Source organism: Phodopus roborovskii, unplaced genomic scaffold (genome assembly GCF_943737965.1).
Source record: "Phodopus roborovskii unplaced genomic scaffold, PHOROB, whole genome shotgun sequence".
NCBI classification, from domain to species: Eukaryota; Metazoa; Chordata; class Mammalia; order Rodentia; family Cricetidae; genus Phodopus; species Phodopus roborovskii.
In genome coordinates, this window is record NW_026126461.1 from 15,350,160 (window position 1) to 15,420,395 (window position 70,236).

The 70,236-nt window shown below is 50.5% G+C and overlaps 2 protein-coding genes and 1 long non-coding RNA gene across 3 annotated transcripts; 1 reads left to right on the forward strand and 2 right to left on the reverse strand.

Moving 5' to 3' along the window:
• Positions 1–2,933: 2,933 nt before the first annotated feature.
• On the forward strand, positions 2,934–25,248 carry Ddx11 (DEAD/H-box helicase 11). The gene is made up of 27 exons (XM_051190900.1): positions 2,934–3,076; positions 3,412–3,559; positions 6,630–6,875; positions 7,231–7,317; positions 7,623–7,777; positions 8,655–8,700; positions 9,644–9,751; positions 11,106–11,193; positions 11,472–11,677; positions 13,235–13,387; positions 14,130–14,176; positions 14,488–14,567; positions 15,457–15,501; positions 15,616–15,683; positions 18,358–18,396; positions 18,574–18,694; positions 19,152–19,274; positions 19,684–19,796; positions 21,826–21,898; positions 22,167–22,270; positions 22,774–22,923; positions 23,124–23,192; positions 23,271–23,371; positions 23,653–23,737; positions 24,028–24,106; positions 24,263–24,417; positions 24,492–25,248. The coding sequence occupies exons 2-27, from the start codon at positions 3,416–3,418 to the stop codon at positions 24,525–24,527; spliced, it is 2,721 nt and encodes a 906-aa protein (XP_051046857.1). The 5' UTR covers positions 2,934–3,076; positions 3,412–3,415; the 3' UTR covers positions 24,528–25,248.
• A 21,918-nt stretch (positions 25,249–47,166) lies between these two features.
• Positions 47,167–49,269, reverse strand: LOC127226770 (uncharacterized). Its single transcript, XR_007834923.1, has 3 exons — positions 48,272–49,269; positions 48,022–48,157; positions 47,167–47,325 (listed from the first exon to the last, which is right to left on the reverse strand). It is a non-coding gene; the product is annotated as an uncharacterized LOC127226770 (long non-coding RNA).
• Positions 49,270–52,357: 3,088 nt separating this feature from the next.
• Positions 52,358–56,628, reverse strand: LOC127226608 (putative sperm motility kinase W). Its single transcript, XM_051190675.1, has 3 exons — positions 55,374–56,628; positions 54,546–54,695; positions 52,358–52,590 (listed from the first exon to the last, which is right to left on the reverse strand). The coding sequence occupies exons 1-3, from the start codon at positions 56,626–56,628 to the stop codon at positions 52,358–52,360; spliced, it is 1,638 nt and encodes a 545-aa protein (XP_051046632.1).
• Positions 56,629–70,236: the final 13,608 nt, after the last annotated feature.

Below are 70,236 nucleotides of genomic sequence, written 5' to 3' on the forward strand. Positions count from 1 at the left end.
GGCCATCAGTGTCCCAGCCCCTGGCTGGACCGCCCTAGACTTGATAACCCCAGCAGCCTTTCTAGGTTGAAACTCAGAGCTTCACCCACAATAGTGAAGAGGGGTCAAGGCAACAGCTCATGTCCAGGAGAATCATAACCGGCAACAGCCTTGTGGCTTTGCCGTGTTGTCTAGCTTATCTTCCCAGGCTGAGGATTTTGGGCAAGCAGCTGTATCCTCAGAAGACTGAGTCAGAGAGGTTCTTAAAAGTTCAGAAGTAGACAGAAAGCCAGGCTGGAGAGAGTAGGGGCCCGAGGGTTCCGTTTTCCCCCAGAGCCTGCATTGTGAGGCCCCTTCCCATTTCTTGCTTATTTTCCACACCACATCAGGCCCTGGGGGACACTTACCCAAACCACAGTCAAAAAGGTATGACAACGCCCCAACCCCAGTCACCTCTTGATGGCTGGGGTTATTGTGTTAAGCCACCAAGCCAGGCTGCCAGGCCTGTGTGTACAGTGAGTGACGATGAAGCGTGTTGATGCGTTGTGAATGGACTTTGGGGTTTAAAAGGGTGTTAGGGTTAGGATGGTGAGGTCCTGAACACTAGAGGGCTCGTAGGCGTAGGCCAGAGAGGAGGGAGGGCTGGAGTCTGAGGAGACAGAGCCAATGTGAGCATGTGTGGCTCTCATTCCCATGAAACCTGCTCTCTAGGGAACACAGGGAAGATACTGATGCCTATTTACATATTCTCCACCCTAATGCAGCTAACGGAAACAGACTAAACTGTGAGAACAACTTCAAACAAGCCCCCACTACCCCCAGCCCATCCCACAGACGGGGATCTACATAGGCAGTAACCCAAGAAAGACTGTAGTCCATCCATGAAGGCAGGCTACTGCAGGCTTTGTCTTGAGACTTTGATGCATGTGTCCAGGTGAGGAAAACAAAAAACAAAAACCCAACAACCCTATAGTTAATAAAAGGTTAGCGGTGCAGCTGCCACACAGCCAGCCCCTCATGCAATGGGCACTAAAGGGCAGAGTTAATCGTTCTTGTGTTTCTTGGGAAAGGGGGAGAAGGGGCCCAAGCTTGAGGTTGTGGTTAGGATTTCTAGCTGCAGCCTGAGAAAGTGGATCTCGTCCGGCGTCCTTTGTGCAATTAACAGGGCGATTAGTAAGGACCGATTGCTGTGCCTCCTGTGCGACCTGTGCTTTTGTAACTAGCGACAGAAAACCACGTCAAGGCTGACTGCTCCTCAGAGCCTGCCAGCTTTTACATTTTACATTACTTCACCGTAGTACAACTTTGTACCTTCATTACTGTGAAACAGATTCAATTAAGGAGGGAAAATTCATAAATGTATGTATGAAGGACCACACCAAAACGAAAAAAAAAACAAAAAAACCAAAACCCCAAAACAAAACAAAAAACCCTAAGGCTTTGTGTACCTGATATTTGATAATTTTCTTTAACGTTTAACATTCGTCCAGGACAGTCTTATTTAAAGACGATAACTTGTAAGAACACAAATTTAGCTAACGTCGAAGGTTAGATCTAGGTTCGGTCGGGGCTCACGCACAGCAGCGGTGGTCGCGGCACACGCACGCACGCACGCACGCACGCTCGCACTGCGCTGCAAGTCCGGAGCTCACGGCCCGCCGGTGGTCTGAAGTGCGCAGGCGCGGGGGGCGTGGCGGGCTTCCCTGCGGGCGGGCGCCGCTCCCGGTGGAGCTTGCAAGGCAAGGCTTGCTGGCTCGCCTCGGCGAGACCGTCCTGCGGGTCGAGGGTGAGTTCGGCCGCGAGGAGGCAAAGCTGGAGGAGAAGGAAGCGAGGCGAGCAAGGCGGGCTGGAGCGGGGACCAGGGGGCGGGGCGAGCGGGGCGCGCGGAGCCGCCGGAAGCGAGGGGGCGGGGACAGCGCGTGATCGACAGGCCAAGAACCAATGCGAGGGGCCGCCCGCGGGCTGGCGGCGTCTTCGGTTGAGTGTGCGGGCGCGTTGAGCTCTCAGATCCGGGAAAGCTGTGTTAAGCGATCGCTTTCTGTAGTGAACGTGAGGGGCGCACGAAGACACGGGTTAACGGGTAATTACTAACCTGAGATCCGGCTTGGCGGTCGGCCTCGGGGCCCGGCCCACCCTGCTGCGAGCTCTGCGGTACTGCCGTTCTTTTTAGGGTCCCGGAAGGAAGACGGGATGTGCGTAGCTACCGCGTCGCTAATGGCAGGGGCGGCAGAGTGGGAGAGAGTCGCAAATGCATGCTTCCTGGGCTGTCTGAGATGCAGGCTGGCTTGCAGTTCTCATGCCTGAATTATCTTAGTTTGCTTATTGGGGTTGTTGTTTTGTTGTGGTAATTTCTCCACCTGGGTTGACGTTTCTTCTGTCCCTGACGGTGCCTGGAAGAACACATTGGCAGCGGCTTTTCCTCATACATGGATCGACACTCTCACTGTCAAAGGTCTTGAGTTTATTAATGATAAACCGGGTCTTTGGGTTATTAGTATTTGGACTTAGAAGAGATGGCCGTGCCCGTTTGACTCTTAAGAAGAGAGGTGTGGAGAAGTAGGACCTCCAGGTGGTAAAGAGAGGGCAGAGGGAGGTGCTTGGGAAGGGGGGAGGCAGAGGTGGGCCGCCCGGAGCTGAGAGCCCTTGGTCTGGCAAGAGGAAAGCTGCGGCTTTAGTATTGGGACGCCATTCCCGTCAGAGATTAGCGCCTGTAAAAGGGTCCTTCCAGTCTGGAACCAAACAACTGTTTTTTAGGGGATTAGGATGCCCGGTATCGTCCCCCCCACCCCAGGTCCTCACAAGCTGCTAGTAAGCTTTTTACCATCGAGCCCCAGAAAGCTCTTCTATCTTGAGGCCAGAAAAAGATGACCAGTGGGATGCGCTGTTTGTGTTGCAGTGGAGGTTAGGACCCCGCCGTCTGACGCAGGAGGCAGTAGATTGGAAGCCTGGTCGTTCTGTGGGCCTTCATTGCAGGAGCAGGTGAGGCAGCGTGGGCATGCAAATTACAGAGGCCTTGGAGAAGGTTGCTGGAGAAGGAATCACAGCTGTGACCCTAAGGACCCTTACCTTTGCGCAGAAGCACTCTGCTCTTGCGGAGGTACTGGAAGGGCATCGGGTAGCAGCATGGGAGGCTCATCTTAGGGCTTTCCCGGGCTGGACTCTGCAATGATAATATCTGACCAGCATGACCAGATGGATTGTGTGGGCCTGGCGTGTCATGTACATATATATAAATGGACAGAACATGGTCTCTGCCTGCCAGAAAATATACAACCGGAAGAGAAATTCTGTGACAAGTAGGAAAACTTGTGCTTTGGGCTATGTAGATTTCAAGCCACTTCATGGCTCATGAAAAAAGGTAATCTCTCTCTCTCTCTCTCTCTCTCTCTCTCTCTCTCTCTCTCCCTCCCTCTCTCCCCCTCTCAACTCTAGGGCAATGGCTGACGAAAGCCAGGAGATTGGAGGCGTCCACTTCCCATTCCCTTTCCCACCCTATCCTATCCAGAAGGACTTCATGACAGAGCTCTACAAGGTTTTGGATGCTGGCAAGATTGGGATATTTGAGAGTCCAACAGGCACAGTGAGTGTGAGGGATGAGGCGGCCTTACTCACCTTGACAGGTGTCCTGTGCGGACACTGCCTTCTCTGAGAAGAAGCTGGGCGCAGGGATCCTCGTCTGAGGAAAACCGGTGCTTTTGGGATCTCTCTGGCTGCCTCGGTGCTGAGGGACAGGGACATGGCTGTGGCTCTCCCCCAGGTTCAGCATACTGCGTTAGAGTGTAGAATATAGGTTACTGCATGGTGTTAGGAGCCAGGCAAGGGGACCCTATGTTCTCCTTCCTCATTCAGACTGAGGGGTATATTTTAGGTGGGCTGTGGCTAGGGGTCCCCAGCTTGCTCCCAGCATTCTGGTGTATGACCTTGCATAGTGGGGACTACGTGATAGTGAACTGTGAATTTTGGTGTGAAGATGCTCAAACTCTAGGCTTCATCCTCACCGATAAAAGAACTTTGGTCCCTGTTAGCTGACTGCTGGCATCTGTGGGGCTTGGCAAGGTTGGCCTCCGGGAGGCTCTTCCTATGAATTTTCTGAACGAGCAAATAAAAGGCACTGTATTGTGTCTGTCCATATTGATGCGGAAGTACAGCTCCAAAATTGACCCCCAGGATTCTGGAGCAGAAGCTATGTCTGTGCGGTTACTCTGTTCCTTTTTGTTCCGTTTATACCAGTGGTGCTCAGCTTGTGGGTCGTGGCCCCCTTAGGGAGTAAAAAGAAATGGCCCTTTCATGGGGATTGCCTGCCAACTATCCCCCATAGAGATATTTACTTTATGATTCACAACAGTAGCAAAGTTGCAGTTCTGAAGTGGCAACACAAATCATTTTATGGTTGGGGGCCACCACATATGAGGAGCTGTGTTAAAGGGTCACAGTGTTAGGAAGGCTGAGAGCCGCTGCTCTACATGGTGAATGGGAGCGTCTTCTGGGTACCTTGTGAAGATTGTTCTATGACTTAGGTGAGCATTTGATCTGCACTTTTTTTTTTTGGAAACAGTGATTCTCTCTATAGCCCTGTCTGTCCTGGAACTAGCTCAGTATACCAGACTGGCCTTTTAGAGATCCTTCTGCCTCTGCCTCTCAAGTGCTAGGATTAAAGACGTGCACCTTCACTGTCTAGCTGGATCGGCAGCTTTTTAACAAGTTCCATTTGACCTTTTTAATACCCATCAGCATTATTATTTTTATTATTTCTATTTTGTATCACTTGAGATCAAACAGGAGTAGCTGTTTAGCACCACTCACTGTGCAAGTATCTAACCCTGTGGGGCTTTAGTTACTTGGTGTTTGTGTTAGAGTGCACGCGATTAATTTTAGGAGATCATTTTGGGCATAACCTCAGGAGCTGCTGCTCCCGTTTTAGTGGAGGCTGTGTGGGGCTCTGTTTCTGGGCCGTTGTTGCACACTGGCATCTTACCTGTCTTTGTCCAACAACATCTAAAGACTATCTTTGCACAGTGAGCCATGCCCGCTGCCCCCAGGCTCCTCGGGAGAGGCGCTGCGTGCGTTTCTTTGCTTGGGTTTCATTCCATTTAATGTTTTCTGGAAGCTGACACAGTATAATGGAGTGTTCTTTAAGCTGTATGACCTGTCTTTTCCTTAGAAGGGGAACCCTACCAAGAGCCATTCAAAATATTAATGAAAGCCGATAAAAATAACACATCTCAGGATAACGCTATCCGTCATTACTTAGCAGTAACAAGTACCCACTTTCTTACTTTACTGCCGGGTGTTTTTGGCTCCTGCTTTCTCTGTGTTAACTAATCTAAACTGTATCGGCTCCGTGAATGAATGGGTCTTACTCGTTATCGGTCCCATTTTTGCATATATATGGAAATGAGCTCTGAGAGTCAGCTCAGAGTCCTGGAGCTACTAAGATGCTCACTGTCTTAGTCCAGGATTGCAGGAAAGAATTCTGAGTCTTACTTATGGTGTCTCCCAGGGAAGGTAGGTTTAGAACCTTGGCCTGGATTATGGAGGCAGAGGGTTCTGTGGACAGAAGCCTAGCTCTAAAGATTCATCTGAACCCAGATGGATCCTAGGAGCAGCAGCCTGGGGACACCACAGTTTCCTCTCCGGAACTATGTCCCTTGCCTTGGGACTTCATAGTATAGAGTGCACCACAGACCAGGTGCACGGCAGAAATCTACTGTCTTACTGTGCTGGAGTTTCAACGTCTGGGACCAGCATATTAGTAGGTTTGGTTCATTCTGAGGGCAATGTGGGAAGGATGTCCAGGCCCACTCCTTGGCTTGTGGGTGCTGTTTTCGTCCTGTGTTTCTTCATGGAGCCTTTCTTCTGTGTGTGTCTCCATCTAAATGTCCCCTTTTCATAAGAATTAGGACCCACCTAAGAGCTTCACCCTGATTCTTTCCAGGTGAGTTCACATCCTGAGACACTGGCATCAGGGGATGTGGGGATGCATGTCAACCTGTGAAAGGGACCATGGAAAACTGACCTTAGCTGAGGACAGTGTTGTGGAGAGCAGTTGTCTTCAACAGTAGGAACTGGTGTAACCGATTACGTTGTGTCTGGACTTCAGTTGCCCTAAGGCTTACTAGTCAAATGTGGCCTTGGGAAGAATTTGGGATTTCGTGTTTTGTATTCCTTGGCTATTATGTATTTTCCACCATTGTTTAGTTGTATTAACTTGAAGTATTTGTAAGTTGAGAAAACACTTGAATTCTTTTAATATTTTTAAAATTTATTTACTTATTTTTTATTACATGTATAATGTTCTGTCTGCATATCTGTGTGCAGGCCAGAAGAGGGCACCAGATCTCATTACAGATGGTTGTGAGCCGTCATGTGGTTGCTGGGAATTGAACTCAGGACCTCTGGAAGAGCAGTCAGTGCTCTTAATCTCTGAGCCGTCTCTCCAGCCCCAACACTTGAATTCTTTGGGAATGTGGAGCTATGTGGCTTAAAAGCTGCTCATTGCTGCTTCTTGGACCAGGTTTTACACCCCCTTTCCTGTGACTGTGGACTGTTACTAACTCCTGCCTTTTCTGGATGGCCTTAGAGCATCCTCATGCTTAGATCTGCAGCTTCTTCTGGCCTCGTCACCCGCTTGGCCATTCCTCTCCCTGCAGGGCAAGTCCTTAAGTCTTATCTGCGGGGCCCTCTCCTGGCTCCGGGACTTTGAACAGAAGAGATTACAAGCGGAGGCTCGTCTCCTGGCCCCTGCACCTGGCCCCACATGTGACGGGAAGAACTTGCTCCCATCTTGCTCACCTTGCCAAGAGCCCTGTGACACCCCGAGGCCTGCTGGAGAGCCCGACTGGGTCACCGCATTTGTTCAGAAGAAAGAAGAAAGGGACTTGATAGAGAGACTGAAGGTGAGATTTCAGGCGCTGAGGAAGGGAAGGAAACAAGCCTCACTGATTATTTTCAATTTATTACAAAATTGAGGAATTCCACATTCTTTGTTTTGGTGATGCCTCGCGACACTTCTGTGAATTTGTGTGGATATTCTTTCTGACGTGAGCAGGCCCTTTCCACTTATGGTTCACCTGGGTTCTGTTTGTAGCCCTTTTGTACTGATCAGGGAGGCCAGACCTGCAGAGATGGAGGCGGATGTGTGGCAAGGGCAGGGAGCCCCCCCGCCCCCCCCCCGCCCCCTGAGACTCCCTGCTGAGGAAGGCCTGCGCTGGCCCCTCCTGCAGGGCTCTTTCTGCTGTCCTTGTCCTTTAGGAGGAGCAGGCGAAGAGGAGGAAGCGGGAAGAGCGTCTGCAGCAAGTTTGCCAGGATGGGAGGCTCAGGTTTGCAGCGAAGCGCATGGTGAGCATCGTAGGGCTGTGGTGTGCGGGCCAGCCGGACGCTGCCCGGGTTTGAGACTAGAGTAGCAGGGTCCACTCCTTGCTCCGTTGGCCGCCCTTCCTTAGCCAGTTGCTAGGGATCGTAGGTGGTGGAGACTCTCCGTGCGGATGAGGAGTTCTCGAGTCAGGTAGGGAGGGTTATGTTCCGAGGTGAATGTGGGTGTTCTGTCCTTGCTGTTAGCACAGCAGTGTGGATGCCCAGCTCTGTCAGGGAGTCAGCTCGGGGCTCTTTCCAAGGCCTCTTGTTGGATCTTTGTTCCTACCCAGAAACGGGAAGAAGAGGAGACGGAGACTCTCCTGCGCCTCAGCAGGGAGCTGCTGGCTGAAGGGACGGGACCGGAGCAGCTGGGGCAGCTGGAGTGTGGGGAGGAGGCGCTGCTTCTGGCAGAGTATGAGAGTGATGAAGAGAAGCGAGCCAGCAGGTGAGACCATTGCTCCGTCAGTCCACAGCCCTGTGGGCAGCTGCCCTCAGCCCAGAGACAGGGCCTGATAGCCACCTGCTCATTTACTCTAGTCAGGGTTTTATTCAGGGTCCGTAAACGCCGGTGAGACCATGCTGGCCTTCACTCTGCTGGTCCCTTGTGTATATTGAGATAGTTTTCCCCATGGTAGCTCAGTGGCGGAACCCTGGACGCTATGAATTGGTCAGGCGCCATGTCTTGGCCCTGGCTGCGGGCTCATAAATGGAGGGGCGAGCTGGGCCTGGGCGTAGCCTGCCTGGACTAGCCCCCACAGTCCCCACCACTAACCCTAAGCGTGGGTGGAGTGTGTGGTCCGGGTGAGCTGCTTTCTGTTTTATGAGCTGCCTTTGTGGGTGAACCAGGAAACACCAATGGACAATGGAAGGGACCTGGCCACTTCTGCCTCTCACGGCGCCTGTCCAGGTCCTCTTATCTCATTCCTACCTTCATTCTAGTGGGAGAAGTCCTGGTCCAGGGCTTCTACCTGGAGGTACACCCTGAATAGGCACAGTGACTGTGCGCGCATGGCATGCTCGTCCTAGCTGGGGATCTGTGCAGGGTTAACCTCCAGGAACTTGGATTAGCTCGCTGACATGGTGTAGCACTGTTGGCGAACAGCTCTTCAGGGCTGCGGGACTGGGGGCTGAATAAGCACTCAGCCCCAGTTTGAAACCACAGTGTGTGGTATATTCAGGGCTTGCCCCTAAGCGCTGTTGACATGTGAGTGAAAGCCCCTCTGCTTGTCACTCAGCTCTCAGAGCTCCCCACACTGCTTTTAGGGATTTAGCTGTCCCGAGTGTGCTGTGTGAAAACTCATCTCCGTGCTTGTCCCTCTCAGGGTGGGTGAGGATGAGGATGACTTGGAGGAAGAGCACGTAACCAAGGTGAGCTAAGCTGCCTACTCCTTGATGCTTCTGGGTGGAAGGCGGCCTCTAGGTCCAAGACTTTGTTCTCGCAGTTTCTCAGTGCCTGGTGGGTGAGCTCCCAGCCTCACAAGTGTGTGCCTCCCAAATGCACAGCATTGCTTCTTGTTGCCCCCTTGATTAGCTAAGCTCTGTTTTGGAAGGGACAGCCATTCTGGGCCAAGGACTCACGGGTTTCCCTGTGCAGTGAGCTGGTGGGGATGGGGGGCAAGCGTGTCCTCCTTACTCTTGGACTTTCATGGTGTTTCTCTTCACCCTTGTATTTCACACGCGTGGAGTGTAGTGAGCTGTGTGTGGCATGACACCTCCATTTGTTTGTTGTTTGTCTGAGACGGTTTCCCTGTGTGGCTTTGGAGCCCGTCCTGGAACTCTCTGTAGACCAGGCTGGCCTCGAACTCACAGAGATCCGCCTGCCTCAGCCTCCCGAGTGCCACCAACACCCGGTTGACACCTCTCATTTTAAAAGTACATGGTCTCATCTAAGATGTATCTTCTCTGTCAGTAGTTGGTGTCCTCCTCTGTTCTTCTGTCTCCTCACTTAGCTGAATCCTAGAGTAGCAACAGTGTGCACCTCAGGCTTCGCCTTTCCCTTCAGGGCACACGTGGGGAATAGCCTGCCCTGGTGTTCTCCAGAGGCCTGGGGGTCACTGCTGGGTCAAGAGTCAGCACTGTGGAGAAGCCCGCTCTCAGGGTCCCCAGCCCCTGTGGTGGGGGGGAGCTGTGGGAGTTGAGGCCTGGGGATTGCTTGAACTTGTAGAGCACTGCTAAGCCCTCCTTAGGCGCGACCTGACCTGAGCTGACGTGTTGTCACCTCAGAAGTGTGCACTTAGCGTCCTACGGGACCTCAGGCCACTATGAGCGAGTGAGACTCCCTCTCTGGCCCCCTTTACTACCCTCTGGTCAGATTTATTACTGCAGTCGGACACACTCCCAGCTGGCCCAGTTTATACATGAAGTACGGAAGAGCCCCTTTGGCAAGGAAACCCGACTAGTCTCTCTTGGCTCTCGGCAGGTAAGCAAAGCGGGGAGGTCAGGGGTCAGCCCAGGCAGAGTCCCTCTTCTGGGTCCTGTCTCATGGTCCAGACATGCCCATGCCCTGTTCCTTTGCTGGCCTTACTGTTCTTGAGGAGGTGCAGGAAAAGCAGCCTGGGTGTGTGTGTGTGTGGGGTCCTTCCTGTCCTCTACCCTTTAGTCAGCATCGTTTCTGTTATCTTTAAAAGACACCTGTCAGTATTCGGTCTCAGAGATGCTGAGCTGAACTAAGGAGAGCTGTGGGTGGAGAGATCAGATGTCTTCCCCAGGGAAGAGCACACTGGGACCAAATGGTGGGTCTGATGACACACTTGCAGCCTGAGCCGGCTGTAGTCAGCAGTGCATGTGCATGTACTTATACAGATGTGGGTATAGTATCCATTAGTGGGAGAAGAGGCCATGGATTTAAAAGACACCAAGGGAAGGGGAATAATGTAATTTTAATGTCAAAGGCAGAAATTAGAAAATGTGCCATTGGTGGTGTTTCTCTCATTGGGGTCTGGATATCACACAAAAAAGGACAGGGTATTTTATCCAATAACTTTCCACAAACCCACGGAACCCCACCCTTAGGATGGGAAAGAAGCAGAAAATCAGCACATTACAAGAGCTCTCTAATAAGTCAGTCGAAGTGGGGGCGCACACTTTGATCCCAGCACTCAGGAGCAGAGGCAGGTGGATCTCTGTGAGTTCAAGGCCAGCCTGGTCTATAGAACTAGTTCCAGGACAGCCAAGGCTACACAGTAAAATCCTGTCTTAAAAAAACAAAACCAAAAACCAACCAAGCAAACAACCCCCCACCTCTTAAAAAAAAAAAAAAAAAAAAAAAAAAGTCTCTCATACCCAAATGGGCCAGGGCTGGAGAGATGACTCTGTGGGTGAGAGTTTGTTGCTCTTCCAGAGGACCTGGGTTCAGTCTGTAGCAGCTGTATGGGAGCTCACAGCCGTTTGTAATTCTGCTTCCTCGGGACTGTGTGCTGTCTCCTGGCCTCCTTGGGGACCAGACGCGCACATGGTGCACAGACTTATGTGCAGACAAAACTCCCACACACATAAACTAAGAGTAAACAGGTCAGCCCTGACTGTCAGAAAGCACAGTGGGGTGGCGCGTTTGAAGACGGCAGCCCCAGTCCCAGGGAAGCTGGCGAGTTTTATGTGCACAAACAAGCTTCTCCATTCAGGAAGGCAGAAGAGCAATGCAGTGGTCACATTCGTACTCAGGGTCCATCCTGTGAGTGAGGGGAAGCAGGGCTGACTGAGGGTGAGCTTGGTGGCCGAGGTTCTGCCAGTGTGTGTGAAGGTCGTCGCTTCCTCTCTCGCCTCCCGCCTTACAGAACCTCTGTGTGAACGAAGATGTTAAAAACCTGGGCTCTGTGCAGCTTATGAATGACCGCTGCGCGGACATGCAGAGAGGCAGACACGGTAGGCACGGGAGCGGGAGCTGCGCTGGACCGGGTGGCAGTGGCAGCGGCGTGGGTGGGCTGTGTGGGACCCAGGAGTAATGGCCGAGCAGGCCCTGGCTCCTTCCTCAGGCCCCCTCCTTGAGCAAGAGTGTTCCTGGGCCAGAGATGTTTGTGCCGCCGGAGTGTTGTGCCGAGTCTGTAGCCAGCAGCTAGGGAACATGTCTGAACGTCACGGCACCTGCCTCTGGCCCCAGAGCTCCTTCCTGTCCTTGCTTTCCTCCAACTGTCCCACCACAGAGAAGAACGGAGCTGGCGAAGACAAGCCAAAGAGAAGGAGACAGAAGACCCAGACCTCTTGCCCTTTCCACAACCATGAGCAGATGCAGCTTCTCCGGGACGAGATTCTGCTGGAGGTGAAGGACATGGAGCAGCTTGTGGCCCTTGGGAAGGAGGCACGGGCCTGCCCCTATTATGGAAGCCGCTTTGCCATCCCAGCAGCCCAGGTGAGTGTGCTGGAGAAGTGGGAAGTTGTTCTGGCACTAACCGGGGTTTCCTCATTCCTGTCTGGTAGGTGGGGAAGCATGTCACTGCATGAGTTAGGGTGACAACCATGCTGCATCAAGGGCTCCTGGCACCAAGTTGTCTTATGTAGAGCACAGAGTTCGAAGAGGCCAGGGCTCCTTGATAGCTGTGCACTTGAGGCCAGTTGGTATTGTTGAGTACTCAGTGGATAAGGAGCCCAGAACGTGAACATAACCAAATGGCTTCTCAGGGCAACTGCTGATATCCCCACCTGCCTGCACATGCAATACCGGCCTCATTAGACCTGGCTTACCTTTGTACAGAGAGGAAAAGCTGCTTTTTGTGCACAGCCCCTTGCTGTTCGCTGTGGGAGATTTCCTGCTACCTTCCTCCTTCCCCGGAAGGTGTCACTCCGGCAGCTCTGTGTCATCTGGGAGACTCAACATGGGTTTCAGAAAAGTACTTCTCAGTAGTGACTCCCAGCGCAGTGCTCATGCGTGGACGCCCTGCCCTACGTGGTCCTCACACCCAGGGCAGTGCTCGTGGGGATCCTCACAGACAAACTGTCTACAGATGTCTCAGTGAGTTAGTGCAGCCACCATTTATACAGAAGTGTGAACACCTGAAATAGCTCTATTCTCCCCGTGAGAACACTGTAGCCCAGGAAGATGATCTCCTCCTTTCTCACTGTCTTAAATGATGGCACCCATATTGGCACCTGGCCTTGAGTTTCCAGTTTTCTGAGATTTCGAATTATCGGTATCTTTATGTGTGTGTTTGGTATGTGTGCGTGTGCACGTGTGCATGCGCGCATGTGTGTGTGTGTGTGCGCGCGCGCGTGTGTGTATGTGTGTGTGTGTGTGCAGGCTAGAGAACACCTTTGGGTGTGGCAGAGCTAGTGGGTAAGCGAGCCTGCCCTTGCCTCCCTGCTGCTGGGATCGGTCCCACTGCCCCCTCCCGGCCCTGGCTTATTTCTATGGGTTTGTAGCTCAGACTTAGCCCCTGCTTTCAAGGAAAACACTTTACCAATTGAGCAGTGTCTCTCACTTATTTGTTGTCTCTTAATTGGAAGATCTCCATAGCAACATAGCTACAGATTTGGTGTTACACTCACCCCTCAGTTGACATAGTCTGTCAGATTCACTAAGCTGATGGAAAGTCAAGGGTCACAGGGCTGGGAAGTAGCAGTCCCAGGACCTTAAGTTACCGTCACGTTTTGGTGCTCAGTGTGTTGAAGTTTCGAGCCTGAGGGCTAGCTTGGGATCTTAGATGAGGTTCACCTCCCGGGATGCCACCCCTTCCCCAGATGATCAACTCCAATTTTAGTTCCTCACAGTTGACGTTTCATGTAAAACACCGGCAAGAAGGTCTGTTGGAACAGGCAGAGTAGTGAGCTGTGCTATTCTGGCTGAGTACCCCACCCCTGTGCAAGGTTGGAGTAAGAAATTAAACAACCTCAGTGGCCTAGAGAGTTTACTGACGGTAGGCCTGTGCCGCATACAAGACAGGCCACTTCACTGTCTGATTTTCCCCTACAGCTAGTGGTGCTGCCTTACCCCATGCTGCTGCATGCAGCCACCCGACAGGCTGCAGGAATCAGGCTGCAAGGCCAAGTGGTCATTATTGACGAGGCACACAACCTGATCGACACCATCACCAGCATCTACAGCACAGAGGTCAATGGTTCCCAGGTGGGTCAGCCTCTCCCATCCTGGACAGAGTGATATAGTCCTTTAAATGTCTAGGCTAGGAATTCCTCTGGGTATGGGACTTGGTAGAGGGCAAACTGAACTAAAGCCCTGTCTTTTCTTGTTCATTGGCAAGTGTGAGGTTCTTGGCATTGTTGTCCTGCATCCAGGGTCCTGCTAATTGGTTCTCTGTCAGTAGGTTGGTGGTGTTAGGGACCAGGAGTCTCACGGGATTTCATTTATCATTACTGATACTGCTTTGGGGATGTTTAATGGAGGGATGCCCTGGGTCTCTGCAGGTTGCTATTTGCTGTCCTCTGATATGTGGCAAGCATTGAAAGGGGTTCTGTGTGCCTACACCTTTCTCTTGGGGTTCACTGCTTTAGTTTTGGAGCTGGGGATTCATGAAGGGCAAAGTTGTGTGTCATGCACCCACACTGTGTTGGGGTGAGCCAGGTTTGACCATGAATCCTGTGTGGTCTGCCACCTGCTTGAATCTCACTCTTGGTAGAATGGAAGTCAACCCCAAACGGAGCGCCCTGTGATATTTAGGGCCTTAGGCTTTGGCCTCTTCCCTTGCCCTCTCAGCTGCCATCAGCCCATGGTCCCTACATGCTTTGCCCTTGTCTGTTTCTGTCCAGCTGCCCATCTCTTTGATGGTGTCCTGGGCTGGACTAACGCCTGTCTACAGAGATCCTCTTACCATATCCTAGGATGCCTTAATTCTATTCTGGTTTCTCCTCAGCTCTGCCAGGCCTATTCCCAGTTGCTCCAGTACATGGAAAGATATGGGTAAGACACCACCCTGAGGATGGAGACCCAGCCATGCTCAGTCTCAGTGGCCTCCAGGGCACAAATGGAGGTCACCCATTTGTTAGTGCCCAGGTCTTGGAGGAATAGGCTGAATCGGTCTGTCTTGGTGTGCTCCCTCTCCATCTTGGGCTCATGGGGACAGCAGGCTCTGAATGCCTTTTTATCTGCTGGAGGTGTTGTAGCTCACAGCCCAGTGTGGCAGGCCCGAGGCAGAAAGGCCCCGTGGTATCCGGTGGAGGGAAGCTGCTGCAGAATCCTGTGGTAACTCTGCCTCTGTTCCTTCTTCTCAGGAAGCGTTTGAAGGCTAAGAACCTCATGTACATCAAGCAGATCCTGTACTTGCTGGAGAAATTTGTGGCTGTGTTAGGAGGTGGGAGCATTGTCCTCGGCTCACCCCCCATCTGCAAGCTGTGTTGTTGGTCTTGTCCCTTGAGTGCCAGTCAGGGCCCCTGGGGGTTTTAAGCACTGTCCCATGGGTTTGGATTGTCGTTCCCAGCCTCCCTTGAGATGTTTGACTTCCGCTTTCTCACTGTTGTGACTTTAGGCCCCAGTTTACTTCTCCATGTAATACCCTAAGAAACCTGAGTGCGTGGTTACGCTATTCATACAGCGTGTTGTGTGGCATAGCTACAGCTGTGTGGCATACCCGCACTGACACCCAGGCATAGGACTGCCTTGCCCTGTGTGGATAGAAAGCCGGGAACTTTAAGCCTCCTTCCCAGAGGTCGGAACCTGCCTGTGGCTTGTAAGACTGGAGGCTGCTGACTCTGGCATCCAGGCTTCTTGGGTTGTTTGGGACTGGGACTGTTTCATTATATGGCAATGCTTTTAAAGATTTCTATAGAGCTGGGCTTCCAGAAAGCCAGGGCAGACTTCTAGAGAGATCTTGTCCCAAGTTCGTACTCTTCATCTCTTTCTCTGCCTGTGTCGCAGCTCCCTGCCGCTGGAAGATCGTGGGTTTTGTTTTGTTTTGTTTTTTTCCCCTTGCCCTGCTTGGAGTGACAGTGGAGACTGCTCTGACCCTGTCCCCTGCCTGTCCTTGGGCATGTTTGAAGTGTGTGAGTCAGACCTGCAAGGCTCCTGGAAACTCCTGTCGTCTTAGTATGTTCTGTGTCTGCTCTGGTATGCCTGCACTGACACAGGCAGGCCTGTTTGCCCCAAGCAAACGTCTCTGGAAACATGGATGCTCCTTGTAGTTGAGGGTTGGGAGCAGAGGGCAGAGAGCTGCCACCGTGGCCGACTGTAATTCCCGTCTTTAGGTAACGTCAAGCAAAATCCTCGCACTCAGAGTCTGCTTCACACAGGTGAGGAGGTTGCTGTTGAGGGCAGGAGGTGACATGTCCACTCAGAGTTCCACTCTGGGACTGAGCGGGGGACTTGGCAAGGTACAAAACCAGACTCCCTTTGTCTGCACACAGGGTCTGAGCTGAAGAGCATCAACGACTTTCTTTTTCAGAGTCAGGTGGACAACATCAACCTGTTCAAGGTAAGGGTCTGTTCTGGTTTACTTAAGACTAGAGAGGAGAGGTAGGGGTGGAGTGCAGCTGTGGGGGAGGGGTGCAGTCTGTTATGAGCAAGGCCTTGTGTTCCCCCTCTACCCCATACTCAGAAGCATGGAAGAAATAAAACGCAGGTCATTGTCCTTGGATAGTCTGCTGCCCAAGGGCCTAAAGCAGAAGTAGGCAGCCTTCAGACTGGACAGCAACAGCCAAGTCCCCTGGGGTTGGGAGTTGTAGGGTTTGGCGAGGGAGGTTGCTGGGTTTTTGCATGCCTAGGTGTAATCCAGCCTCTGGGTAGTGTCCACCCTCTCCGTCTCTCCTGCCAGTCTTCCTGCAGGAACTTGTTTTCGGGTTATAGAGCATGGTGGGATGTTGGGACTGCCTGCGCCCTTCTTCCCCGCTGCCGTGCTGGCCTGCCTGTCAGTCTAGACCTCTGCTCAGGTTGCCTTTGCTGTCAGGTGCTCGCTCCGGGCTCGGGTTGGGTAGCTGTGTCCCTTACCCACAGCCTCGTGTGTCTACAGTGAGTCCTGCAGTCTGCAGGGTGCTGTCCCCTTATTCTGAGCACTGTGCCGGAACACACTCAAACGTGACTCACAAGAGTTGCTCTAGAGGACTGGCCCGGGCTACACACCAGTGAGCCAGGGTGGCTGGGGGCGGGGGGCAGTGTTCGAATCCATTTAGACCCGTCCTAGCCTAATTCCCTTCCTGTTTGCCTTTCATTTCCTATCTTCCTTCCCTCCCCTCCCCTGCTCTTCCCTTCCTTCCCCTCCCCGTATTTTATTTATTTATTTTTAACATTAATTATTATGTATACAGTGTTCTGCCTGCATGCATGCCTGCACACAAGAAGAGCCTGTGAGCTACCATGTGGGTGCTGGGAATTGAACTCAGGATCTCTGGAAGAGCAGCCAGTGCTCTTTCTCAACCTCTGACCCCTTAAGGACACTTTTTCTTTGTTTGTTTGTGGGCTTCTCTGTGCAGCTGTGGCTGTCCTGGAATTCATTCTGGCTTTGAACTCAGAGACCTGCCTGCCTCTTCCTGGGATTGAGGGCATGAGCCTCCACCTCTAGGCTACCTTTCATTTTCAGACCATCTGTCCCTTTTGTCACGACTGTGTTCCCATCCATCGTCTTCGGTACTTTTCTCTCCTTTGTGTCCAACTCTGTTCATTTTAATTTTATTTATTTTTTATGTGCACGTGTCTGTGTGAGGGTGTGGGATCCCTGGAACTGCAGTTACAGTTGGGAGCTGCCATGTGGGTGCTGGGAATTGAACCCAGGACCTTTGGAAGAGCAGCCAGTGCTCTCAACCACCCAGCCATCCCTTCAGTCCCGTGTTCAACTCTGAGTAACTGACTTGCCCCTTGTAGAGTTAGCGCAGCTTCGAGTCCCACCGCTCTGACTCTTGTGGCAGGCTTCTTTGTCCAGCTTGCTTCAGACCTGTTCCTTCTCACTTGTGAAGTGAGCAAATCAGTGTTAGCCAGGTGCCAGTCTTTGTAGCGGTTTTCCTCATTCCCATCGAACCTCACGCTCTCAGATTGTGAGCGGAGCTGAGGGTCACCCTCTACATACTGACTACAGCAGGGAGACTGGCCTCCCTTGGGACAGGCCCAGAACTTTCCTCCTTGCTTTGTGCAAAGGATTGGATTTTTTCTTTGTCTTTTAAAGGTTTGTCTTTTTATGTGTGTCATGTGTATATGCATACATTCGTGTTTTGAATTCAGTTCAGGTGTGTGCGTGTGTGTGTGTGTGTGTGTGCCTGTGTGTGTGCGCGTGCGCGCACTTTCTTCCCTGTATGAAGCGGGGTCTCTTGATTGGTTTTCTACTGTGTATGCCAGGCAGGCTGGCTCATAGGCCTCTGGGGAACCTCTTGTCTTTGGCTCCCATTTCTCAATAAGAGCACTGTAATTATAGATAGCTTACTGTCTCTGGCTTTTTGTTTGTTCGTTTAAATTTACTTGTTTATTATGTATACAGTGTTCTGCCTGCTTATGTCCCTGAAGGCCAGAAGAGGGCACCAGATCTCATTACAGATGGCTGTGAGCCACTGTGTGGTTGCTGGGAATTGAACTCAGGACCTCTGGAAGAGCAGCCAGGATCTCTCTGCAGCCCTGTCTCTGGCTTTTATGTGTTCTCTTGAGTATTCCAACTCAGGTTTTCATGGTTATGTAGCAAGTGTGTGAGCCATCTGAATTCACAGTCCTTGATTGTTTCTGAACTCTTCTTCAAGTCCCACTCTGCATATGGACACTTGGAAGGAAGCAGAATACAGTACAGTTATTTGAAGTTGTTTTTTTATTTTGTATGTATGGGTGTTCTCCTGCATGTATGCCTGGTGCCCAAGGAAGTCATGAGAGGGCATCAGGTCAGCCAGAACTGGAATTATCCATGGCTGTGAGCCATCATGTAGATCCCAGGTCTTGTAGGAGAGCAGCCAGCATTCTTACTGGCTGAGCCGACCTCTCCACCCGCAGATCTTGGGCACCGAGAGCAGTGGGGGCTGATGGTTAGGAGGGACCCTGAGTTCTTATGGCCCCAGAGAGCAGAGCTAAGACCGCTTGTGAGGCTTTGGGCTCTTCCGAGTGGCGTGGTATGGCGTGGCCATCTCCTCAGAGAGCTCAGAGCACAGTTTGCTTCCTTCTCACGTGTGCTGGTTTTGCAGGTGCAGAGGTACCTGGAGAAGAGCATGATCAGCAGGAAGGTACCGTTCCCATTGTCCTGCCAAGGAGCCAGTGTGCCCTTGCCTGCTTTACCTTGCTGCCCTGGGGCCTCGCGGCTCCTGATCCCACTGTCTATCATGGGAAGTGATCTCTGGCTTGGTGCCTCATTCAAGGTGCTTTCTCATTCTGTGTGTCTGTCCTACTCTCCCTGCACATAGCTCTTTGGCTTCACAGAACGCTTTGGAGTTGTTCTTCCATCTCCCTCAGCTTCCCAGGAGAACCGCAATCTGGATGGCTTCCAGAACTTCCTGAAGAGCCTGCAGCCAGGGCCTGCTGAGGGTGAGTTAGGAGGTTGTTAGGAGCAATTTTCCCATCAGCCTGGTCCCAGAACCATGTCAGCCCCAAATAACACACAGAGATGCTGTATTTGATATAAAGCTGTTGGCCTGTAACTAGCGTTTCTTATTGGCTGGCTCTGTCTTAAATGTTAACCCATTTCTATTAATCTAAGTGTTTCCATGTGTTCTTACCTTACTGGAGAGAGGTCCTGACCTGTTCTCTCAAGTCTTTACATCTTGACTCCTCCACTACATCTTCCAGCATCTCCTTGTCTCCTAGTTCCACCCATCTTGCTTTCCTATTGGCCAAAAGGCTTTATTCATTAACCAGTAAGAGAAACCTATTTACAGAATGACACCTCCTGTCCGTCAGGAGAGAGAGAGCTAGGCAGAGGCCCTTGAGAGAGCATGGGCTTGAGCTAAGGCAGGCCTTCTTTCCCTCCTGCCCTGTTGTGCAGACGCCCTGGAGGACGGCCAGGCCGCAGCCCCACGACCAGCATCCCCACTGATGCACATCGAAGCCTTTCTGGCAGCTCTCACCACTGCCAACCAGGATGGCAGGGTTATCCTGAGCCGCCAAGGTAATTGACTGCTTGTGGCAAAGGGGCCTAGCTTGAAAGGGCTCTACCATATTGCCCACACTCTATCTGTGAAGGAGCTACACGCCTCCTGGGCCTTGTCTCCAGTAATGGCCTTGGAGACGGGGTGTCAGATGAGCCCCGCTGTCTCGGTGAAGGCCCCGCAGAACCGGAATCTTGAGGTTGAGGTTAGATGGGGTTGGGCTTCATTTTTGTTCTCTTGTCTGGGGCTTGGCTGCGTGACCCTGGCCAGATTAACTTTGTTCCTGCGTCTTCACACGCGTCCATAGAACCGATGGCAGGGGAGCGACTCCTTCCTTAAAGGGGGCGTGCCAGCTCCCCGGCCTCCGTGGCTCATCCGGGCTTTCCTGTACCTAGTCTACTGTTTGCCTTTTGTCTTTCTGTCTTTCAGGCAGCGTTGGTCAAAGCAGCCTCAAATTCTTGCTCTTGAACCCAGCTGTGCACTTTGCCCAGGTGGTGAGGGAATGCCGCGCAGTGGTCATTGCGGGTGGCACCATGCAGCCGGTAAGGCTCTAGGACATGTCCACGTGTATCTGCTTTCCGTATTCCTCCTTGTACGTCACTCCGGTTTTCACTCCGTTCCCTCCCATTGATCTCCATTGTCTGTGTAGACTGTTATTCCAACTTTGTGTCATGTATGTACAATGAGTTCATTATTTATATAGAATGTAGGACTACAGCTAGCTTAATCACTTAATGTGATCTTCCTTAGTTGCATCCATTTTTCTGCCAACATTTTGTTTCTTAGACAGGGTTTCTCTGTGTAGCACTGGCTGTCCTGGAACTCACTCTGTAGAGGAGGCTGGCATCGGACTCACAGAGATCCGCCTGCTCTGCCTCTGTGCTAGGATTAAAGGCCACACTTCCTTTGTCCAGGCCTCTGTGGATGGTACCTTGTTCACTAACTGGGATTGGTACTTAGTGCTGCACTGACCAGTGCTGTGACTACCTCTGTGGTGTGTTGGGTGTCTTACCTGGGTACCCTGGAGTAGCACAGCTGGTGTTAGGTCTCAGAAGAGGGGACAAAGGGCTAACTGAGCTGCCTGTTAATGTATCAAAGGGGACACTTTTCCAGCTCTACCAGCAGAACTCAGCATCTGTGGCTCCTTCCAGCTCTTCTTACCCTGCCCTCCCCGCTCTACAGCTCCCAGCCACCTCCTCCCCCTTCCCCAAGTCTGACCCCTGTGTAACTAACTCAGCCGCGTTGGATATGCTGCTGTGTAACTCTGCCGTGTTGCCTGTGCTGCTGACCCCTGTGCTGCTGACCCCTGTGCTGCTGACCCCTGTGCTGCTGACCCCTGTGTAACTCTGCCGTGTTGCCTGTGCTGCTGACCCCTGTGCTGCTGACCCCTGTGCTGCTGACCCCTGTGTAACTTTGCCGTGTTGCCTGTGCTGCTCTCTTGTCCCTGGGGCTTGCGGGGTAGGGGGGGGTGGGGGGGTGGAGGGGTGGGGGGGAGAGAGTGGGAGGTGCTATGACGACTCTTAGTCTCCCGGCCATGTTCATCTGGATGCTGCTCTCTGCCTGTTTACTCCCTATATCTACAATAAAAACTGTACTTTAGGAATAGTCATGATTTTCATTGTGTTCTGCTTTGAGAAACCTGTATACGGATTTCTTCCCATAGGGACTAGTTGACATTTTCAGCAGCATGTATGAGGGCTCCTGCTGTCTCTGTCCTTGCCAGCATGCCTTGTTCTGTTTTACGGCCTTTTAAGCAGTATTTTTACCTTTTGAGAAATCCATACGATGTGTGTTAAACATAGTCATTGCCCCCACCTCCTCCTTTCCCCATCAAGTCCATTTTATGTTGCCACATTAGTCTTGGTAGTAAGTCCTGCCTTGGTGTGTGGGATTGGCATGCCAGGGTTCCTGTCGGTAATGACAGCGGCCTTTCAGGTGTCCGTCAGTCGGTGGTGGAATTTTGTCCCCAGCTCCTTGCCGTGTTTCTGCCTGGCTTGAGCTTGCTCTGGTCTCAGTCTGTGACATCACTGCAACAGATTTAACCTGCCCTGCTGTGTGCTGGTGATGTCTACCACCTCTGAGTCTTTGTTCCCTGTCCCCTTCCTGATGATCCTTAAGCTTTGAGTGTTGTTTCCTTGACTCTCGCATTTGGTTACGATAAGGTAGGAATCTTAATGTAGTTTGATTTTTCATTTCTCCGGTAACTAATAAGGTTGAACATTTATTCATACATTTATCGGCCATTTCCTGTCTTGAGAACTCTTCATTTTGTGGGTCCGTTTCCTGACAGCATTGTTTATTGTTTCAGTTTTTGAGTTCTTTGTATATTGTAGATAGCATTTTATACTGTTGATTTTGATCCCTAGAAAGGGCCCGGAGCCAAATGTGTCAGCTTCTCTGCTTTTCTTTCTTACCTTCTCTGTGAGCTGTTTTAGCTAAAGGTCACTGGCCCTTCCGTGTACTTTGCTCTGTTGAATGAGCTCCTGTCCCAGACTTCTCTTAACCTGCACTGGGGAGCACAGAACCCCAAACTCTGAGGTCACAAGGCCCTGATGTTTGTTCTGGCTACAGGTGTCTGACTTTCAGGATCAGCTGCTGGCATGTTCTGGAGTGGAGGCTGAGCGGGTGGTGGAGTTCTCCTGTGGTAAGGAGCTGTGCGGAGGGTAGAGGTCTTGATTTAGTTAACCTTGGCCAAAAGCAGAGGACACCATTGGACTGGAACCTTATTCTTAGTGATTGTGCTCACCAGCACTGTATCCCAGGGTCTAAAGTCCTGTGCTCTGTGCCACATTGCTTACATTGGGTGTGTTGGTGCAGAGAGAAGCCGTGTGCATTTCAAATTGCTGTTGCTAATTGGGGAAATGATTTGAGAATTTGCCCTACCTACCTGGACACTGTTTTGGTATCACCAGGTCATGTGATCCCTCCAGACAACATCTTGCCCCTTATTATGTGCAGTGGGCCCTCTAACCAACAACTGGACTTCACCTACCAGAGAAGAGAGCTGCCTCAGATGGTCAGTGCCAGCCCACGCCCCCTCCTCTCTGCTGCATGGCCAGGGAGGGTTCTCACCAGCATTGGCACTGGGCACATGGTCACATCTGGCACAAGTAGATTGTTTATTTAAAAGATACTTATCAAGGAGGGTCTTGGTTGCCTTCCTCTCCATAGACTTGTAGCGAGCTCCCGGCACCCTGTTAATGCAGGATGGAAGAAGGTTGGCCACTTGGGGTGCTCTTGCTTGCCTCTATCCCTGCAATAATGCGTTTCTTGGGCATAGTTCCTGTGGCATCGAAAGTGTTAATTTGTTCTGAATAGAGACCCTCATGGAACTTAGGGAGATCTCAGTGGCATACCGGAAGTCTAGTCCCTTCTGGGGTGCCGGTGATGGGATGTGTCATACAGGCAGGCATTCAGCAGAACCCCAGTTGGGCATGTCTGTTCCACACTGTGGAAGGAGACCTGCTTGGGTGTGCCATGGGACCTGTTCCCGGCCAGCTCTTTGTCTGCCTTCTGCAGATGGAGGAGACAGGCCGTGTCCTCTGTAACTTGTGCAACGTGGTCCCTGGAGGGGTGGTATGCTTCTTTCCTTCCTATGAGTACCTGCGTCAGATACATGCTCACTGGGACAAGACTGGCCTGCTAGCACGTTTGTCTGTCAAGAAAAAGGTGAGTGTCCCTTAGTCTGTTTATAAGGGCATTGCTACCTCTAGCTCTTTCTAGGGTCCCTCAGTCTTATGTCTTGGCATGGTCCAGATCGTCTCCTAAATCTACCAAGTCTGGGCCTGGGACACTGGCCACGGCGGGGGTGGGGGGGTCCCCGAAGCCCGATTCCATGAGGCCTTTTACTGGGTGGCCTTTACCTTCAGCTATTCCAAGAGCCCAAGGGAGCCGGCCAGGTGGAGCAGGTGCTGATGGCCTATTCCAGGTGCATTAAGGTGAGAGCAAGTGAGGCTGTGCGGGGCATCTGGGAGCACGTGTGAGGCTCCCGGGGCTGACTCAGCAACTCCCCACAGTTCTGCGGTCAGGCAGGAGGCCATCTGACAGGGGCCTTGCTCCTCTCTGTGGTTGGAGGGAAGATGAGTGAAGGGATCAACTTCTCTGATGACCTGGGCCGGTAAGTGTGGTGTCCTTGTCTGCTGGGGCTGAAGGCACAGGGCCCTATCTGCCCAGTCATGCCGTAGGGTTGCACGCACCCATGAGGCCTGCTTGGGGTCTGCAGGCTGTGGATGGAGTGTTTGAAACCCATCTCCGTCTGTCTTAGTAGGACAGGGAAGTGGGCAGCCATGACTTAAACTGCACACAACTGGCTCATAATAGCATTCAGTTGCTCTCATGTGGATGATGACCCCATGGATATCTGATCAGTTAGGCCTTGGGTCATGTAACCCACGACAGGTGTGTGGTGATGGTGGGGATGCCGTACCCCAACATTAAGTCTCCAGAGCTGCAAGAGAAGATGGCCTACTTGGATCAGACCCTGGTGAGTATCTGCAGTGTTTCAGGCGACCAAAGGATAGGGCTAGGGAGGAAGTGAAGTGGAGATCCCTAGGACTTGATGACAGGGACCTGCATTGTGACAGCATATTGTATGGATGCTTTCACTCCTTAGAGGCTGCGGAGGTGGAGTAGACCTCCAGCCACCTTGATCTTTTCTATAAAATATCCTAGAGCACAAGATGTTGGCACCTGGCCTTGCTGGAAAGCCTTGGGTACCAGGCAGGCAAGAGTAGATTCTGATCTGCTGTTTTCTATTTTTTGTTTTTCCCTAAGCCTAGGACACAAGGTCAGCCCTCCCCAGGGAAGGTGTTGGTGGAGAATCTGTGTATGAAGGCTGTAAACCAATCCATAGGTAAGTCTGGGGCTGCTGCTGGGGCAGATGGCTGGGTCAAGGAAGGAGGGATTTTACTGCTGTATTGTCCATTTGAGGAGCAAGGGAGGGGCCCAAGGACGTGCAGTGTTGGTAGGCAAGTTGAACTCAGTGTGCCAACCCAGTGTGTCTACTCAGGCAGGGCCATTAGGCACCAGACAGACTTTGCCAGCATTGTGCTCCTGGATCATCGGTATGCCCGCCCTCCTGTCCTGGCCAAGCTGCCAGCCTGGATACGAGACCGTGTGGAGGTCAAAGCCACCTTTGGCCCTGCCTTTGCTGCTTTGCGCAAGGTTAGGCTTGCTCCCTGAGCCCCAGACCGTCCCAGCCTGAAGTGGAGCTTCTCACGGCTTGTCTCTCTCTGCAGTTTCATCGGGAGAAGTCGCACCCCGGTGTGGTATAAGCTACTCTCTCTGCTTGACCTGACCTTTGTGTTTGGCCTAAGATGGTCAAAAGCACAGCCTTCCAGAGGCAGTGGGTTCCTTTGGTGTGAAAAGCCACGGGACAATCCAGTTCACCCTGAAGGAACATGGCCCGGAACCTCTTTCTTAGGAGCCCTCATTCCCACAGCGCCAGGCTCAGGAGACTGGGCAGGCGTCCGCTCTCTGGCCTTGTGTGAGGCGAGGCCCACCCTGCCTCCATCCTTTCTAGGGACAGTGAGCTATTGTTGGCCTTTCTCCAGTCTCAGGTGTCCCTATTCAGGGCCCTGCTGTTACTGGGCCGCCACATTCACTGTGTCTCCAGGAGCAGGAGCTACCTGCTCCAAGCAGCTCTTGCGTGGTTGCTGCTCTTACCTCAAGCCTGGGGCACCTCTTCAGCCACCGATGCCACCACACCCTCCATGGCCTCAGAAGCAACGCCAGAGTCACTAGACTCTCAATGTGACTGCTTTTAGAGTTCCTTTGTCGCCAGGGCGTTCTTGGTGCTGGAGAAACATTCCTGGCTCTGCAGGACTTGACCGCAACCCACCGCCTCTCAACTCAGACAGTATGTTCTACCCCTCATACACTGTGTCTCCCTCCCAGACCACCAGGGCTGAGGACAGCCCACGCCCTGCTTAGCCGGCTCCATCTGGCAAGGCCACCGTTCCTTTACTGAATAAAGGGCACAGTTGATGAGGGCTGAGGCCCACAGGTGACATTCTTTATTGCTGTCGTCACTGTTTTCTCAGTCCTAATCAAAGTAAGGCGAGTGCCCTCATGGTGGTGTAGGAAAGGCAGTCACATGAGTTGGTGACGCTGGCAGTTGGTGCTCACAGCCCCAGGACATGACGGGGTGAGGCCCAATAGGCCCAATGAGGGTCACCTGTCAGTCACTTTGGCCTCTGAGGACAACAGGAATTTTAGAGGTCCGGTTGCCCACGGTCCTCTCGGGGCTGTTCCTGTTGCAGTGAGTAAAGAAGGCCATGTTCTGCCTAGGGGTTGCTGGTCCATTGTAACATGGGACAGATTACACTATTGCATCATAGATTGAAATGTTTAGTCATACCTGGTCTTGGTGGCCTTTGAAGCTTCTTAAATCCCTTTTGCTCTCTTTGACTTGAGACAGGGAAATTGAACATGTATGTGCATTGGGGTGCCAAGGCCATTCTAAGGGAAAACATCCCCCTTGAAGGGGTCAAGATCCCCAGAAGTGTGGAGGTGGCAGTGATCCTGTAGGAACCGTGGGAGGGGCGGGGCTTAGGTATCAAAATTCTGAGGGACTCTTAAGGGGCAGGACTCTCTGCATAGGGATTTCTTCCTTCCCTTGTGTGAGCCAATCATCGCTAGAATCCAAGTGTCTCATTGGCACCTCAGGGGTGAGGTGAGGAGAGTCCCAGTCTGGGACCCCGGGCACACGAGCTGCTGGCAGACAGGGGCTCCCGCATGAGAACTGCAAGCTAGCCTGCATTTCAGGACAGCACAGGAACCTCACCAAGTCTCTACTATGGGCTCTGTCACTGGTCGAAGGACACACGGAACCACAATCTTGATGTTGCCTTCATTTTTGTTTACCCAGAAAGGGAACCCAAGTGGCCTCTCAGCTCCTCCTGCCAAAGAAAATTACCCTCACGATCCTCACTTCTAAACCTCAAGAGAAAGCCTGATTAATATTGCCTCTCTTTTAGATAGATCACTAGTCGATGGATCACCTTGTCTGGTGCTGGACAGAACCAAGCTGTTCCCTTCTTTCCTATCTCCAGGGTGTTTAGCAGTCATGAACCTTCAGTGCTCTGTGCTCAAACACCTGCTGTCCAAGAGAAGGAGCTCAGGAATCCTGAGAAGTTAGGATGGGGCTTTCAGTGCAGACAGGAAGGGCAGAGAAGGGCTACCTGGCTTCTTTATGATTATTGGTGTGAGTGTGCCCCAATAAACCCCCTTTCATTTATCTTTGGGCTAGTGAAATCATTACATCATATTCATTTTTCCTACCCCTTTGAAACCTTTACCTCACTTTTTTTTTGCTTTTGTTTGCCTGTTTTTGTTTTTGGGTTTTTTTTTGTTTGTTTGTTTGTTTTTTTTTTTTTTTTTTTGTGAGGGAGCTCATTTAGGAATCTCAGGATAGTCAGGCTGTGAGGCAACTTAGCAATCAAAATGGAGCCGATTCCCTTTAAGTTGGAAAGTCTTTCCATAGGGATTCCATGGCTGTCCTTGGTAGGGATGTGTAGATGTGAGCTGATCACAGCTAGACCCTGTCCCCCCACCTTCTCCCAGCCCCTCCCCTCCAGCCCCCTCACCCCTCCATGCCCCTAAACTCTAGGACTTATTGGCTCATCAACATGTCACTCTACTTCAGAATAACCTTGAGAAAACTGCATATTCTCTCCCTCCTCCTACTCCAACCATGATATTTATGACAACCGGGCCAAAACCATGCTTCTAGTTTGTTCTGTGACTGCAAACATGCTTTAACTCCACATGTGAGGCAGACACCACTGCAGTGATAACTTGTTTATAATCTTAACAAAGTTTGCCTGAGAGTCAGCGAACAGAGATAGGCACTAGCTAACCATAGAGGTGCGGAGGTCTGTACAGACAGACAGGAAGTGAGCTGGCTGGCTGGAGGGAGGAGAGCTGGGGTCAGGTGTGACTGTGATTGCTCTTTCATCTCTGATCTTTCAGCATTTAACCCGGCATCTGACTCCGGGCTTTTTATGTTGTTTTTAAAATTGAGACCTGTTAGAACTTGTGATCCATTTTGGCACCCAACATGGATCACGAATTCAGGAAAGCCACACTTGCCTGTGGCTTTGCCGCACCAGCATAGATCAGAGCTCCGTGTGGGGACACTGCTGTCACACCCCAGCTGGCCAGGGTGTCTCTTTTTCCCTATGCCTCTAAGGGAATGTCGGATTTGTTGTTGTTGCAGCCTCTCTGCAACAGACTGCACTGGACTCCCCAATCTCCAGGGGCACCTGAGCTGCCAAAGACTCACCTGCCCTAGACCAGCGGGTTCTGCCTTGCAGGATCCCACGTGAGCTTTTCAGATAGCTGGCTCTCTCCCCCCCGGGATTGTGGGCTGTCCTTACGCCTCCTCTGGCTGCCCTCTCAGCTCAAGCCTCCATACTAGCAGCTGCAGCTGTCTCCAGCCAGGCTGTTCACCACCTCTGTTGTCCACTCAGACATGCTACACAGCCTTAAGCCCCACAGGGAAGATTCCACTGAGACTATGCACCACAGAGCTGAAAAACACCACCTGGACATCAGCTTTGGACCACAACCTACTTAGGACAGTTTGGAGCTGCCTAGCTGAGATGGTCCAGCCTTACACACGGTTCTAGCCAGGACTTGAGGCAAGCCCAGCACTCTCCCATCAGACAGAATGGACAAGTGATACATTCCTCCCAGGAATGACAATGAACCCACAGTTTTCTTTTCAGGGTCCCCTAAAGATGCTGTCAACCCCCAGACAGCAGGAAGTGAATTTAGGAATATGACACCCACATTCCCAAGAGGTATGGTTGGTATTTTTTGTTTATTTAATAAGTTATTTGTCATTGTTTAGGGGGGTTGGTTACAAGTTGTTATGGTTAATGGTCAGGAGAAGTTGAACAAAGGAGTTGGATTCAGAGTTTTTAAAATTAATTTTTATTTAAATTAAAACAATCTTATTCTACATACCAAAACCAGTTTGGTCTCCCTCCCATCCTCCCATTCCCCCCACCAATCCCCATCACACCCCTCATCTACTCCCCAGAGAGGGTGAGGCTTTCCATGGGGGATCATCAAAGTCTTTCACATCATTTGGAGTAGGACCAAGGCCCTCCTCTGTGTATCTAGGCTGAGAATATGTCCCTCCATGGGGAATGGGCTCCCAGAGCCCATTCATGCACCAGGGATAAATACTGGTTCCGCTGCCAGAGGCCCCATAGACTGCCCAGGTCCCCCAACTGTTCCCCACGTTCAGGGCCCCTAGTTCAGTCCTGTGCTGGCTCCCGGGCTGTCAGACTGGGCTCCATGAGCTCCCCCTTGCTCAGGTCAGCTGTTACTGTGGGTGTCCCCTTCCCTCATCACTCCTCCCTCTCTGCAACTGGATTCCTGGAGATCAGCTCAGTGTTTAGCTGTGGATCTCTGCTTCTGCTTCCAACAGCTACCGGGTGAAGGCTCTAGGATGGCATTTAAGGTAGTCAGCATTCTCATTATAGGGAAAGGACATTTAAGGTAGCCTCTCCACTATTGCTTAGATTCTTAGCTGGGGTCATTCTTCTGGATTCCTGGGAATCCAGATCTCTTTTTGAACCCATAATGGCTGCCTCTATTAAGGTATCCCTTTTCTTGCTTTCCTCTGTTCTTCCCCCAACTTGACCTTCCTGATCCCTCATGTTCTTTCTCCTCCCCCCCTTTCTCCCCTCCTCTTTCTCCTACCCCCCCACCCCATGCTCCTAGTTTGCTCAGGAGATCTTGTCCCTTTCTTCTTCTCCAGGGGTCCATGTATATCACTCTTAGGGTCCTGTTTGTTTCCTAGCTGCTTCTCTTCGTCCTCCTCCTCCATTTTTCAAGATAGAATTTCTCTGCGTAGCTTTGTATACCAGGCTGTCTTCAAACTCACAGAGATCCGCCTGCCTCTGTCTCCTGAGTGCTGTGACTAATGGCATGGCTAGCTTCTTGAGTTCTTTGTATACTTTGGAGATCAGTCCTCTGACAGATGTGGGGTTGGTGAAGATCTTTTCCTGGTCTGTGGGCTGCCATTTTATCTTGTTGACTGTGTCCTTTGCCTTACAGAAGATTCTCAGTTTCAGGAGGTCCCATTTATTGTTAATCTCAGTGTCTGTGCTACTGGAGTTATGTTCAGGAGGCAGTCTCCTGAACCAATTCATTCAAGGGTACCTCCCACTTTATCTTCTAAGAGGTTCAGTGTGGCCGGATTTATGTTGAGGTCTCTGATCCACTTGGACTTAAGTTTTGTGCATGGCAATAGATATGGATCTATCTGTAGTCTTCCACACATCAGCATGCAGTTGTGCCAGCACCAATTGTTGAAGATGCTTTCCTCTTTCCATTGTATAATTTTAGGTGTTTTGTCAAAAAGCAGGTGGTCATAGGTGTATGGATTAATATAGGGGCCTTCAATTCGATTCCATTGGTCTACCTGTCTGTTTTTGTGCCATTATCAAGCTGTTTTCGTTACTATAGCTCTAAAGTAGAGCTTTATTGTATGGGGTTGTTTAGGCTGTCCTGGGTTTTGTTTGGGACCATGGTCACATGTCTTCCCACACCACACAAGCCCCTCTTTTTCTGTTCTTCCCCAGGAGCCAGGAGCTAGTACTCTACTCTTGGACGTTTAGGCATCTGTTTTCAGATAAGCACCTGCCTGAAGACATGTCATGAATGTAAAAGAATCTTTATGAAGTGTCCCCTTGCTTTTAATTTTCTTGTGTTGTCCCAATGATTAGGGCCACCAGTGCCCCTTTGTCTGCTGGGGCAGTGCTGTGCATGAGATTCAGCAAGCTACCATCAGCAGTGCCCTTGCCACCTGCGCAGCGCTCTTACCTTGATGACCTGTGGGGCATCGTCATAGCTACCGAGTCTAATACTTATCGAGTTGAGGCTTCTCTACGACCTGTCTGCACAGGAACACAATGACCACATAGCCTCACTCCTGCCACCCCAGAGAGAAGAGTCTAAAAATGCAATACAAGATTCTATTTACCATTGGCCTATCATCGCCTCACAGGCACCCAGTGGCCAGAAGAGTTGTGAACAACAGAGAATAGCCTTTGGTCCATCATGTCAATGAGTGACACTTAAAATACTAAAAATCCACACATATTCCACTTGCAATATTATCACAATACATTATTTCCCTTGAGGTAACTTGTTCCAAGTGATAATGGAGGATGAGGCTGCAGGGGGAGGGTGTGTAAAGTATCCCAGCAGATAATGTCAGCCATGAAGCATTGATATGACCTTGACATTGTCCATGGAGAACCACAGTCACCAAACACCCTGCTACAAGAAGACAGAAAAATGAAGCTATCAGTGTAGCCCAGATCTGGTGTAAACAATAGACTAAACAAACCATTGTACCCAAATCCAGCTTGTTAAATCAGTAGGTACACTGGAGCTCCCTGCAGAAGTATCGGTGTGGTGTCACTTACATTGGGGTGACTCTAGGGCAGCTGCACCTCATGATGCCTGGCCCAGCCTCACTTAGCTGCGTTCCTGGAGGTGCTTGACAAAACTGTATATTCTACCGTCCTGGTCACGGTTGTGTCTCCTGGACGTCCCAGTTGAGTGGGACTGTTCTTTGCTCCTTCCCTCAAGAGCCACCTTGTTAAAAGCCTGAAATGATCTTGGAGCCTCAACTCCAAAGGCCACTGCAGCATCATTCTCCCTTAGACTTGTGAAGAAGTAAATATCAGCCTCTGTGATCCATGAGGCAAAAGCTTCTGGAATGTTCTCATTACCTTTCTCCTGCTGTTATAGGGGTTCCTGACGGGGCATGAAGCTTATGCAGGAGACTGTCTAACACAGACTCCCATATTACAGTTAGTGTTTGTGTAGGGAAAGCAAAGGCGTGGTGGGTGAAACATCTAAGAGCCCACTTTGACGACAAGGAGACAGGGAGGGAATCACTAGGAAAGGCTTGAGCTTCTGAATGCTCCAAACCCACCCCTAGTGACACCCCTGCTCCACCAAGGACACACCTCCTCTTCCTTCCCACACTTCCATGAACGAGGGACCAGGTATTGAAGCCCATGAGCCTATGGGAGACCATTGTTGTTCCAGTGTCTCCATAGATCCTTAGCATCATCACAGGAAGACACAGGTCCTTGAAGGCCAGTCACGACAGCCAGTGTGGGTTAATGTGAGAAATGTGGAGTCCATTTCTGTTCCCATTGAGCATTCGCGAGTGCAAAATTAACAGCATGTATATGTGACAGTCGTTTGGGTTGGATTTTCAACCCTATACTGCAGGGATCTGTGTTTTGCAACATGAGGGACTCACATGTACCTGTGTTGTTTTAGTTTCCAGGTCTAGGGTTGAGATTTTCCCTGGGCCTGTCAGGAAAGGAGAAAGACTCACCTCACTGCCAGGCCAGACTTCAGAAAGAGTCTCAGTCTAAGTAGGTGGTGATTCTCACTGTAGTTTTGTGTGCTTGACTGTGTAAAATGAGACTACTGTGGCCTCCCAGTGACCCAGCAGACATGTAGTTCCTATCACATAAAGCATAGTGAAGTATCTGTGTAATACTTTAGTCAGAAATGCACATTCTCCAAAGGTCACAGCCTCTGAATGGACCTGCCTGATCCACATCATGGTGGCTTCTTTTTCACTCAAGAACTGAATGTGCTGAGGAGGAAACTTGATGGCTGCAGGAGGAAAATGCTCAGAAACAATCTGAACAGATTATTACAGTGATCAAAAGCCAATACCAAAGAAAGCCTAAACCACCCATTTGGATGGGGACAGCGATGTCAGGGCCCCTAGACCCAAGATAGAGTTGGACACTGGAACTGAGCCTTCAATGGTCCCAAACCCTTTCCCAGAATAGGATAAGATATGGATGATGGGGGGTGTTCTGAGCTGGATGCTGTCTGAGTTATGAGCATAGGGCACCTCCCCTGGTTAGGGGACAGCATTCCTATTCTTCAGGAACATCCTGATAGGAACATAAGGATTTCCAGGTCATGTCTCTGGGCGGCTGAAAGCACGCACACACCACCTTTACCAGTTTCATCACAGAAGTCACCCACCACAAGATATTCAGAAACTCACATGGTTCACCAAACATGACAGAGTCCACATGCCAAATGAGTCCTGCCCAGGCCACAGCATCTTAACTGCTGTGCTTTCTGCCTTTAGCTGTGACACAAGTGTCACCTATGAGTCAGAGCAGGAGAGAGACTCTGAACATGGGGATGTTTTTCACCCTGAAAGGTTCTCCAGTATCTTGGGCTTGTCTGAAGCAGCTCTGCAACGATGGGACCCTGGCCATATCTCTTCCCATGCCACCAGCATGCCGTCCTCTTTTCCCTCAGAAGCCAAGAGCCAGTGCTCTACCATTTGCCTTTCAGTTGTCTGCGCTAAGATGAGCACATGCCTTAGGGTTTGTCATGACGGTAAATGAATCTTTATGCATTTCATTATCTTCTGTTTTCCTCAGAAGGAGAACCCCCAGGTAGAGCCCAGCTCTCCCAAGTTCAGCTGTAGTTGTCCTGTCTATCAGATTCAGCAATCCCCCAGGAGCAATGTCTGTGCCTCCACAGCGACGCCCTTATTAAGGTGACCTGCAGGACATCTTCATAGGGACTGAGTGTAATAGTTACTGGGTTGAACATTCACCATAACCCATTTGTACAGGAACACAGTGCCAACCTAGCCTCATGGTCTGCCTCCCCCAGAAAATTATCCTAAAATTCCCTATTTACACTTTGCAAAGGTGTATTTGGCTCTGTGAAACTGGCCTGTCATTGCTTAACAGCAGGTGACCATAAAAGTTACAGAGAACAAAGGATGTACCTCTTTTCCAGTTTCTCATAGATTGTGACACTCAAAATACAGCATCGAAACATCATTTGTTAATTATAGGTTCTAGCAACCTCAAATCATCTTATTTTGTTACTGAGCATGCCCTGTGAGGAAACTTGGAATAACTAACTTATAATGGAGGACCGAAGGCTGCAGGAGGAAGAGGTGCAAAATATTTGAGCAGATAATGTCAGCCAAGGAGAACTGATGTGACCTTGACATTGTCTATAAAGACGCAAAGATCCAAAGCCCCCTGCTACATGCACACGGACCAGTGATGCTGGCATGTGCAGCTTGGGGATTTTAGTCTTGGCACCAGGTATACAGGGCACTGAGCTGAAAGCGCGATGTGGTAAGAAGACTTTCAATGAGCCAGAAAATATAAGGGCACCCTAGATCTGTTAACACGGCAGGGGTTAATCCACCCAAATCCACCCAGCTTATTAAAAAAAGTCAGGAGGTTTACTGGAGCTCCTTGCAGACTATGATTGAGGCATCTCGTGCAGCAGGCCTGACTCTAGGGCAGCTGCATCTCATGAAGTCTGTCCCAGCCCTCACTTCAGCCTTCACAAGCTGCCTTTCTGGAGGTCTCTGGAAACTGTGTATCAGGCCATCCTGGTCACTGTTGTGGTTCATGGGCATCTCAGCTGGGGTTGGACTCTTTACTGCTTCTCGCCGCAAGAGCCTCCTTCTTAAAAGCCTGAAATGATCTGAGATCGTCCACTGCAAAGGCTTCTGAAGCCTCATGAGTCAAGACTTGTGAATAAGTAGGTATTGGCCTCTTTGACTGGGTAAGGCAAAAGCTTCTGGAATGTTCTCATTACCTTTCTCCTGCTGTTATAGGGGTTCCTGACGGGGCATGAAGCTTATGCAGGAGACTGTCTAACACAGACTCCCATATTACAGTTAGTGTTTGTGTAGGGAAAGCAAAGGCGTGGTGGGTGAAACATCTAAGAGCCCACTTTGATGACAAGGAGACAGGGAGGGAATCACTAGGAAAGGCTTGAGCTTCTGAATGCTCCAAACCCACCCCTAGTGACACCCCTGCTCCACCAAGGACACACCTCCTCATCCTTCCCACACTTCCATGAACTGGGGACCAGGTATTGAAGCCCAGGAGCCTATGGGGACCATTGTTGTTCCAGTGTCTCCATAGATCCTTAGCATCATCACAGGAGAGACACAGGTCCTTGAAGGCCAGTCACGACAGCCAGTGTGGGTTAATGTGAGAAATGTGGAGTCCATTTCTGTTCCCATTGAGCATTCGCGAGTGCAAAATTAACAGCAGGTTTATATGACTGTGATCTGGGTATGGGGTACAGAGATCTGCTTTTTGCAACATTGGGGACTCATATGTCCCTATGTTAGTTTACTTTCCAGGTCTAGGGTTGAGATTTTCCCTGGACCTGTCAGGAGAGGAGCAAGACTCCACCTCAGTTCTAGACCAGCCTCTTCAGAAAGAGAGCCAAAGTCTAAGTAGGTGGTGATTCCCACTGTAGTTTTGTGTGCTTGACTGTGTAAAATGAGACTACTGTGGCCTCCCAGTGACCCAGTAGACATGTAGTTCCTATCACATAAAGCATAGTGAAGTATCTGTGTAATACTTTAGTCAGAAGTGCACATTCTCCAAAGGTCACAGCCTCTGAATGGACCTGCCTGATCCACATCACGGTGGCTTCTTTTTCACTCAAGAACTGAATGTGCTGAGGAGGAAACTTGATGGCTGCAGTAGAAAAATGCCCAGAAACAATCTGAACAGATTATAACAGTGATCAAAAGCCAATACCAAAGAAAGCCTGAACCACCCATTTGGATGGGGACAGCGATGTCAGGGCCCCTAGACCCAAGATAGAGTTGGACACTGGAACTGAGCCTTCTGGTCCCAAACCCTTTCCTAGACTAGGATAAGATATGGATGATGGAGGCGGGGTGTTCTGAGCAGGATGCTGTCTGAGTTATGAGCATAGGGCACCTCCCCTGGTTAGGGGACAACATTCCTATTCTGCAGGAACACACCTAATAGGAACATAAGAACTTCCAGGTCACGTCTCTGGGCTGCTGAAAGCACTCATACACCACCTTTACCAGTTTCATCACAGAAGTCACCCACCACATGATATTCAGAAACTCATATGGTTCACCAAATATGAGCAAAGACCATACTATTCAAAGCGAGTCCTGCCCAGGTCACAGATCCTCAGCAACTGTGCAGCCTGCCATTGGATTGGACAATATCATCTATGAATCAGAACAGGAGAGAGACTCTGAAAAAAATATGTGGATGTTTCTCACCCTGAAAGGCTAACTGGAACATTTGACATGACTGAAGCACCTCTGAAAAGATTGGGGCCCTGGCCATATACCTTTCCATGCTACACAAGACCCTCCTCTCCTGTTCTATTCCAGAAACCAAGAGCTAGTATTCTACCCATGGCCTATCAGGTGTGTGCTCTAAGATGAGCACCTGCCTGAGGCTATGTCATGAGGGTAAGGAGTTTTCATAAAGTAACTCCATGTTTTTCATTTTCTTCTGTTGTCCCAAGGATTAGAGTCCCCAGGTAGATCCCAGTTCCTACATGTTCTGCTGTGGCAGTCCTATGCATGAGAGTCAGCAAACTCACAGGGAAAATGTCCCTTCCACACTGGCAGCCTGTTATTTCGATGACCTGTGGGACATCTTCATAGCTACCAAGTCTAATAATTGTGGGATTGAGGTTTCCCCAAGATCTGTCCGCACAGGAACACAATGACCACGTAGCTCCTCTCCCGCCACCCCAGAGAGAAGAGTCTAAAAATGCAAAAGAAGGTTCTATTTACCATTGGCAAGGCGCCTTTGTCTCTGTGAAACTGGCTTATCATAGAATCACAGGCACGATAGTAGCCACACGAGTTGTGGACAACATAGAGAATTGAGGTTGGTACATCATGTCGGAGAGGGTGACACCTGAAATTCTAAACAATCCACATATATTTTCCATGTAATAATCCAGTAACATCAATACATTCTTATTTTGGTACAGTACATGTCCCATGAAGTTTCTTGTTCCAACCGGTATCACGGTAGGCAGACTGAGGGAGGGGGATGCTCAAAATATTCGAGTAGATAATGTCAGCCATGACAACGACATTGTGCATAGACAACAGAAGACCCTAAACAACCAGCTTGATGCAGAGGGTAGAGTGACCTGGAAGACTTCGGTCTTGACACCAGGTGTAGAGGGGACCCTAGGAGAAAGGGCGATGCGGAACTAACATCTTCAATGGCCCAGGTGATTCCACTGTGTGCGAAATCCAGAAGGAACACAGCCTACAAACTATTCTCCACAAACCCGATCATTGAATCAGGAGGTACCTGGAGCTACTAGCAGACTATGGGTGTGGCCTCACTCTCAGAAGGGGTGGGGTGACTCTAGGGCAGCTGCACCTCACTATACCTGTCCCAGCCCTGACTGCAGCTTAGGAAACCCGCCTTTATGGAGGTCTCTCACAAAACTGCACATTGGGCCATCCTAGTCATTGTTGTGGTTCATGGACATCCCAGCTGCTTAGGAGTAGTTATTGCTCCCACTCAAGAGCCCCCTTCTAAAAGCCTGAATGGAGCTGGGATCCTCAACTCCAAGGGCAGCTGAAGCATCATATTGGCTTCCCCTTGTGAATAAGTAAATATCGGCCTCTGATTCTTGCTGCAATAGGATTCCACGAGCGGGCATGAAGTGTATGCAGGAGACTGTGTAATTCGGCCTCCCATTACAGAGTCAATGTCCATGTTGTTAAATCAAAGGCATGGTGGGTAGAGGAGCGAAGAGCAAACCTTCTCACTCAACGAGGAGAAGGAGAGGGCATCACTAGGAAAAACTTGAATTTCTGATGCTTCAAATTCACCCCTAGTGACACACCTGCTCCAACAAGGACACACCTCCTCTTCCTTCCCACACACTTCCATGGACTATGGACTAATATTGAAAAGCATGAGCCTATGGGGACCAGTCTTGTTCCAATGTCTCCAAAGATCCTCTGCATTATCACAGAAAGGACAAAGGTCATGACGGCCACTGTGGGTTAATGTGAGCAGTGTGGGGTACATTTCACTTCCCGTGGGACAGTCATGAGTGAAAAACTGATTGCATGTATTTTCCTCGCCACAGTCCAGGGTTCTGTTTGTTGCACTATTAGTGACCCATATATACCTGTCTTGGTTTAGTTTCCAGTTCTTGGGTTGAGATTTTCCAAGGACCTGTCAGGAGAGGAGCAAGACTCCACCTCACTGCTAGGCCAGACTTCAGAAAGAGAGCCTCAGTCTAAGTAGGTGGTGCTCTCTACTGTAGCGTTGTGGGCTCAGTTCTATAAAGTGAGACTCCTGTAGCTTCCCAGTGACCCGGCAGGCACATAGATCCTATCATAGAAAGCACAGAGAAGCATCTGTGCAACACTTTGTCAGCAATGCCCATTCCCCAAAGGTCACAGCCACATCATTATTGCACCTTTTCAGAATTAATAACTGAACATGCTGTGGGGGAATCATGGGGGCTGCAGAAGGAGAGGCCCAGAAACCATCTGAAAGATCAAAACAGTCATCAAATGCCAACACAAAAGAACACACAAACCGCACACTGGGAAGGAGACAGGTATGTCAATGCACATTGACTTTTGTTACGAGCCTAATGTTAGATTTAGACACTGAAACTGAGCCTTCCAAGTTCCCAAACCCTTCCCCAGAATAGGATATGAAAAGGATAATGGCAGAGAATGGGCAGGATGCTCTCTGAGTTATGAGCATCAGGCACCGCACCCCACCCCCTGCTTAGGGGACAGCATTCCTATTCTGCGGGAACGCATCCTAACAGGAACATAAGGATTTCCAGGTCATGTCTCTGGGCGATAAAAACACTCACACACCACCTTTACCAGTTTCATCACAGAAGTCACCCACCACAAGATATTCAGAAACTCACATGGTTCACCAAATATGAGCAAATTCCACAGACGATTCCAAGTAAGACCTACGGAAGCCACAGCGTTTTCAAACGGTGCTCCCCGCCCTTGGAATTGACACAGATATCACCTATGAATCAGAGCAGGAGAGAGACTCGGAGAAACACAAGGGCAAGATCCTCACCCCGAAAGGCTCCTCAGAATCTTGAACTTGACTGAAGCACCTCTGCCAAGATTGGGGCCCGGCCATATACCTTCCCATGCTACACAAGTCCCTCCTCTCCTGTTCTATTCCAGAAACCAAGAGCTAGTATTCTACCCATGGCCTGTCAGGTGTGTGCTCTAAGATGAGCACCTGCCTGAGGCTATGTCATGAGGGTAAGGAGTTTTCATAAAGTAACTCCATGTTTTTCATTTTCTTCTGTTGTCCCAAGGATTAGAGTCCCCAGGTAGATCCCAGTTCCTACATGTTCTGCTGTGGCAGTCCTATGCATGAGAGTCAGCAAACTCACAGGGAAAATGTCCCTTCCACACTGGCAGCCTGCTATTTCGATGACCTGTGGGACATCTTCATAGCTACCAAGTCTAATAATTGTGGGATTGAGGTTTCCCCAAGATCTGTCCGCACAGGAACACAATGACCACGTAGCTCCTCTCCCGCCACCCCAGAGAGAAGAGTCTAAAAATGCAAAAGAAGGTTCTATTTACCATTGGCAAGGCGCCTTTGTCTCTGTGAAACTGGCTTATCATAGAATCTCAGGCACGATAGTAGCCAGACGAGTTTTGGACAACATAGAGAATTGAGTTTGGTACATCATGTCGGAGAGGGTGACACCTGAAATTCTAAACAATCCACATATATTTTCCATGTAATAATCCAGTAACATCAATATATTCTTATTTTGGTACAGTACATGTCCCATGAAGTTTCTTGTTCCAACCGGTATCACGGTAGGCAGACTGAGGGAGGGGGATGCTCAAAATATTCGAGTAGATAATGTCAGCCATGACAACGACATTGTGCATAGACAACAGAAGACCCAAAACGACCAGCTTGATGCAGAGGGAAGAGTGACTTGGAAGACTTCCCTCTTGACACCAGGTGAAGAGGGGACCCTAGGAGAAAGGTCGATGCGGAACCAAAGTCTATAATGGCCCAGGTGATACCACTGTGTGCGAAATCCAGAAGGAACACAGCCTACAAACTATTCTCCACAAACCCGATCATTGAATCAGGAGGTACCTGGAGCTACTAGCAGACTATGGGTGTGGCCTCACTCTCAGAAGGTGTGGGGTGACTCTAGGGCAGCTGCACCTCACTATACCTGTCCCAGCCCTGACTGCAGCTTAGGAAACCCGCCTTTATGGAGGTCTCTCACAAAACTGCACATTGGGCCATCCTAGTCATTGTTGTGGTTCATGGACATCCCAGCTGCTTAGGAGTAGTTATTGCTCCCACTCAAGAGCCCCCTTCTAAAAGCCTGAATGGAGCTGGGATCCTCAACTCCAAGGGCAGCTGAAGCATCATATTGGCTTCCACTTGTGAATAAGTAAATATCGGCCTCTGATTCTTGCTGCAATAGGATTCCACGAGCGGGCATGAAGTGTATGCAGGAGACTGTGTAATTCGGCCTCCCATTACAGAATCAATGTCCATGTTGTTAAATCAAAGGCATGGTGGGTAGAGGAGCGAAGAGCAAACCTTCTCACTCAACGAGGAGGAGGAGAGGGCATCACTAGGTAAAACTTGAATTTCTGATGCTTCAAATTCACCCCTAGTGACACACCTGCTCCAACAAGGACACACCTCCTCTTCCTTCCCACACACTTCCATGAACTCGGGACCAGGTATTGAAGCCCAGGAGCCTATGGGGACCATTGTTGTTCCAGTGTCTCCATAGATCCTTAGCATCATCGTAGGAAGTCAAGGGCCTTGAGGGAAAAATTAATGATGGCCACTATTGGATAATATGAGCAGGGTGGGGTCCATTTCTGCACACATGGAGCAGTCCCGAGTATGGAGTATGTATATATGAATGTCGTCTGGGTTGGTGTTGTATGCCTATGGTACAGGAGTCTCTTTCCTGCAACATGAGGGACTCACATATACCTATGTTTGTTTTAGTTTCCAGGTCTAGGGTTGAGATTTTTCCCTGGACCTGTCAGGAAAGGAGAAAGACTCACCTCACTGCCAGGCCAGACTTCAGAAAGAGAGTCTCAGTCTAAGTAGGTGGTGATTCTCACTGTAGTTTTGTGTGCTTGACTGTGTAAAATGAGACTACTGTGGCCTCCCAGTGACCCAGCAGACATGTAGTTCCTATCACATAAAGCATAGTGAAGTATCTGTGTAATGCTTTAGTCAGAAATGCACATTCTCCAAAGGTCACAGCCTCTGAATGGACCTGCCTGATCCACATCACGGTGGATCTTCTTTTTCACTCAAGAACTGAATGTGCTGAGGAGGGAACTTGATGGCTGCAGGAGGAAAATGCTCAGAAACAATCTGAACAGATTATAACAGTGATCAAATGCCAATACAAAAGAAAGCCTAAACCACCCATTTGGATGGGGAGCGCGATGTCAGGGCCCCTAGACCCAAGATAGAGTTGGACACTGGGACTGAGCCTTCAATGGTCCCAAACCCTTTCCCAGAATAGGATAAGATATGGATGATGGGGGGTGTTCTGAGCTGGATGCTGTCTGAGTTATGAGCATAGGGCACCTCCCCTGGTTAGGGGACAGCATTCCTATTCTTCAGGAACATCCTGATAGGAACATGCGAAATTACAATCGTGCATCTGGGCAGTGAATAACTGTGAGACACCAACCAAAAATATTCAGAAACACCCATGATTCTCCAAATATGTGCAAGGCCTCAGTCAATTACAAGTGAGGGCTAAACAGGCCCCAGCATCTTTTAATGTGCTCTCTGTCCTTGGACATGACACAAATATCACCTATGAGTCAGAGCCAGAGAGAGACACTTAGAAAATCATGGGGAAGTTTCTCACCCTGAAAAGTCTTCCAGAACCTTTGGCTTTACTGATGCACCCCTGAAATTATTGGGACCCTGCCCGTATACCTTCCCATGCACACAAGTACCTCCTCTTCTGTTTTCCCTCAGAACAGAAGAGCCAGTGTTCTAGCCTTGGCCTGTCAGATGTGTGCTCTAAGATGAGCACCTGCCTGAGGTTTTGACTCGAGGGTAAATGATTTTTATGCTTTTCATTTTCTTCTCTTTTCCCAATAAGGAGAAGGCCCATGGAGACCCCTGCTCGCCCAAGTTCAGCTGGCGACCCTGTGTTTCAGATTCAGCAATCTCTCAAGAACAATGCCCGTGCCACGAGAGAGACAGCCTCATTTCAGTGACCTGCAGGACACCTCATAGCTACTGAGTGTAATAGTTTTGGGTTGAGCATTCTCCAGGACCTGTCTGTATTGGAGCACAATGACCACCCAGCCTCATGGCCTCCTCCCCCAGAAAAATATCCAGAGAGTCCCTATTTACTCTTTGACGAGGTGCATTAGCCTCTTTGACACTGAATAAATCGTAGCTTCACATCAAGGAGGCATAAACGTCATAGGGAACAAAGAGATGCACCTCTGTTCCAGTGTGTCATAGGTCGAGACACTCAAAATGCAGCATGAAGATATCATTCAACTCCTTCACGTTAGAGCAACCGCAAATCATCATTTGTGAGCACGTGCCCGGCGAGCGTATTGTCCCACCTCGTAGTGGAGGATGGCAGGCCTCAGGTAGAGTACCTGACAAACTTTCCAAACAGGTAACATCAGTCGTGAACAACTGATAGGATTCTGACATTGTCTATAAAGACACAATGATCCAAAGCCCCCTGCTACATGCACACGGACCAGTGATGCTGGCATGTGCAGCTTGGGGATTTTAGTCTTGGCACCAGGTATACAGGGCACTGAGCTGAAAGCGCGATGTGGTAAGAAGACTTTCAATGAGCCAGAAAATATAAGGGCACCCTAGATCTGTTAACACGGCAGGGGCTAATCCACACAAATCCACCCAGCTTATTAAAAAAAGTCAGGATGTTTACTGGAGCTCCTTGCAGACTATGATTGAGGCATCTCGTGCAGCAGGCCTGACTCTAGGGCAGCTGCATCTCATGAAGTCTGTCCCAGCCCTCACTTCAGCCTTCACAAGCTGCCTTTCTGGAGGTCTCTGGAAACTGTGTATCAGGCCATCCTGGTCACTGTTGTGGTTCATGGGTATCTCAGTGGGGTTGGACTCTTTACTGCTTCTTGCCGCAAGAGCCTCCTTCTTAAAAGCCTGAAATGATCTGAGATCGTCCACTGCAAAGGCTTCTGAAGCCTCATGAGTCAAGACTTGTGAATAAGTAGGTATCGGCCTCTTTGACTGGGTAAGGCAAAAGCTTCTGGAATGTTCTCATTACCTTTCTCCTGCTGTTATAGGGTTCCTGACGGGGCATGAAGCTTATGCAGGAGACTGTCTAACACAGACTCCCATATTACAGTTAGTGTTTGTGTAGGGAAAGCAAGGGCGTGGTGGGTGAAACATCTAAGAGCCCACTTTGATGACAAGGAGACAGGGAGGGAATCACTAGGAAAGGCTTGAGCTTCTGAATGCTCCAAACCCACCCCTAGTGACACCCCTGCTCCACCAAGGACACACCTCCTCTTCCTTCCCACACTTCCATGAACGAGGGACCAGGTATTGAAGCCCAGGAGCCTATGGGAGACCATTGTTGTTCCAGTGTCTCCATAGATCCTTAGCATCCTCACAGGAGAGACACAGGTCCTTGAAGGCCAGTCACGACAGCCAGTGTGGGTTAATGTGAGAAATGTGGAGTCCATTTCTGTTCCCATTGAGCATTCGTGAGTGCAAAATTAACAGCAGGTTTATATGACTGTGATCTGGGTTGGGGTTTCCTCCCCATACTCTCTCCAGGGATCTGGATTTTGCAAACTAAGGGATTCATATATACCTATGCTGGTTGGCTTTCTAGTTCTGTTGTGGGGATTTTGCTGGGACCCGTGAGGAGAGCAGAAAGCCTCCACATCCCTGCTAGGTCAGGCTTCAGAAAGAGAGCCTCAGGACTCAGTAGGTGGTGCCTCTTATTATACTTGTGTGGACTTGACTCAGTGTAATGAGACTACAGTGGTCTCCCATGGACCCAGCTGTCACACAGATCCTATGCTGGAAAACCAGGTGTGCATTTGGAAATCCTTCCAGCCTGCCCATGATGGACAGCTGGACACTGCACAGGTCTGGAGAGGCCAGCATGCAGGACAGGCCTTGATTGATTTGATGAGGGCTTCCCACTTTCAACCATTTAGGTTTGTAGTGATATGTGGAGACCGACTTCAGAATTGTTCAAGGGAATGAGTGTCCAGAGCCGTGGGGCCCCCGTGGATTCAACAAAAGCCATAGATCACTCAAACGTCATCACTGGGATGTTCCGGTTGATAAAGAGAAACAGTGCTTAGCTGCAGAATGGGGGCATGCATCCCAGCGAAGGAAAGCCCCTGCATGCAGGCAGAAGAGCTCAGGATAGTGTCCTGCTTGCTGAGTGCTCTAGGAGGCAGCGGTCTGGAAAAGTAAGGGCCACCCACATTCATGACAGAGGGCATTGAGTTCAGAGACTTGAAGCAAAGCTATCCTGATACAGGATGCAGGAAAGATGCCTCATTTTGGAGATCATGCTCCCAGCGAGCAGAAGCTGAGGCCATGGTAGGGTCATGAGAGTGAGAGAGACACACACAGAGAGAGAGAGAGGAGAGAGAGAGAGAGAGAGAGAGAGAGTTTTGGTTTCATTTGAACATTTGATGAACCTGAGGTGGATATCCAAACTCAGTGCTTTCCTCTAGTTTCAGGGGCACTGGTGTCTATTTGTAGGGACCACATTTACAAAGATGCAGCAGAGTCTTCAAAGGGAGTCAAAGTCTTTCCATGTCCTTCCAAGTGGGCAGCATCCTCCTCTGACTGTTAACTGTCCTCCCCGGGTAGAAGCCTATCATGGAACTCATGAGGAGGCACAAACATCTGATCAGGGATGAGGAATGCTCTCCAGGTTTTTCTCCTGAGGAAAGAGCCAACCCCCTCCCCCCATCTTGTTTGACACAGTCACAATTCATAGGACCCAAGCATCCTGATGAGACACGGAGTCCCCTCAAGCCTTATCTGTGATTGTTGCTGCTCCAGCACACACACAAAGGTCCTACCCAAGAGAGCTAGTCGCTGGTAGAAGCTGGGGAATATTAACGTATTACTAGCAGGCGATGTTTAGCGATAGTGACTGGCAGCTCCAGAAAACCTGGAGTCCTGCTGGGTAAAGGAGACTTGGAAAATCCCACGTTCTTCTGGTGTTCACCACCTTGTTCTTCCCGTGTATGGTAGCTGGAGTCCAGAGGAGATATGCGCTCCTCAGGCAGTAGAGTTGTCCGTACTCCTTGCATTCCGGTCCTTCTGCTAACTGAGGACCCTAAATCTGAACCCTGCCCTCTAACCACAAACACCAGTGCTAGAGCTTGTAGGAAGTTGTGATCCATCATCTGGACAGTATAAGAGATCGTGATTTGGAGAGCCAGGCTCATTTGCCCAGGGCATGCTTAGCAGCTACTCCTGTGTGCTGACAATACTCGGGGGCTTCTATTCCCAGGCTGTACTGGAAGCCAGTCCTCAACTCAGGGAATGGCAGCAACAGCAGCAACAGTTTATGCCGTTGCAAGTCTGCTGGAAATGACCCTTGTGTCCTCAGCATGGGCTGTGAAGAGGAGCAGGATGGATCTGTTTCCCACTCACGGGTGGCTGCTGCCGGGGATCAGGCTGAATTCATCTTGGTCTTCTGGAGGCTGTTTCCATGTGTGGCAACACAGGCTTCCAGAACCTGTCCAGACTACAAACACCTCCAGGTATAAACAAGGGCTCATCTTAAAACTCCTCTATCTGGTGTTCATAAGTTGCACTGGAGCCAGCGGAAATAGTTGAGCAGCCTGCCCCCTTCAGCGAGCAGAGCCTTGCAGTGGAGCACAGTGCCGAGGGACATGCAGAAGGCCAGAGGGCTCTTTATGTCTCAGTATCTGTGGGCTTCATTCTTGATGGCACTGTGGCATATGATAGAAGAAGATGGAAGGGCCAGGCTGAAGTCCCAGCCCATAGCTGTTCAGCCCCCATTGACATTAATGCAAGCATGGTGTCCATGCAGACCCCCAGCACACACAGTGAGGATGCCTACAAACCTCCCTTTCAGAAGCTGTGCTTGAATCTTCGCTCAGAAGATCAGTAGGTCCCCACTGAAGTACCATTCCTTGGATGCTCATCTCTCCACCATACATGCAACAGACTCAGAACACTACTAGCACATCAGCTCCTCCCGGTGTGACTCTGGGGTGCGGCCTCTTTAGTGCCGGATGCGTTGGCTTTGATGGGGCACGTGGGGTAGAGAGAACTGCAGGTCCTTGCATTGTAATAACAGTAGGAGACAGGCATGTCTCCTGCCCCCTGGTGCAGCTTTGCAGCCAGCCTTGTGGACAAGGAGAGATGACACCCAGATCCCCTTCATTTTCCTTCCCAAGGGCACCATAGGTGACTTTTCATCCGGTACTGGTCCCATGTAATGGTACTGGTCATGTGCAAACCAGATCATTCCTGCCTCTTGACTGTCTAGATAGGGAGAGGCAATAGGCTGAGCCCTGGGGCACCCACTATGCTGACTTCATGGCTCCACTCCACCTGTCACTGGAAGACTCCAAACTTGCCTGAGTCCCTACCCAACTCCCTCAAAACCTCAGGTTCGGGTCTGCATGCTGTCTTCCTAAGATGCTAGGGACATGGGAAGCCCCCGGGCAGCTGCTCTGCACATTTGAGGAGGATTGCTTGAGGACCACGCCTGCTGTGCAGGGTGTAGAATGGTTTCTCCTGCTCTTCTGAAATAGTGTTCCCTTGGAGCACAGGGAGGGCCTGCTTCCCTTCTGCTGCTGCTGCTACAGTGTCCTGGCGGCTGGGCGTGGCCATTTGGAGCTACACCTTTGGCAGCTGAGTTGTTAGAAAAGGCATGAAGAAACCAGGTGATGCTGGTGCCTGCCTTTAATCCCAGCACTTGGGAGGCAGAGGCAGGGGGATCTGTGAGTTGGAGGCATGGTCAAAAGGGCAAGTTCTAGGACTGTCAGAGATACACAGAGAAACCTTGACTTGGGATCCCCCTGTCAAAGAATGCCATGAGGAGATAATGCCACCCATCTGAGGAGCTCATCTCCAGAAGTGAGCAACATAATGTAAGTTAAACCCCTGCTTGTGGCAGTTAGGGCTTGCCCATCCCCCAAATTCTGCCCCAACCCCCGTTTCAACAGGGACATGCCTCTCAGCCTCTCTTTCTTCTTCATTCCCTGCCAACAAAGTAGCTAGTGCCGCATGGGAAGACCAAAGGACAAAGGACATGTGTGTCCTAGGTTACTTTATATTGTGGCAATCACCAATTCCAAAGCAAGTTGGTGTAAAGAAACTTTATTTGGTTCACCCATCCCGATCCTTGAGTTCCATAGTGGGGAAGTCAAGGCAAGAACTCATGCAGGACAGGGACCTGGAGGGAGGAAGTGAAAGGGATTATGCAGAGTTGTAGTACTGACAGTCTCCCTTACTCTGGCTTGCTCAGCAAACTTTCCTACACATCCCAGAGAATCCTGCCCAGGGTTGCTACATCCCCAGGGGTCTACCAGTAACTGTTCCCACTCAGATGAAAGGGTATCCTAGAAGTCAGCAGCTGAAAAATACCCAGTTCACACACTACAGAAAACCTCACACTAGAGATTTATTGGGAGGGACACAGGCAGGAAGGAGTCTGCCTCTGCTGGGACAAGAGTTACTGAACAAAATAGAACCTTTATATGTGGTTACCTGGGGGGTGGGGACAGAGCTGTCCAGGGTGGCCTGGGATTGGAGGGATTGTGTGGACTGATGTTGAATGAAGGGATTTTATGCTCAGGGTTGGTGTTTGTTTTTTTGGTCCAAGTCTGGGACTTGGCTTTAAGTCAGGGTCAGGGTGTTCCCGCCTTGGCCCTTTTACCTTCTGCTATCACCCTGTTTGCCATTCATTAATAAAGAAAATCCCTCCCACACTTCCCTACAGGCAATCTGATGGAGGCATTCTCTGAACTGTGGCCGTCTCTTAGATATCGCCTGCTGTGTAGAGTCTAGAAGTTACCTGTCACACATGGCACCACACAATCAGGAGGGTCAATGCTCCGTGAGAGGAAATGTCACCATGGGAAAGTACTCAGGTGGAATGTCTAAGTGTCGGGAAGCACCTGGTGGGGGCTGTTTAGCTGGCCTGGACCGATTAGAAACAGAACTGAGGACCTGGAGGGTTCTCCATGTGTCCACCCTCCTAGCCCTTCGCCATGGACCGCGGATCACATGACCAGAGCAGGTTCTTAGAGAGGCTGGCCGTGCTGGGCAGTGGTAGCCAAGGCATTTCCATGCAGCACTCTAGAGGCAGAGGCAGGTGGACCACTCTGAGTTCCAGGCCAGCCTGTTCTCCAAAGCAAGTTCCAGAAGAGCCCATGTGACATAGAGAAAGCCTGTCTCAATAAGGAAAACTAGACAAGGAAAAGGAAGCTGGCAGAAGGCTGGCAGAAAGGTCTGAAGAGGAAACATGCCTGGGGTCTCCTCTTGTACTGACGTCCCAAAGAAAGCCTTCCCCCCTCCTTTCTTCCTGTCCATCCTCCTTCTGTTCTCCCTCCCCCAATCCACACCTCCTCTCTTTCTGCTCAGCAAAGGGCAGGATTTTGGTGCATTCAAACCTCTGGTACAGAACTGAGACCTGAGACTTGTCAAGGACTTCCCTTCTACAGATTAGAGTCATTTCCCCACACTGACCTCTGAGAACACAGCCCGGGGTGTCACATGTGCCAGGCATGTGTTCAGGCACTGAGCTGTACTGTGAGCCCACTCCCCTCCTAGCTATTCTGACACGACAGTGTTAGTTAGCATCAGAAGCTGAGGGCCTCTGCGGAGGCCATCCTACCTGCATCTAAAAGATGATGTCCATGGCGATCTTCAGCGCTAAGGCGAGCCCGAAGAAAGACCACGGGAAGGGCAGTCCGATCCCCGGTTAACATTTCATAGTGAAGCTCTGAGGGGCTCATGCCAAGAGCCATCTCCTGGAAGACAATCAAGGTGTTGCTGTGACTTTGTTAGTCATCCTTGAGAAAGGAGTTCAACCAAGGCAGGGCGGTGGATGTCTGAGCAATTCGTGAGGTGGACCGACATTCTACCTTGTCTTTGTGCCATCAGAGAGTACTCCTTCTCCAACAGGATGGCGGTGTTCCAGGGCCTCGGGCGCCTGACTCAGGCTTTCTCATAGAATTCACAGCCTGTATTCCATTCATTTCCTATTTGCTCCAAACCCTCACACTGAGCTCAGGGTACAGGAGCAGACACGACCTATGGAGAGATGTGGTGTGCTTAGTGGTGAACGCAGGGACAGAAGCCAGGAGAGCCAACATGAGTCATGATCACCCTGAAATCCATCCCCTGGCTTTCTGGACTCAGGTTTCTACAAGCTTCTGTTGATGCTACCAAGGAAGGAAGGGAAAGGTCCCAACACAGAATAAACTGAGAAGTTTGGGCAGTGGAGTCAGGAGCTTCCAGGCTCAGGGACCACTGAGTGGCAGGGCCTGTTCTGAGATTTCATTCTGAGATTAATGTTGCTGGCTTGCTCTCCTCACAGGTTAACAAGACCACCCTTGGGCTCTTGAGTACGACCATGTAGGTAGTCATGTCCTCAGATGTTCCATACTAACTGTTACAGGGACACAAAGTCCTGGTAAAATGACCTAGGCATAAAGCTCAGGGGCCATGAACTAGGATGCTAGGATTCAACAAGATCTAAAGACAGAGGACTAAGGCAAGAGGTTTGACATTCCCCAAATCAACAACCAAGGCAATTCTGAGAGACAGAAGGTTTTTTTTTTGTCCTGACTGGCATCCAAGGCAGGAGAACAGAACGTGTGTGGGTCAAGGCCAAGGCTCCCACTTGCCAGAGCAGTCACAAACTTCTCCAGTAAATGCTGGCACTGTTTCGTGTCCACCATATACTCCACCTGCAGAAACATTCAAAGGAGTGAGCAGCAGAATCCATCCCCGTGTCCTTCAATGTGGGCAGAGAGAATGACTTCATAGGGTTATCCTGCAACCTCCACATGCTAGGCACTGCACACAGATGCTACACACACATCACAAAGACACACATCCACAAAAGACAAGAGAGGAGAGAGTAAGAGAGAAGAGAGGAGGGAAGGAGAGGAGGGAAGGGGAGGGGAGGGAAAGGGAGAGAATAAATAAGTAAGTAAATAAGCGAGACGAGATACATCGTTAATGTTAAATGCTCCCCAAGTTGTCCTAGGCTCTGAAGCTAGACTATCTGTGTAAAGCAGGCCGAGGATTGTAGGCAACATACATACCAAGATGGAGCTGCAATGCACTGACTCTGCTGTGTCCAGGCTAGTGCGGTATCGGGAATGTGGACTGAACGTCCCTAACCGTAGGGAGAAGAAGGGATGTCACAGCTTCATATGAGCCTGGCAGAGGTGGACAGAGAAAAAAGCACTGTTGTGAACCCAGCACAGACTGCTAGGAAATCACCTATGCCTAGGAAGCATCAGTCCGGGATCCTGTGAGACATCCCAATGATGTCAGCTGAGTACAGACAACGTAGTTATTCTGGGGGAGATGCTGAGAGGGCAAGGGAGGACAGGGCTGCTGGGCGTCAGGCTTGGACAAGGCAAAGCGAAGAGGCGAAGAGGCTGAAGCCTGCAGTCATGGAGCTGACGGGTTTGCACTGGGAGTAACAGAGCTGCCTGTCCTCCACTGTCAATGTGTGCAGCTGACAGTGACCCGGGACTAGAGTCTAGAGCAATCGTCTAGAAGAGGTTCACCTGTCAGCAGGTCTAGAGAGGAGTGATTGAAGGCCTATATTGACACGGGGTGGCCCACTTTAGGACAGTGCCAATGCCTGGGCTCGGGCCACGGACAGGGTGCGAGGGCATCTCTAGTGGATTCCAAGCAAGCAAGCTTAAATGCATGCTCTCACAGCCATCTGCTCGAGCACGGACAGGGTATGACGGGACACCCTGCGTGCATTTGTGCTCCCTACTCACTGGGGTAATGGGTTGTGGCCCAGCAGTGTAAGTCAAAATCACCACCGTGGAAATGACACTGGACCACGTTTTTTTCCAGATCCTCAAACAGACAACTCAGGGACAGCAGGGGTCATGTGTCTGATGGTTCTCCTATCTGACAACTGTATCAAGCTCTGACCCTCGACTCATGGTCTGAGAGACTAGAGGCACAGAGCATGGCTCTCTTTCTCTGCTCTCTCTCCTCTCTCTCTCTCTCTCTCTCTCTCTCTCTCTCTCTCTCTCTCTCTCTCTCTCATTCTGTTCTCCAACTGCGACGTCAGAATTCCCCGTGGAAGTTTCAGACGCCCTGGGCATTCCTCCTCCAACAACCAGTTATGAGGGGAAAGCCCGCCAGGCGCTTCCTGCTGCCCTCACACCACCATCCACTGAGAGAAGCAAGGGAGAACAGCAGGGATCCCCAGTTCTCTCATTTCTAAGGACAATCATGGAACTCAAAAGACTGGACCTCTTCCAGGTGGCCCTTGGTCAAGTCCCAATTTGAGAGGATTTCTAAGTCTAGGCATAGGAATGAGTGACCAATGTCAGTCTGAGCAGAGGAGAAGGAAGAGGATGGGCAACCAAGGGATGAGAAGGACAGAGAGTCTCAGCTACCTTGAACATTGGCACGCCCATATCTTCCTGAGGCCCTGACCCTTAGCATAGGAGTCCTGAACTCAGGAAGCATTGCCCAGGAAGCTAGCCACGGGGCCAAAGTGCTCAGAGAGAGGTCAGCAGAGAGCCTGCACAGATGGTGCAACATTATAAGCCACTTCCAGGTTCTTGGCTAAGGAAGGTCTGCACCCAGAAAGATCTGAAAGGTGTCTGCATGAGACGTGGCACACGGATCCCCACCGTACCTGTAGGTACGTCAGGGGCCTATTCATTCCTAGGACTATTACTGGTTTGGGTCTGAGACAGCGTCATGGGACCTTCCCATCTTCCTCACCTGAACTTTCATTTCAAGTCTAGACATCTTCCTTTCTGGCATACGATCTAGCTTGGCAGAAAGAGCTACATCAACCACAGAACAAAGTAAACCAATGTGTTCCAGAGCATTGGCTCTCACAGACACAGCAAGACTTTGTTTTCAGATTGCTTTAGCAGCCACAGGCACGGAAGGACCTTGGTGCACCTTTGCTGACTGTGGTGACAGCCTAGGATATCTCTCTCCATCAGGGACTCCCAGAATGCGTCAGGGCTTTGGTGAGGTTCACACTCCTAGCTGGTGACATCTACAAGGAACAGAGCGACAGAGGGTCAGAACACGGCGGTCTCTGTGTGTCCGTCACAGCTATCCCTCTGGTGCCCCATTTTCAGAGTAGAAAGACAAACCCACGTCAGTGTCAGGACCCCCAAGGTGACTGGTTGTGTGTGGGGGACAGGAAGGAGCATCAGGGGCTGAGCGACCGATCACCCAGGGCCAGAACTGCCTGATGACAGGTTGTGCCTGGGATGATCACTGGCCCTGAACTCCCCCCCCCCAGGTATTTCTGGAGAATGGTGGGTCACCACAGCAGGCACATGGCCTCTAAATGCTGGGGTCCACCACTGCCAGCCTATCAGGCTGCCTTCTGGCTACTGCCTTTGTCATTCGTCCGTCCCTCAGCTGCCTTTCCCTTCACCAGCAAAAGCAGAGTGCAGGTCTTTGGCCTCATTGGAACTTTCAAAACTCCTGGGGCCTGAGAGCCAAGAGAGGCTGGAGACCAGCACTGCAGCGCAAGTTAAAATTACGAGTAAATTTCTGTCAGGGCCCCTACACGTCACTACACCAAAGAGACAAGAGCTGCCTTCGTACAGGCTGACTGCCGTCACATGGCCGCTCTCAGGGATTGCCCTCTGTCTCATCTCTCCTCCCAGACTGGGCTCAGAACTGCTCTCCTCACAGGGACCGTCTCCTCCAACTCCCTGGAAAACCATGAATGCTCTCAGGCCCGCTACCCCGCTGAACAGTTTCATGTGGACTTACCTCACGCCTTTGTCTTCCTGATATCCCGGACTCTGCCAGTGTGCAGGCTCCAGCGGGCAGCTTGACCATGGGACCAATCATCCTGGGATCCAGCACCTACTGAGGGCCTGACACATCCCCATGTTTACTGAGTGTTGGCCGGCAAAAGAACAGCTCACAGCATTGTACAAAGGCAGCCCAGAAGCTGGGGTCAGACTCAGACCCAATCTTCACACTTACTCCTTGTATGTGAGAAAGGAGTTGGGCCCGTGGAGGAAGAGTTGTCCCCGTGATGCTACTGGAGGACTGGCTCGGGCAGAGCCCAGGAAGTGAGTTCCAGGCTTCATGGCCTGGACTGAGAGCCCAGCCCTGCAGACTTCCCACAGCTGGGCCAATATCCCGAGGAAACGCAGAGACAGGTGTCCCATGGCCACCTCTGACAAATCTGGAGAGGGGCCCCCGCCAGGCTCTTCAGGTCCAGAAGGTGGAGAGGGAAAGCTGAAGGAGTGTCAGACTGAAGTCGTTGCCTCGGTGACGACTGAGCTTGCAGTGCGCACACACCAGCGTACAAAGTAGGTCTGGAGAGGAGGGTCTGCGGGTTTTACTATCTACTTCCCAGGAACAGTTCCGCCTGGCAACATGGTTCCTGGCAACCTCCCAGGGTCCTCGCCCTTGCCTTCCTGTCTGCACAGTGACATAGCCCCATAAGTGCAGGCTGGGGTGTTTTTATAACTCAGCATGCCACCTCGAAGGGCACACACAACAGCCTTGTCAACAGTATTGTGTGTTGACAAAGAGCTACTGGATTAGATGGTGACAGTGCCCCAGCTCAGCCCATCCTGCAGCTGGAACACAACCTTCCAGGGACTGAGCACATCCTGAATGTCCTTACAGACTTGTGAGGGCAAAGCGGTCCAGATTTGTCTCCCATAATCTGGAAAAGGGTTCTACTATGACCCTGGGAATGAATTCTCCTTGGGTGATTGGAGGTAGATTGCATGGAGGAAGGGACAGAAACAATGGCCAGCATTGGTGTCCCATGACAAGAGAAGTGTTTGTGTCTTGGGATGGATGGCGTGAAGACTCAGCACTTCTGACCAGTTCATCAGATGCTTGGAATGACATCGCAGCGTCCTCTCTCTTGAGAATGGAGTTAGCTCCCTGCAGGGGAGCCTGTGTCGCGGCATCACACTGCTTTCTTGGGTTCACCGTTGTCCCATGGACTTGGCCTGCAGCATGACAAAGGAAGATTCCAGAATCTCACATGGAGTAGTTGCTGCCAGACCTGGCCGATGCCCCACACTTTTCTATCAGGGAGCATCCCCGAGCCAGTGCCTCAGTCTGTCCATCTGAACTGCAGGGAGACCCTGAGGTGGATCCTCAGAGCCCTGACCATAGTCCCTCTGCCATATTCCCGGTCATCACGTTAGGTTCCCTGAGGACACACTCCCCCTCTCTGTTGAGGGAATTCTACTTGGAGCTTCCAAGCCAGTCTTGGTCTATTCAGCCATGAGCATCAGCAACAATGGACCACCTGTCTTGGTAGTCAGAGGGCCAACAATGGGAAACTGGATGGCAAGGAAATGCAGGGACATAAATCACATGCCTGTCCTCTGACCAGTCAGGAGACCCCCTTCCAGGTTCCTCAATGTGGAAGCCTGGGGGTTGGGAAACTGATGTGTGTTTGGTGACGCTGCCCTTTGAGGGCATGTCCCTGGAATGCCCCTGTGGAGGGTCCTGTGATACAGCAAACATCTCCTCCACACTGGGCATGCAGCTACACGGGCGCTGGGACCCAGCTCAGCCTCGCCCTGGTGGCCTCCACCTGTGATGTCAGCCTTGGCAGGGCTCAGTGCACTCTTGAGTGTCCAGGTGAAATGTAGGGAGTCACTGAAGTGGCCCCTTTGTGCCTTCATCATAGCCACCCTGCCAGGCACTAGGTCCCCAAGCATCCTTCTTACCTGCTCTCCTGTTCCCCATGGACAACGGCTCTCACACTACCCCTCCACTGAGAGATGTCGCTGCAACACTATGTCAGAGGCACAGATAAGAGTATGGGTCCCCAGATGTCTCTCCTTTCAGACGGAACCATCGCACCTGAAAAAAGACAGGACCTCTTTCAGGGAGGCCCTTGGTCAAGTCCCATCTTCAGACAAATCTTAGTCTAGGCACAGGAATGAGTGGCCCATGTCACTCTGAGCAGTGGCAGAGCAGCAAAGGCAGAGCCCCGCACCCCTGTTTACCTCCATACTATACAGAGGGCAGCGGTGGCAATGCTGAGGGTGTGTGACTTAGAGATGCCACCCTCCCGTCCTGAAGACAGAGTCCCACGTGCTGCAAGGTCGACTCGTGTACCAGGGGCTGCAAGGGAGAAGGAAGAGGATGGAAAACCATGGGATGAGAAGGACAGAGTGTCCCCAGTACCTTGACGGTTAGCGCGCCCATATCTTCCTGACTCCGGGACCATCATTAGCAGATTCATCCCGAAGGAGGATGTGGGAGCAAAACAGGAAGCATTGCCCAGGAAGCCAGCCACGGGGCCAAAGTGCTCAGAGAGAGAGGTCAGCAGAGAGCCTGCACAGATGGTGCAACATTGTAAGTGACTTCCATGTTCTAGGCTAAACAAGGCCTGCACCCAGAAAGATCTGAAAGGTGTCTGCATGAGGCGTGACACAAAAGGATCTCCACAGGACCTGTGGATACTTCAGGGGTCTATTCGTTCCTAGAATGCCGCGAGTCATCTGTTCAGTATGGACAACTGTCCGCATGCCGTCACCCCCGTCTCCCACACCCGCCCTTTTCAAGTTTTCTGTCTACTGGTAGTTGAGTCGCATCAGAGACCACCCAGTTATGTTTGAGCTGGATTTCTCCCACAGGAGGAATGCTGTGTAGCAGGGTTAATCCAGCTGTTGTAGAAATGCAACTGAACATCCCCTAGGACCCCCACATACATACCCGCTCCTGTTTGTTTGGTTTTTCTGGTTTTTCCTGAGGCCGAGAACATAAAAGGGAACGCTCTCACACACACCCTCTCATACCTGCTTGCCCGGTTCCACCCTGGGTTCTCTCTCCTCCCTTCCTCTATCAGTGGAGCCACTCGGTTGGTGAACATAGGTGGGGTCTGTGTCTCTGAACTCCCTGAGAAGCAGGAACACCATCTTGACAGGCCAGCCCTGATCCTCCTGAGCAGTCTCTGGCAGCACCCGATGCTCTGAGGGGAAGATGCTGTTTCCGTGTCAGAGTCTCGCCTACGTGGCAGGGGCATCTCCTCTTTCAGTATGCTGCCAAGGAGACATGTGGCAGTGGAAGTTCTGGAGAGCGGGGCGTGGCTGCAAGTGGGGATCTCCCTCTGGGGACCATACTGGGGCAGAGAGGCACTTCTGGCCAATTTCCGCCCTAACAGCTTCGGCCGGTCCGGTTGTGAAGCCTGCCTGTGCAGGATGCCAAAGATGGGCTCGCTGGCTCTTCGTTTCAGACGCCGTGCTGGCAATGGGGTAGGCGTCAGGACGAGGCCCACATGCCTGGGTAAGGTGGTGAAGTCAAGCTCAGTCCCCTTGCGTACCTGCTCTTTGATGATGAGGTACGTCCCCATCATTTCATCGTAGTTTCTCTTTTGCAGAGATTCCAGGATGGCATTGGCATCAAACCCAAGGTTATCCAGCAGGTCTAGTATGTATGGGTCCAGGTAGGTGTCATCTGGGAGGTCTTCTTCACATTTCACGACCCACGGATGTTGTTCAATGTCTTCGATGGAGGGCCTCTTCTCTGGGACAACCGTGAGCATCTGGTGAATTAGGTTTTCCAGTTTCCCAGAGACGTGAGATGGGAGCTCATAGCTCCCTCGGATGATGTTCCCGTCGCTCTCTTTCGGGCTGCTTCCTTTGAAGGGGTGGTGCCCAATGGTGATAATATAGAGCACCACGCCCAGGCTCCAGACATCTGCCTTTTTCCCGTCGTAGCCTTCCCTCACTATCAGTTCGGGCGCGTTATAGAGCTTGGTGCCGCATCTACCCTGCAGCATAGTTCCAGCCCGACATCTTCTTGCGAGACCGAAGTCGGCCACCTTGATGTTCCCCTCTGAGTCCAGCAAGATGTTATGGGGTTTCAAGTCTCTGTGTATGATGTCCCGATCATGGCAATACCTGATGGCCGACACCATCTGACCGAAGAGTTTCTGCGCTTTTTCCTCCTGCAGCCTGCCGCCCTTCCTGACAAGCTCTGCCAGGTTTCCTCCAGAGGCGTACTCTGTTATGATATAGGTGTGCTTCTTAGTCACTATGATCTGAAACAGCTGGATTATGTTCGGGTGCTGTAAGAGCTGCAACGTCTCAATCTCTGCCATGATCATCCGAAGGCGTTCCCTTAGGTTTTCCACGGACTTTATGGCCACCCTGGTGCCCGAGAATCTGTGCCGGGCTAGGTTTACACACCCGAACGCACCTTGGCCGATGTCCCCTTTCAGTTTGTATTGCCTCCCCAGGCTGTCCTTTTTTGCCAGGCAGGCCATGGGGCCGGTGGTGGAGGCACTCACTCCAACGGGTGGTCGCGTAGTCTCAAGACAACACTTACTACAATAAAGAGTCCCACAGGTCGCACTGATACCCGCTCCCTGGTCTGCAGGGACAGAGCAGCAGCCAAGCCCGGGGTCTGATATATAGGGCGCTCATTCTCCCTTCATAGTGGCTCTTTGTGAGGTCGAAGGGAGAAGTGGGCCAATCACAGCAGGGTACAGCTTACAGTGACTGTCTCCCCACTGGGCCCGCAGCACCTTCCCCTTCTGAGGAAAGAGTCACTAGCCTCCACCAGCTTCGACGTTGGTGGACCAGAGAGACAGACACACATTTACTGCTTTAGAAATCACACCCAGCGCCGTGTGACAGCGGCCTTTGTAGCTGGACACTTGTTGGAAATGTACCTCATCCCGCAGAGATGCAAAATCATCAGGGGATTTTGTCACAGCCATGTTTACATCATCTGTCCTTGGGACCAGGGCCAATGAAGGCAGAAAGATCCCCGGCATGGGGACCTCTTGGCCACTGTGTAGCCTGAACCTGTTAGTCCTAGTCCTGGCCCGGGGCTTGCTTCCAGCGTGTATTAAAGACCGCTTGCAGTGTGAATACAGGCAGGAGGAGGAGGCCCCCGTGGTCTCTCAGGCATGGGGTTATTCTCCGCCTGAGAAGGCAGTGATGGCTGCGGACCAGGAGGGTCTAGGCCTCTGTCATGCCTGTTCGGCACAAGGACTCCTGGGAAACCACTGTGTCCACGAGACTCTTATAGATAGGAGATCTGGATTCCTCCCTCGTGATCCAGAAATCTGATATGTCTCATCACCATGTCAGGGATTGTCGGGACAGCTCCCAGAGCACGGACCAGCCTCATGTGTGCACGTCAAACCTCTCCAGTCAGGCCTACGTTGTGGTGCCTGAGGTTCACTCCATTAGGAGGACGGGATGTGGTCTGTGGATCAGAGGTGAAGCTCTAACTGCCTTTGAGACAAACATAAACTAGCTCATGAGGACTGGTGGGGACAGAGGGACAGAGGGGAAACGGCCACTCTGTCCTGAGGAATCTTTCTGCTCCGGGTCATGATCTCTGTGACAGATGCCTACTCCTCCTCCTGAAGCAATGGATAGGGTGTTTCATGGTTTCTTAAGTGGCCAGGGACCACCATTCTGCAGCTTGCTGGCCCACACCATGACCAAAGCATCGTGGGGAGGAAAGGGTTTGCTGAGCTTGTATATCCCAGTCAAAGTCCATCGCCTAGGAAAGCCAGGGCAGAGCTCATGCAGAAACGGAGGAAAAGAACCCAACCCTTTGAGAGCACGCGTGTTTCCAATATTTTCTCACCCACCATCTCCTTCTACTGCCCTGAGGTAAGGGTGTGAAGACCCTGTCTTAGCTCCACGTTTGAGCAGGGGAAAGGAAGGTGCTCACATCTGGAGAGGACGACCCCACCCCTATGGTGTGCTGTGTGCTCATCTGATGTGCACTTTACAGGAGGGTCACGGGGGCACTGATGATGGGAGGCAGCTGGCCCAGGGTGTGTGGTCATCTGCGCTCGTCTGGAGGGTCACACAGACTCCTTGGTGCTGGAGAAACATTCCTGGCTCTGCAGGACTTGACCGCAACCCACCGCCTCTCAACTCAGACAGTATGTTCTACCCCTCGTACACTGTGTCTCCCTCCCAGACCACCAGGGCTGAGGACAGCCCACGCCCTGCTTAGCCGGTTCCATCTGGCAAGGCCACCGTTCCTTTACTGAATAAAGGGCACAGTTGATGAGGGCTGAGGCCCACAGGTGACATTCTTTATTGCTGTCGTCACTGTTTTCTCAGTCCTAATCAAAGTAAGGCGAGTGCCCTCATGGTGGTGTAGGAAAGGCAGTCACATGAGTTGGTGACGCTGGCAGTTGGTGCTCACAGCCCCAGGACATGACGGGGTGAGGCCCAATAGGCCCAATGAGGGTCACCTGTCAGTCACTTTGGCCTCTGAGGACAACAGGAATTTTAGAGGTCCGGTTGCCCACGGTCCTCTTGGGGCTGTTCCTGTTGCAGTGAGTAAAGAAGGCCATGTTCTGCCTAGGGGTTGCTGGTCCATTGTAACATGGGACAGATTACACTATTGCATCATAGATTGAAATGTTTAGTCATACCTGGTCTTGGTGGCCTTTGAAGCTTCTTAAATCCCTTTTGCTCTCTTTGACTTGAGACAGGGAAATTGAACATGTATGTGCATTGGGGTGCCAAGGCCATTCTAAGGGAAAACATCCCCCTTGAAGGGGTCAAGATCCCCAGAAGTGTGGAGGTGGCAGTGATCCTGTAGGAACCGTGGGAGGGGTGGGGCTTAGGTATCAAAATTCTGAGGGACTCTTAAGGGGCAGGACTCTCTGCATAGGGATTTCTTCCTTCCCTTGTGTGAGCCAATCATCGCTAGAATCCAAGTGTCTCATTGGCACCTCAGGGGTGAGGCCTAGATTTTCTCGGAGAAGAGCCGTTGAACAAAAAGCATTTCTCATCACTCCCTTCATTCCTGTGCACAGGACATCTCTGCCCATCTCTCCCCACGCATAGGATATCTCTGCCCATCTCTCTCTCCACACACAGGACATCTCTGCCCATCTCTCCCCACGCATAGGACATCTCTGCCCATCTCTCTCTCCACACACAGGACATCTCTGCCCATCTCTCTCTCTCCAGGCATAGGACATCTCTGCCCATCTCTCTCCCCATGCACAGGACATCTCTGCCCATCTCTCTCTCCACACACAGGACATCTCTGCCCATCTCTCTCCATGCACAGGATATCACTCCCCATCTCTCTCCCGACGCACCGGACATCTCTCCCCATCTCTCCCCATGCATAGGACATCTCTACCCATCTCTCTCTCCACGCACAGGCCATCTCTGCCCATCTCTCTTCCACCACACAGGACATCTCTGCCCATCTCTCTCCCCACGCATAGGACATCCTTGCCCATCTCTCTCTCCACACACAGGACATCTCTGCCCATCTCTCTCCATGCACAGGATGTCACTCCCCATCTCTCTCCCGACGCACCGGACATCCCTCCCCACGCATAGGACATCCTTGCCCATCTCTCTCTCCACACACAGGACATCTCTGCCCATCTCTCTCCATGCACAGGATGTCACTCCCCATCTCTCTCCCGACGCACCGGACATCCCTCCCCACGCATAGGACATCTCTACCCATCTCTCTCTCCACGCACAGTCCATCTCTGCCCATCTCTCTCCCACCACACAGGACATCTCTGCCCATCTCTCTCCCCACGCACAGGACATCTCTGCCCATCTCTCTCCCCACGCACAGGACATCTCTCACCATGCACATGATATCACTCATCAACTTCCTACCTTTCTGCCTGTACAAGAAGCCCAAGTGGCACATAGCTTTGATGAGGGGTCAGACATTTCAGACTGAACATCTCTTTAGGAATATTCTGACCAGGACTGGGTGTGGTAGAAGTTGGGAGTTTTCGTCTAAGTACTTACTGCTAGAACGTTCCCACGTTCTGTGGATGAGAGGATAAGGGAGTGTCAAGTTGGTTCTTGGAGAGCCTTGTGTGCAGAGATTGAGGCATTTGCTGCAATCTCTAAGTTCTCTCCAATTCGTAGGCACCCTACATAGCAAACTAGAACAGCTTAATGGTGAGAAGAGGGGTAGCTGGAAAGCTCTAAAGTAGGAAGAAGGGGTGGGGAGACACCAACAGGTGTGACTATTGCCGCCCATAGACAGCACACAGTTTTGAGCGAAATTAGTGTGTGAAGCATTGCATTTATTGATGCTTTGGAGTTTCTGTAGAACAAGGCAAAGATGTTGCATTCTTTTATGTTGCATCTGTTTAAGTGTGTAAAGCTGCCTGAAACACCTGATTGGTCAGCTAAAGAGCCGAATGCCCTCTTAGTCAGGCACACCACAGGATTGGTTGGGCAGTTAGGAAGAGAGAATAAATAGGGGAAATCTGGGCTCAAGACAAGAGGAAAAGGAAAACGAGGAGAGGAGTACCCAGGGCCCAGACACCCAGCCACACCGCCACAGAGGCAGCCACGGAGTGAGGAGGGTAGGAAGACACATAGAGTTAGGAAAGGTAAAACGCCCAGAGGCAAGAGACAGTGAAACAGAAATGGGATCATTTAAGTTAGAAAGGCAGGCTAGAGACAAGCCCAATTTAGGCTGGGCTTCCTAAGTAAAACTAAGCCTGCGTGTGTTTGCCTGGGAACTGGGGGGCAGGTCCCCGGGTGTCAAAACAAAACAATACACAAACAAAAACAAAAAAGCCAACTACAGTGCAGATTGTTGTATTGTGTTATGTAATCTGTGAGCATCACTGCCTCAGGATTTCCGTGTTGGACACTGATGCTTCAGAAGTTAAGTAACTGCTGGCTGGGGACACAGCTCACTGGTAGAGTCCTTGTCTAGCAGCAGCCCTGACTTAATCTGCAATAGGAAGCCATTGGGGTGTTAAGGAGGGGAGGCGTTAGTTACTCCAAGGAGAGAACCATGGATTTAACTCAGGCCCACAGAGCTCTGCTTCAGCCAAGCTCACCCAGTCCAGGAGAACCTGGGAGACTAAACCACAGATTCCCTGGAATGCTTCCCGGGAGGTGAGGAGAGTCCCAGTCTGGGACCCCGGGCACATGAGCTGCTGGCAGACAGGGGCTCCCGCATGAGAACTGCAAGCTAGCCTGCATTTCAGGACAGCACAGGAACCTCACCAAGTCTCTACTATGGGCTCTGTCACTGGTCGAAGGACACACGGAACCACAATCTTGATGTTGCCTTCATTTTTGTTTACCCAGAAAGGGAACCCAAGTGGCCTCTCAGCTCCTCCTGCCAAAGAAAATTACCCTCACGATCCTCACTTCTAAACCTCAAGAGAAAGCCTGATTAATATTGCCTCTCTTTTAGATAGATCACTAGTCGATGGATCACCTTGTCTGGTGCTGGACAGAACCAAGCTCTTCCCTTCTTTCCTATCTCCAGGGTGTTTAGCAGTCATGAACCTTCAGTGCTCTGTGCTCAAACACCTGCTGTCCAAGAGAAGGAGCTCAGGAATCCTGAGGAGCTAGGATGGGGCTTTCAGTGCAGACAGGAAGGGCAGAGAAGGGCTACCTAGCTTCTTTATTATTAACTGTGTGTGTTTCTAAGAGTTTTTCCACCAGCCTGGTCCCACAGCTGCTTCAGCCCCATATAACAAACACACAGAGAGGCTGTATTAGATAGAACACTGTTGGCCAGGTACTAGCATTTCATATGGGCTAGCTTCGTCTCATATATTAACCCATTTCTATTAATCTAAGTGTTTCCGGGTTGTCTTATCTTACCAGAGACAGGGCCAGGACGTCTGTTGTCCTGGTCCTATATGGGATCCCCTCCTACCTCTGCCCCGAATTGTCCTTGTCTCTTAGTCCCTTATATCTTGCTTTCCTATTGGTCAACAGGGCTCCATTCATTAACCAATTTGAGAAACATATTTACAGAATGACACCTGCCATCATGAGTGTTCTGCAACACTGTTTCCTGCTCCTCCCCCAATAGCCTCCTTCTTAAAAGCCGGAAATGATCTGGGGTCCTCATGAGTAAAGGCCACTGAAGCATCACACTGGTTTAGTTTTGTGAATGAGTAAATATTGGCCTTATAGATACAGTGATGAAAAAAATCACTGTTACCTTTTGCTCAGTGTAGTCAGACTCCGTGAAAGTGCATGAACCTTTTAAAGGAGACTCAATTCAGCCTCACATTTACAACGATATTATCCAAGTAGGGAAAGCAAAGGTGTGGTGGGCAGATCGTCCAAGAGCACACTTTGACACACGAGGAGGAAGAGGGAATCACTAGGAAAGGCTTGAGCTTTTGATAGTCCAAACCCACCCCTAGTGGCACACCTGCTCCACCAAGGACACACCTTCCCTCACACTTCCATGAACTCGGGACCAGGTATTGAAGCCCATGAGCCTATGGAAGACCATTGTTGTTCCAGGGTCTCCATAGATCCTTAGCATCATCACAGGAGAGACACAGGTCCTTGAGGGCCAGTCATGACAGCCACTGTGGGTTAGTGTGAGCAGTGCTGGGTACATTTCGGTTTACATGTCATGAGTGAAATACCATCAGCATGTATGGATGACTGTGGACTGGGGCGGAGTGTGCACCCTATACTCCAAGGTCCTGTGTATTGTACATTAAGGACTCACATGGACCTGTATTGGTTCAGTCTCCAGTTCTTGGGTTGAGATTCTCCCTGGACCTGTCAGGAGAAGCGCAAGCCTTCACCTCACTTCTACTCCAGCCTCTCCAGAAAGAGAGCCTCGGGACTAAGTAGGTCTTGATTCTTGTATAGTAGTGAGGGCTTTTCTCTGTCAAATGGGACTACCGGGGACCCACAGGGACCCAGCAGGAGACAGATTCTAGGCTGGAAAGCACAGAGAAGCACCTGAGCAACATTTTTTTTTCATCAGAAAGGTCCATTTTCCAAAGATTACAGCATCAGATTTCAACCTTCCTGTCCCTCATCATGGTGGTATCTTTTTTTGACTGAATAACTAATTGTGCTGTGGAGGAATGTTGATGGCTGTGCGAAGAAGATGCTCAGAAGACATATGAACAGATCATAACAGCAATCAAATTCTACCATAAGACAAGTCTATATTGGGAAGGAGGGAGGGAGGGAGAGCGAACTGGTATAAACATGTAAAATAATAAATTAAATAAAAAAAAAATGCTGTGACTCCAAAATTTAAGTTGAAGGACAAGTTACCGGGGAAAAGGATTTCTGTTTTTGTGTCCACGAAAAGATGTGGATTCCTTCTAGACTAATGTGGTTTGATCACGCCAGACCGCCTGAAACAGAGTACCAGGTGATCCTACATTCAAAACAGCTGGACAAAGCAGCCTTACAGACTACAGCCAGGATTTCTGAATCTTCTTCGAATCCCCCATGACAGCGCCCCTTACCAGCAGGAAGTAGTTTGGAAAGAACAACGCCCAAATTCCCAAATATTGTCTATAAATGTTTGTTTTCATTTAAAAAGAAAAAGAAAAAGAAGTCTATATTACCAACATGGATTGCCACAGCAATGTCAAAGTCAAGAGTATTGGTCACAAGATCCGCTCCCAGGAAGGACTTGATTGTGGTGATGGGTAGAGTTTGGCCAGGATGCTTTCTTAGATTTGAGATTTCGAATCCTCACCTGAAGAGCAATGGCATTCCTGGACTGTAGGAAAACCGACTAAATGGAGCAGGCAGAATTCCAGGTCATGTCTCTGGGCAGCTAAAATCTCTCATACACCACCAACCACAGAAGTACACACTACAAGATAATCAGGAACTCCCATGCCTCAAAAAAGTGTGGGGAAAGTCCACAGGCTGTTCCAAGTGAGACCTGAGCAGGCCACAGAATCTGAGCAGGAGCTAGTGGCCAGTACTCTACCTTGGACGTTTAGGCATCTGCTTTCAGATAAGCACCTGCCTGACGACATGTCATGGGGGTAAAAGAATCTCCTTGCTTGTCATGTTCTTATGTTGTCCCAAGAATTATGGTCCCCAGGTACACCCTAGGACCCCCATGTTCTGCTGGGGCAGTCCTATGCATGAGATTCAGCAAACTACCGTAAACAGTGTCCGAGCCACCTGGGTAGTGCTCTTATCTCGATGACCCGAGTCACATCTTCATGGCTAGGGAGTCTAGCTATGTTGGCTTGAGGCTTCTCTATGAAGTGCCTTCACAGGAGCACATTGGCCACCTAGCATCACTCCTACCACCCCAGAGAGAAGAGTCTAAAAACAAAAACACATGGTGCCATTGTGTCTGTGAAACTGGCCTATCATCACCTTACAGCACCCCAGTTACCATAAGAGTTGTAGAAAATACACAGAATTGCTTTTTTGTCCATCACGTCAGATGGAGACACTTGAAATACGAACAATCCACTCATCTTCAACTTCAAGTTTATTGCAACACATAAAAGGTTTTTCCCTTTAGGTTACTTGTTTCAAGGGCTAATGGAGGACAGAGGCTGCAAGAGGAGGGTGTGCAACATGTTTGAGTGGCTAGTGTGCGCCATGTAGCCCTGGCACGGCCTTGACATTGCCCCTGGAGACCCACAGCCTCCAAACGCCCTGCCATATGCAGACGGCAATGTGAAGCTGGAAGACTTTGCTCTCGCCTGCAGGTGTTCAGGTGGCGCCGAGCTGAAGTGCCATGTGGTGAAAAGACCTTCAATGCCCCAGGACATGTCAGTGTACCCCAGACCTGATGCAATCCTCAGACCCAAGAATCGACTCTACCCCAACCCAGCTGATTGAAGCAGCAGGGTTACAGAAGCTCCTTGCAGAGGTATGGGTTTGGCATCACTTACACAGGGGTGACTCAAGGGCAGGGACATCTCACGATGCCTTTCCCTGCCCTTCCTTCACCTTAGAGTGCCTGCCTTCCTGGAGGGCTCTGACAAAATGGATATGGGGCCGTGCTCGGTCATTGTTGTGGTTCATGGGCATCCTGGCTGGGTGTGACTAATTATTGCCCCGCCCCTCAACAGACTCCTTCAAAAAGCCTGAAATGATCTGAGATCCTCAACTGCAAAGTAGGCTGCAGCATCACACTGGCTTAGACTTGAGAATAAGTAAACATTGGATTCTTTGATCCATCGAGGCAAAAGCTACTGACGTTTTCTCCTAACATTTCTCTTGCTATAATAAAATTCCATGACAGGCCATGGCGCTGATGCCTGAGACAGCCATTTTCTAGAATTAGCGTCCATGTGGGAAAAGCAAAGGCAGGTTGAATTGAGGAGCCAAGAGTGCAATCTGACTCACAAGTAGGAGGCAGAGAGGGAATCGTGATAAAGGCTTGGGCTATGGAATCCTCCAAACCCACCCCTAGTGACACACCTGCTCCAACAAGGACACACCTCCTCTTCCTTCCCACACACTTCCATGGACTATGGACTAATATTGAAAAGCATGAGCCTATGGGGACCAGTCTTGTTCCAATGTCTCCACAGATCCTCTGCATTATCACAGAAAGGACAAAGGTCATGACGGCCACTGTGGGTTAATGTGAGCAGTGTGGGGTACATTTCACTTCCCGTGGGACAGTCATGAGTGAAAAACTGATTGCATGTATTTTCCTCGCCACAGTCCAGGGTTCTGTTTGTTGCACTATTAGTGACCCATATATACCTGTCTTGGTTTAGTTTCCAGTTCTTGGGTTGAGATTTTCCAAGGACCTGTCAGGAGAGGAGCAAGACTCCACCTCACTGCTAGGCCAGACTTCAGAAAGAGAGCCTCAGTCTAAGTAGGTGGTGCTCTCTACTGTAGCGTTGTGGGCTCAGTTCTATAAAGTGAGACTCCTGTAGCTTCCCAGTGACCCGGCAGGCACATAGATCCTATCATAGAAAGCACAGAGAAGCATCTGTGCAACACTTTGTCAGCAATGCCCATTCCCCAAAGGTCACAGCCACATCATTATTGCACCTTTTCAGAATTAATAACTGAACATGCTGTGGGGGAATCATGGGGGCTGCAGAAGGAGAGGCCCAGAAACCATCTGAAAGATCAAAACAGTCATCAAATGCCAACACAAAAGAACACACAAACCGCACACTGGGAAGGAGACAGGTATGTCAATGCACATTGACTTTTGTTACGAGCCTAATGTTAGATTTAGACACTGAAACTGAGCCTTCCAAGTTCCCAAACCCTTCCCCAGAATAGGATATGAAAAGGATAATGGCAGAGAATGGGCAGGATGCTCTCTGAGTTACGAGCATCAGGCACCGCACCCCACCCCCTGCTTAGGGGACAGCATTCCTATTCTGCGGGAACGCATCCTAACAGGAACATAAGGATTTCCAGGTCATGTCTCTGGGCGATAAAAACACTCACACACCACCTTTACCAGTTTCATCACAGAAGTCACCCACCACAAGATATTCAGAAACTCACATGGTTCACCAAATATGAGCAAATTCCACAGACGATTCCAAGTAAGACCTACGGAAGCCACAGCGTTTTCAAACGGTGCTCCCCGCCCTTGGAATTGACACAGATATCACCTATGAATCAGAGCAGGAGAGAGACTCGGAGAAACACAAGGGCAAGATCCTCACCCCGAAAGGCTCCTCAGAATCTTGAACTTGACTGAAGCACCTCTGCCAAGATTGGGGCCCGGCCATATACCTTCCCATGCTACACAAGTCCCTCCTCTCCTGTTCTATTCCAGAAACCAAGAGCTAGTATTCTACCCATGGCCTGTCAGGTGTGTGCTCTAAGATGAGCACCTGCCTGAGGCTATGTCATGAGGGTAAGGAGTTTTCATAAAGTAACTCCATGTTTTTCATTTTCTTCTGTTGTCCCAAGGATTAGAGTCCCCAGGTAGATCCCAGTTCCTACATGTTCTGCTGTGGCAGTCCTATGCATGAGAGTCAGCAAACTCACAGGGAAAATGTCCCTTCCACACTGGCAGCCTGCTATTTCGATGACCTGTGGGACATCTTCATAGCTACCAAGTCTAATAATTGTGGGATTGAGGTTTCCCCAAGATCTGTCCGCACAGGAACACAATGACCACGTAGCTCCTCTCCCGCCACCCCAGAGAGAAGAGTCTAAAAATGCAAAAGAAGGTTCTATTTACCATTGGCAAGGCGCCTTTGTCTCTGTGAAACTGGCTTATCATAGATTCTCAGGCACGATAGTAGCCAGACGAGTTGTGGACAACAAGAGAATTGAGTTTGGTACATCATGTCGGAGAGGGTGACACCTGAAATTCTAAACAATCCACATATATTTTCCATGTAATAATCCAGTAACATCAATATATTCTTATTTTGGTACAGTACATGTCCCATGAAGTTTCTTGTTCCAACCGGTATCACGGTAGGCAGACTGAGGGAGGGGGATGCTCAAAATATTCGAGTAGATAATGTCAGCCATGACAACGACATTGTGCATAGACAACAGAAGACCCAAAACGACCAGCTTGATGCAGAGGGAAGAGTGACCTGGAAGACTTCGCTCTTGACACCAGGTGAAGAGGGGCCCCTAGGAGAAAGGTCGATGCGGAACCAAAGTCTATAATGGCCCAGGTGATTCCACTGTGTGCGAAATCCAGAAGGAACACAGCCTACAAACTATTCTCCACAAACCCGATCATTGAATCAGGAGGTACCTGGAGCTACTAGCAGACTATGGGTGTGGCCTCACTCTCAGAAGGTGTGGGGTGACTCTAGGGCAGCTGCACCTCACTATACCTGTCCCAGCCCTGACTGCAGCTTAGGAAACCCGCCTTTATGGAGGTCTCTCACAAAACTGCACATTGGGCCATCCTAGTCATTGTTGTGGTTCATGGACATCCCAGCTGCTTAGGAGTAGTTATTGCTCCCACTCAAGAGCCCCCTTCTAAAAGCCTGAATGGAGCTGGGATCCTCAACTCCAAGGGCAGCTGAAGCATCATATTGGCTTCCACTTGTGAATAAGTAAATATCGGCCTCTGATTCTTGCTGCAATAGGATTCCACAAGCGGGCATGAAGTGTATGCAGGAGACTGTGTAATTCGGCCTCCCATTACAGAATCAATGTCCATGTTGTTAAATCAAAGGCATGGTGGGTAGAGGAGCGAAGAGCAAACCTTCTCACTCAACAAGGAGGAGGAGAGGGCATCACTAGGTAAAACTTGAATTTCTGATGCTTCAAATTCACCCCTAGTGACACACCTGCTCCAACAAGGACACACCTCCTCTTCCTTCCCACACACTTCCATGAACTCGGGACCAGGTATTGAAGCCCAGGAGCCTATGGGGACCATTGTTGTTCCAGTGTCTCCATAGATCCTTAGCATCATCGTAGGAAGACAAGGGCCTTGAGGGAAAAATTAATGATGGCCTCTATTGGATAATATGAGCAGGGTGGGGTCCATTTCTGCACACATGGAGCAGTCCCGAGTATGGAGTATGTATATATGAATGTCGTCTGGGTTGGTGTTGTATGCCTATGGTACAGGAGTCTCTTTCCTGCAACATGAGGGACTCACATATACCTATGTTTGTTTTAGTTTCCAGGTCTAGGGTTGAGATTTTTCCCTGGACCTGTCAGGAAAGGAGAAAGACTCACCTCACTGCCAGGCCAGACTTCAGAAAGAGAGTCTCAGTCTAAGTAGGTGGTGATTCTCACTGTAGTTTTGTGTGCTTGACTGTGTAAAATGAGACTACTGTGGCCTCCCAGTGACCCAGCAGACATGTAGTTCCTATCACATAAAGCATAGTGAAGTATCTGTGTAATACTTTAGTCAGAAATGCACATTCTCCAAAGGTCACAGCCTCTGAATGGACATGCCTGATCCACATCACGGTGGATCTTCTTTTTCACTCAAGAACTGAATGTGCTGAGGAGGGAACTTGATGGCTGCAGGAGGAAAATGCTCAGAAACAATCTGAACAGATTATAACAGTGATCAAATGCCAATACAAAAGAAAGCCTAAACCACCCATTTGGATGGGGATCGCGATGTCAGGGCCCCTAGACCCAAGATAGAGTTGGACACTGGGACTGAGCCTTCAATGGTCCCAAACCCTTTCCCAGAATAGGATAAGATATGGATGATGGGGGGTGTTCTGAGCAGGATGCTGTCTGAGTTATGAGCATAGGGCACCTCCCCTGGTTAGGGGACAGCATTCCTATTCTTCAGGAACATCCTGATAGGAACATGCGAAATTACAATCGTGCATCTGGGCAGTGAATAACTGTGAGACACCAACCAAAAATATTCAGAAACACCCATGATTCTCCAAATATGTGCAAGGCCTCAGTCAATTACAAGTGAGGGCTAAACAGGCCCCAGCATCTTTTAATGTGCTCTCTGTCCTTGGACATGACACAAATATCACCTATGAGTCAGAGCCAGAGAGAGACACTTAGAAAATCATGGGGAAGTTTCTCACCCTGAAAAGTCTTCCAGAACCTTTGGCTTTACTGATGCACCCCTGAAATTATTGGGACCCTGCCCGTATACCTTCCCATGCACACAAGTACCTCCTCTTCTGTTTTCCCTCAGAAGAGAAGAGCCAGTGTTCTAGCCTTGGCCTGTCAGATGTGTGCTCTAAGATGAGCACCTGCCTGAGGTTTTGACTCGAGGGTAAATGATTTTTATGCTTTTCATTTTCTTCTCTTTTCCCAATAAGGAGAAGGCCCATGGAGACCCCTGCTCGCCCAAGTTCAGCTGGCGACCCTGTGTTTCAGATTCAGCAATCTCTCAGGAACAATGCCCGTGCCACGAGAGAGACAGCCTCATTTCAGTGACCTGCAGGACACCTCATAGCTACTGAGTGTAATAGTTTTGGGTTGAGCATTCTCCAGGACCTGTCTGTATTGGAGCACAATGACCACCCAGCCTCATGGCCTCCTCCCCCAGAAAAATATCCAGAGAGTCCCTATTTACTCTTTGACGAGGTGCATTAGCCTCTTTGACACTGAATAAATCGTAGCTTCACATCAAGGAGGCATAAACGTCATAGGGAACAAAGAGATGCACCTCTGTTCCAGTGTGTCATAGGTCGAGACACTCAAAATGCAGCATGAAGATATCATTCAACTCCTTC

Bases quoted from the DNA above. Each gene is read 5' to 3' on its own strand.
- Ddx11 (XM_051190900.1), top strand. From the start codon at position 3,416: ATGGCTGACGAAAGCCAGGAGATTGGAGGCGTCCACTTCCCATTCCCT. The intron at 3,560-6,629 runs GTGAGTGTGAGG...CTCTCCCTGCAG, and splicing joins TTGAGAGTCCAACAGGCACA to GGCAAGTCCTTAAGTCTTAT. The intron at 23,738-24,027 runs GTGAGTATCTGC...TTTTTCCCTAAG, and splicing joins CCTACTTGGATCAGACCCTG to CCTAGGACACAAGGTCAGCC.
- LOC127226608 (XM_051190675.1), bottom strand. From the start codon at position 56,628: ATGGCCTGCCTGGCAAAAAAGGACAGCCTGGGGAGGCAATACAAACTG. The intron at 54,696-55,373 runs GTAGGCGAGACT...CCATCTGTGCAG, and splicing joins AGAGGAGATGCCCCTGCCAC to GCTCTCTGCTGACCTCTCTC. The intron at 52,591-54,545 runs GTACTGGGGACA...CTGGACCTGAAG, and splicing joins TGGGCGCGCTAACCGTCAAG to AGCCTGGCGGGGGCCCCTCT.